Source organism: Papaver somniferum, chromosome 9 (assembly GCF_003573695.1).
Source record: "Papaver somniferum cultivar HN1 chromosome 9, ASM357369v1, whole genome shotgun sequence".
Classification (NCBI taxonomy): domain Eukaryota; kingdom Viridiplantae; phylum Streptophyta; class Magnoliopsida; order Ranunculales; family Papaveraceae; genus Papaver; species Papaver somniferum.
In genome coordinates this window covers 121,735,054-121,807,142 of record NC_039366.1, presented here as the reverse complement: position 1 = coordinate 121,807,142, position 72,089 = coordinate 121,735,054, and the positions used below count along the sequence as shown (strand labels likewise).

The following is a 72,089-nucleotide window of genomic DNA, read 5'->3' as shown; positions in this document are numbered from 1 at the left end:
TCAAATCATACGCAAAGGCTTTTCCGTTTAATCTAATAAACTCCTTTGCCTGGTTAGATCAATCTATCCAATAATTACCAAAGTAGTCAAGTTTATATTCGCAATCAATCAATATAGAACACAACGAGAAGCTATAAAGTGATGCCGATCTCGCGCAACTAATCAATCGAATATATCTTATTCTAGTTGGATCCCATCCGATCAAGGTTTGTGCACACTCAAAGATATGAGAACTAAATAAGAAATCGTTTTCGTCTTCAAATCTTTTTTTCATCTTCAATAAACACCTACACAATACCACTTGAATATCTTATGATCAATCACACACAGAACAGAGTCTGTTAAAAATGTATTATCACAAGATGTCTTTAGATATACAAATATTTCTAAAGATCCCATCGATACTTCGATCTAGTTTGAGTGAATCTTATATTAGAAGAGAAGATTCTCAAGAATAAACAAACTAGGTGCAATAAAAGTTTCAACAACTGTTAGTCAATCAAAACAATCAAAAACTAATAACACTACAATTATCTAGTTTCCAACCAACGGTACTCGTAAAGCTTCTTGATCCCACATAAGTCTTTAAACGAGCGGTCGTAAGATATTTCACCTAATTAGGATACATTCCTCTCCGAATAGACGGCTCCACCAGAAACAACAAGAATGAAGTTTTCCTGGCTCTTAAGATAGTTTGCTAAAAATGTAAACTTAGGTATTTATAGACCAAGGATGTCTGGACACCAAGGAATTTCCAAAACCGAAAATATTCTCAAGATATGCAATGAATATCAAACTTTGGTTTTCCTAATTCCAATAAATGCTTGTCCAAAATTTCCGAAATCTCTCTGTAGAAAATCTCCAATTAGTAAATGCACATTACTAATTTTTATTCTCTAGAGATATGCATTTAATTGCTGGTAATTAAAGCATATAAAACCAAAAACCTTAATTAAAAGATTCTCAATTTATTTCGGCACAAGATCTCTTTGAGTGCTAAGGAATAATTTTGAACAATAAATGATAAGAGTTATTGTACGTGTTCAAAGTATGTTGACATCTTTTCACTGTAAATCTTTATTCATATTTACATGGATTTACCTTCTTGGAATCGGTTATATCACACTTCCAAACAAGGTTAGAATTGGTTCACCTGTATTCCAAGATTGTTATGTGATTGATCAAATATCAAATCACATGCATGGGTTCAATCGTAACTACCAATCACTAGGATCCGTTATACCTCAATATGGAAATACTTGTGATCGGTCACACAAGATACCAGGACCGGTTACATCAATTACCAGGACCAGTTACCATATACTCATGGTATTGCTTGTGATCGGTCACACCAGTTACCAGTATCAGTTACACTAAGTACCAGGACCGCTTACCAATTACAAGGATCGATTACACAACACTCTATGATCGTCACACCAATTACCAAGATCGGTCACACCAATTATAAATATCGATCATACCATCTCATGGTGATTACTTACGATCGATTATACCAATTAATAAAAATTAGTCATAACAAATCATAAGTCAGGCATTGTGATTAGTTATACCAAGATATATAACAAGGTTACAATCGGTTCTACCACCTCACACATATTGGTAATCCAAGATTTGCAATGAATAGCCGTACCAATAAGCCTAACGATTTCCCTTTCGATTCATAAAACAAGTTCATGAATGTACTTCCTTTAAACAAATGTAAAACATTGTTTCCTAGGACGAAATATTCAACATAACCCACTCATATAATCAATAACAGTATATACAAGATTATGTCGATGTCATATCTACGGAGTTCAAAAGATAAGCGTTATACTTCGTTGCCTAATTCCCTAGTATTATGATCATATCACATCACTAGAGTATTATACAATATGTACAATATATACAGCTTCGCAGTTATGTTTTCAATACAGCACGACTTGAAATATACGTTAGGAATGAAACAGTTCAAGTCAATATTACTAACCTCAAGAGGAAGGATGATGTTGTCGTTGTAGTTCGCTTCTTCTTCACGTTCTTTGGGTCTTCGGAGTAATACTTGTATGTCTCAACATTCTTAGACTTTCTAGTCTAACCTAAACGAAGTTGACTTTATTATATAATCTAGCGACTTTAGATGAGCTTTGACACACTAAAATATGACAACCAAACTTGACATACCAACTCTTGGTGAGTTCAACCGAGCTATGCTCTAACAATTATCTTTGTATATTATGTTAATTTCATTCTCGCTATAACTGGCCGTGGTAGTTTTTGACCCCCTTGCCCTCTCTTTGTTTTCATCCTTCTTACTTAACATGTCAACAATTAAAGAGTCTGAAAGAGTGGTTAACTAATGAAGGAGAAATACCTAAGGTATAATAGTATTTGGACTAGCAAAATGAAGACCAGTTGCTCCTAAACTTGCACGGGTTTATTGAATTATGAATTATATGGATAATAATGTATCTTTATTTTGCAAGAATTCAGAGGATTACATATATAAAATTTACAAAAATCTGTGGATTATAATAGACTAGTTTGTGTTAGAGCACTACTCGGTCGAACTCGAAAGTTTTGCTATCTCAAGCTTGTTGTCAATGTTAGTTGAACAAAACTATATCTTGATTTCTAGTCCATTAAAGTCAAGTCTCGTACTAGGTATAGAAGTTGGTAGTTGAGTATCGGACATCACTGAATAACCCTCGATGAATGAAGACTGGAGATCAAACGAAGACATTTAGAGGACTTCATCAACGAAAGTATGTGGTGACTGATTTCATTTGGAACTCTTGTTCAATACTACCTTTTTAATCTATTGAAACATGTGCTCACTCTATGGAACAATTCCGATGACGGTAAATATACATTTATGTATGAACTCGGGGATATTTGACTCCAAGACTTTAATGAGAATGACATTTGTCCCTAGAAAAGTCCTCAAGTTGTACTTAATGAGCATACAAATTCAATGAGCCAAGAATCAGTCAATTCCGAGTTATAATGAAGAAGTTTATGAGTAATTTATTAAAGCAACACTTATATGTGTTGCAGTACGTGAATAGGAAACAGTCCACGAACTGTTTGTAACGGTTCACGGACTAAACCGCAAAAACATGTCTAGATGCCTTTTTTAGTCAATTTGTTGATGTTTCCTCTTCTAGGCAAGACGGTTATTCTTCCACGCACAATTGATTTCCATATTAAAGTGTGTGTGATGTTTTAAGCTCCTTCCTATGTTAAATTCTAATTTATTTACAAAAATATAATTTATGTTAAGTAATTATTATTATTATTTTATTTTTTTGACAGAATGTCAAGTAATTATTTATTTGATTATTTATGCAAGAGTTGTAACTTAGGTAAAACTCTCAAAATAAGGAGAGTCTTGAAAAAGGAAAATAGCTCACGAACTCGCTTAGGATGCAAGCAACCATTCATTATAACTAAAGGATTCATGTAAGCTACACAATTTATCCCTTGGAAAATTTGTGTGTGCTTCATAAGGTTATTTTCCACTACTTTTGTTCTTTGTGAACAAGAGTGAGACAATAAGACTTTGTTTAGGGATCACAAAGAACGAGTTGATAATAATCTAGATAATGTTCCCTTGAATTAACCTAGATTACAAGTTGCATATCTATCAAAGAAGATTATTATCAACTCGTTCTTTGTGATCCCTAAACAAAGTCTTATTGTCTCACTCTTGTTCACAAAAAACAAAAGTAGTGGAAAATAACCTTATGAAGCACACACAAATTTTTCAAGGGATAAATTGTGTAGCTTACGTGAATCCTTTAGTAATAATGAAGGGAACATTATCTATGTACCCCTACTATGGAGGCCCTTGCAAAAATACCCTTATGAACTTTACAAATACCCTAAGCTTAATACATTACTAAAATACCCTCTTTTTTTTTTTGAATAGTGGTTAGTAATTTTGTATGTACCACCATTGTCCACCGCCAACCACCACCACCACTATCCACCGCCGCCCACCACCACCAACCACCACCGAAAACCACCACCACCAACCACCACCACTGTCCACCACCAACGACCACCACTAACCACCACCACCACCACTGTCCACCACCGCTAATCGCCACCACTGTCCACCACCGCCGCCGCCCACCACCACCAACGACGACCACCACCACAACCACCGTCGCCAACGCCACCACCAACCACCATCGCCGCCGCTAACCAGCACCACCATTTCCCTCCACCACCACCACATCGCCGCCGTCGCCAGCTACCACCACCACCATCGACAACCAGCGTCACTGTCCACCACCACCACTACCCACCAGCGCCACCAACCACCACCACTTTCATCGACAACCACCAATCACCATCAGCAACCACCAATTCCACCACCACCATCTAGAGGAAACTTGCTGAAGTTGTCTTCAAAAGTGGAGGCAACTAGTTCAAGTTGTCTCCACATATAGAAACAACTAGGACAAGTTGTCTACAAAGGAAAAGTATACAAAAAAAAATGAACCTGGCGTGAGTCGAACACGCATCATCTGACATGGAGTTAGTCGTGCTACCGTTCCACCACAGGTTTGTTAATGCAAAAATGACATATCAAAATCACATCCAAATAGATATACTACAACTACTGATGTATAAAACTACACATATGTTCATGGTCTGTAACATACGCATACCTAGTAGTTTGGGCATCTAACACAAGTTCATATTTTTTCTTGCAATTACCCCCACCACAACTGCAACATCCATTACCATCACCACTACTGCTAACACAAGAAATCACATCCACTGCGACATCCACTACCTCCAGCATTGCTGCGAACAAAAAAATTTGGAAGCTCAACAACCCTGTACATTCACCTAATATCCACCCGTTCAACTAGCTATAACAGTAACTCAACACAACATAATCTTCACCAGTTCAACTGGCTATAACATCAACTCACACACAACCCTGTGTTACCATTGCACCACTGATTCTTTGGAAAATACTCAAAGATATATGTATAAGATAATTTCAGATGCATGAATGGACCCAAAAACATAACCAAGTTGCCACCAAACCGGAATCAACTATTTCAAGTTGCCTTCAAATATAGAATCAACTAGCTCAAGTTTCCTCCAATCTGGAATCAACTAGCTCAAGTTTCCTCCAAAAGTGAAAGCAACTTTCTCAAGTTGTTTCGAAAGTTGGAGGAAACTTGATGAGGTCATTTCCAAAAATCTGAAGCTTAGTAGTAAAAGTGAAAGCTAAAAATACAGCATGAAACAATACCTGTCACTGCAATTCCATCTCATTCACTCATTCCATGGCTTCAAACACCATCTGCATCTTACAATCCAAATATAAATTGGTTGGCCTCCAATATGCATCTTAAAGAGAAGCACTAACCTTGCCAAGGTTATGTTGATAGTACATGAAATCAGTTTTGTGAAACCAAATTACTTGGATTAACCTAAAAAACAAAATGAAGTTCAGCACTTCATTCAGTGCACTTATATCAAAGTCCTGCATAAGAAATTATCCTAGTAAAGATAACAAGAATAAGCCAAGGTTCATCATTCAACGTTGATATTATATATTTTCATAGTAAAAATCTCAGCTCAAGGTTCACTGTCGGCATCATTCAACATCGATATTTCTATTGCAAATAAGAAAACAAATAAGAAAAGAACAACAAACAGTTATATGAGAACTCACAAACTTTTCGGCGTTATATCATTCTCGTCTTCCTGCCCAGCTGTATGATGAAATATTAAAACCTTCATCTTAAGGCTTTGCACCAGCTGTATGATGAAATATTGCAAGAAAACCCCCATGCACTGCAATGAATAAAAATATCCAACAAGAATGTTATGAAAGCCATCCCAACCATCTTATAAACATAATCCCAACCACTTCTCACTGCCTTTTACATCCTTAAGCATCACTCATAGTTGTTCATCACCCTTAAGCATCACTCTCATCAATTCCTAATCTGCACAATATCATCCACCAAAACCTTGAATATCAATAGCTTTCATCTATTCAAATCAACAACTACAATACCTCTTTGAGCCAACCCAAACTGCAATTCCAACACCATTTCATGTATCTAAGAACTGCATCTGCATCTTCTTTGCAATTTATATAAAAATTTATCACCACCACAAATCAATCTTCTCGTTTTCACCATCACAGATCCTTTAATTCTTCAACAGCAACAAATTAAGGCAAACTCCATCTTCTTTATCCTGATTTCTCATAATCTTAGCTTCTAATTCCTCTTGTCGATTCAAATCAACAACACCTGGGTTACCTGAGATAAAAACCCTAACTCATAATCCATTCATAAAACCAATACTCTCCTGTAATTCCTCCATAAACCTAATAAAATCAAACCCCTCTCTCAATTTTCAACATAAAGCCATAAACCCAACTTCTAACTCTAAATCACTCCTACACTACTGAACTTCTCCGAAATTTTGATCAATTTTTATTTTTTGATTTCATGGTTTCGTACACGCTAGGTGAGGCAACAAAAACCTAAATCAAATACGTTGATAAATAAAATCGAAAACCTAAATCAAAAATGCAAAAAATCAAATCGTTGAAAATCAGAAAAAATAAAATCCAAAATCTAAATCTTTATCTCGATCGACTGGATCTTCAATTGACATTGAAATACCTCTTAAAATGAGAAGAATACGAACTGTAGACGATGACTTTGAAGTTCGATTCGAAGATTTGATTTATTCCATATGAATAAATCTATTATCTCTCTCAAAATTTTAAATCGTCTCTGAAAAATCTCTGTATCACTCAAACGAACCTAAAATAAGTATGAACGACGGCGGAGATGTGGCGACGTTGATAGTGGTTACGGCGGTGAAGAAACGGTGCTGATGGTGGTAGTGGTGCTGGGTGATAGTGGAGGAGAGAAAAGTAGAGAGATGGAGAAATCTATGATCTAAAATGAAAAATGAAACCATTCGATGATTTTTCTTTAAAACTTAATGGGTATTTACGGAATTATAAGAAATTTTTGTTTCTTTCTAATAGGTGAGGGGTATATACATAATGTATAAGGGTATTTTTGCAGGACCCATGGATAGCAGGGGCATAAATAACATTCCCACTTAATTCAATAATCCTTGTCTATTCTAAGGTTCTTATCTTCTAATAAAAGGCCATTCGAGGATTGTTGATCATAAACCCTAGTTTTGACAGTTTTCAGTCTAAGATCGTATATCGACACTACTTGGTCGAAATCTGGATTAGAAAGAAAACTTCATATAAGGTGTCTCATAAATTTCTTAAGAAGTTTTACATGATATCTCTAGATTGATTCTAGTTGTTCTTGTTACAAAATAGATTAGTTATCTCTAGAAGTTTTGAAGAGTATAAATCCTAATTCTGAAAGTTTGTTTTGATATCTAGTTTTTACCTAGTAGTTGTTTGAAACAAACACAATATTTTCAAAACCTTGATTAATCATCTAAAGGGAAATCAAACCGGTGTTTTGTGAAAGCAAAATATCAAAAAGTCTCCACTTAGGCTGAATCAACTCTTAGGCTGTAAAGGACGTCATCTAAGGGAATCAAGTACGTAGAATCTTGCAAGGTTCGAGAGACATAAGGAGCACGAATGCAACTGATTCCTTGGAGGGTGAATTCGGTTTCAACTACATTCCAGTCCGAAGTATGATAAGAGTACGCTAGTTTTTGTAGCAAATTAATACAGTGTGGTGTTCAAATCTAAACGAGATCCCAGGGTTTTTTCTGTAGGTGCAGTTTTCCTCTTTAACAAAATTCTTTGTGTCTTGCTTTACTTTTTATTTCTGCATTATATTTGTGTTTGATATAATTAAAGTACAAACAAGTGATTCGATAATCAACCTAGGAATTTTTTTTAACTAAAATTGTATAGAACCTACAAGACTTGTTCTTGAGATTTCATATCTACAAATATAAATTACATGACTTGTTCTTATTGGAATTTGTTTCATGTAGTGTTCCAGTACATTGTAGGTTTTTCTTGGAGCACACTTAGAAAAACAGATGATGTAGACAAGTTCAAATCTTGTTAATGATGTAGAAACTATTGATAAGTGGAGCACACTTAGAAAAACAGTTGGATGAAATTTTCGATGAAGGTGACTCGGATATTGATAGAGATGTAGATGAGAATATATCAGACATCGTTAAGCTGTTAGACTCTTTGAAAAAGAAAAAGATGACTTTTTGTTTCACTACTTTTCTGACTCCTATTTTTCGAGAAAACAGAAAATTGAGAAAGGTCTTCGGAGGTTTTGATTCTTGCTATTACCTTATCAAATCCTTTCTTAAAGATTGTGAAGAAAATTTAAATTCAAAGAAATTTAAATGTGATAATCTTGTCGAGATTTCTTTTTGTTGAAAGAGAAACTTGTTGAATCTGAAGCAACGATTAACTCTCAAGTTCTCAACAAAGTAGTTTTCAAGAGAAAAAAATTGCATACATCTCTCTAAAAAACGCCTTAAGGCATGTAGATGGTGAAATTTGGATAAGGGGTAAAAGTATCATTTCAAAACTATAGACAAAATTCAACTCTCACGGGAGAGATTAAGCCCTTGGTCCTCAAGGCACTCATAGCCATGATTTCTAGTATACGTCCCCGCATGACACTGCTGGTCGTGATGTCGTGACTCCTAGCGCACATCCTCGACGAGATAGTGCTGGTCGCGTAGGTTCTGTAGAGCGTAAAACATCCCCGACAGACTTACGAACAAGAACAACCACAATTCCAGCATGTCTTCGCGAGACGCAGCTGATTATGATGCCATGATTCCTAGTATACATCCTCGACGAGATACTGCTGGTCATGTAGGCTCCGTAAATGCGTAAAAACGTCCCCGACGGACTTATGACCCAGAGCAGAGACATACATGTCTCTTGTAAGCACGACTCACCCTATTTGAGATCAAGGACTGATTCCTAGTACATCATCGCGAGATACACTGGTCATGTCTACTCTAGGCTCCGACTCGACTTACCAAGGCTTCTGAATAATTCCTAGTACATCCCCACGAGATACATTGGTTATTCTGCCTCGGGGCCCTTTCGACAGACTCCTTGAATATCCTTTCGAGATACACTGGTCTTGTCGGCCCCATCATATAGACACAGTTGATTCCTAGCACATGTCTGCAAGATACGCTGGTCAAAGACAAGTGAGCCAAAGTCTCGCAGAGCCATTAACCGGGGGCACAAAGCTCTTTTTCTCTATTAAAGAAGAATCCTAGATGACCACAGAGAGATTCAGATCCGTTAATAAAATATCCATAAAGGTTTGGATCCGTCTGCAAAATCTCGGAGAGATTCACATCTCTCCGCAAAATCCCGGAGAGATTCACCTCTCTCTGCAAAATCTCGGAGATATTCACATTTCTCCTCAAAATCCCGGAGAGATTCACATGATCAAAATCTTAAAGAGATTCACACTTCTTTTCTAAATCCCGGAGAGATGCCAGTGAGATTCAAATCTTAGGGAAATCTCAGACAGGGCCAAATATTCCCCATAATAGGCACACGCCTTACCTACGGCTCAAGCCTATTTCTTAGCCTCTCAAACACACTCAGGGCTAGTAAATTGAGCCTGAACTATACATGTCTATCCAAAAACGTGGATAAGCTCTCTTGATCTCCACATGGTCAACAAAGGACACACAAACAATAATACAGTCTCCACATGACATATGTGACCGGCCATGGAGAGAGGGAGCTCAACCTCAGCTTCTCTCACACTCTCCACACTAATTCTGACGCATCCCATGCCTTTTCACGTGATTCATCCTTGTCATTCTTACAAATCAGAGAATATCTCTTTTTCTTGGCCAACTCGGCTAAAGGGAATATTTCTCTCTCTTAACATATCATCACAAAGGCTGACTCAGCTTCACACAAATGGGGGGATATCAATTAGGGTTTTGGTCTGGCGATCTACGACACGTGTGAGAAATACCCGGCCTATTTCTCACCGCAAAAGAGAGTAAAGGCGGTGGAATAATGAGATAAACCCAACCTAGTTTATCTCCATCTATTCCTGAAGATAAGGGAGAAGTGCTCCGCACTGCAAGCAATCTCTATCTTCACCAACCTGGGATTAGAGAATTTAGCTATAAATAGGTCCTTTATTTCTCCAAGCTATCACATCTTTCTTATAACCTTTCAGAGAAATTCTTCTTCAAAACCCTAGAATTCTCTGATATCTCTCTTCATCTGCTTCCCGTCCTAAGTCCAGACCTAACCTCTCCTGTGATTGGAGCAGCCTTTGAATATCCAGTGTGTCTGGTTTAGGCGAAGACCGTTCGTGCTTAACCTCTCGTAACTCACTTTCATAAACCCTATAATCCCACTTTAGCCTCTCACCGATTTTAGGTAACTACATTTTGGCAACCACAGTGGGAGGTTGTCCACTTAGTTACAGATTTTAATCATGGTCATTATTAGGAAGGAAGACGATTCCACTAATCCATACATAAAAACGTTATATTGATTTAATCTTTGTGAATCCATTACAGTTGTAGTAGAGAGAGTTATCTCTTCCAGCACATTCTCTTTCAGACGAGTGTTTGACCCTAATGAATAGGTTAGTGCGTCCCAGATCAACTGAATTTATTTCTCCATAAATAAATTCTCTAATAACCTATTTTCATGAAAATTTACTACTAACCCTTGAAAACGTTGGGTAAGGACCAAGTCGAGGTCCCGAGGACTCAAAAGAATCTTTCAAAATCTTTGATCGATATCCAGACTTATCTGAAAACACCTTTAGAGTTACCAGTAGGGATAGATCCAACAAATATTGATCGAGTACACGTTCCCTAGAGAAGGAATACTAAAACTGTTGGGAATATCACGAACGAGATCCATTCTGTCCGCAATCGGCCTCACTGGAAAAGATGGAGCTCATTAAGCACGCGACAGGTTAAAGGAGCAACCATCCAGTTGACCTCATCGCTCTCAAGGACCAAATGATGATCTAAACTTGAATATTCCGGCGAATATTTGGTCCAAAATTCGTTTAGGTCAAGGGACCTCAACCTAATCATAGGGGACTCGGGAAGTTTACTTAACTTCACTATTTTACTTATAACTTTTGTATTTTTTATCCGATTGACCTCTTTCATTTTCCATTGGATTCGTATTTTAATCGTCTACATGATAAAGTTAGCAAACACTTGGAAAGGCTATAAAAAATCATGACCTAGTCAAAAACGTTGCAGAGCCACCTACGGTAAACCGCTATATCCATCCAAGATACAACCTGTCGCTCTCCCTGCTTCAGAGGATCATGACCATAAGGCGACAATATATAAGACGAGACTAGCTTACAAGACGACGCTCGGCCAAAGCTCATACTTATCCAAATATGAAAAGACGCTGGTCGATACGCTATCTCAACACCATTCCCGTCAAAAAGAAGAGGAGACCTAGAAATTGTATGACCAAGTCTCGATGAGCCTCCATCTCAGATACACCAACGATTATCCAGTATCATATTCGGATGGGACCTCAGTTCACCAAGGACAGGGAATAAGAATATCTTTGCAGCCGAATCTATCAAGGGAAAAGAAATATGTAGTGGTACTCGTGAGGTCAACTATTCAGGCTACTCATCCAGATGGTTGCTGACAGTTCCCGCAGTCAAAGCCTCTTCTCTTCGAAAGACCAGCTCGATAAAATAGTATATGTGTCAGATTCAGTTGTGACGACCGAAGACCACTTATGGCTCCACGAATAAAAAATACCACTTCCTCAAGTTGGGATGAACTGTTGGGACTTTCTAAGTGTGAATAATATTTTTCCCATAATCTACGTAATGTAAAAAGCTCAGAGAATCCGATACTAAGTAGTAAAGATGTCTCAGTTGAACTGACATGGTTAAGTAATAAAAGGTACTCAAGATAAAGTCAATAATAACGAACAATATCGAGGTAATGTAAATTCCCCTAAGTTATCAAGAGATACAAGAGATTACGTGGTTCGACTTTCGTCTACGTCCACGGGGTAATGAGTGATCGTTTGTATTAAGTAGTTGTGGTTACAAAGATCTTAAATGCTATCCAAAGTAATAGAGAGAACTCAAGCTATACTAAATACCTAAGTTCTAAACATTAAAGAGGTATAATCTTAAGGCTAGATCTTCTCTTCTTCGAGTATTGAATGCCCTTATTTTTTGGTGGAGTTTGGTATTTATAGCCCCTTCTGCTCCAGGATCATCTTCGCTATCTTTGGGTCCATCGTATCTTGATGTATATTTCGTACAAATGGTACCTTGTTGGCCGCATGCTTTCTCCAGTCGAGCTCTGCCACCTCAGCTACTCCACGTTCCCTCGTGAACTCCCCAAACTTAGTACAGGTTATACCTTCATTCACCGCATGCCTTCGCCAGTCAGATAATGCCACCTCACCTTCCTCCACGTGCTTTGATCAAACGTGTAGATAAGGTTTGCGACATTAAATGCTGATTAGATATGCCAGCTACCTTTCTCTCTTCGCCAGCTACCACCTCCCTAGACTAGGGTTTACTTTACCATCTAAGCCGTCGAGGTATGCTTCCTCGAGATGAGATTCCTATGTATCGCTGGGGATATGCAGTTATCTTGCACGCGACCACCAGATACGTGACACGCTCCCGTGAGAATATTGGTATTCACACGAAGAAAACCATCATCAACAACCTTAATGAAAACCAGATGTTTATTATCCTAAAATCACGTCCTTGGCATCACTAGACCTATAATGCTCACTGTTATACTAGTTCTAAGAGCGTCTTCTTCTCTTAATTTTGGTTTACCATCTCCCAGAAGAATGATAGATCTTGATAGATGACTTAGATGCAGAAGTTCACATGAATCCCTGTCAAGACACTTAATAGAGGCAGAACAACAACTTCATCTTGTGCAGGAAGACACATGCGGCCAGTACCTCGATATGATTCTCCACGGACGTCTCCAACCCATAGAGTATCGCTTTCCCACCTTGAAGACTCAATATCATACGCTACAAGGGTCTTATTTTATTTTCCAAGCGTACCGAGTCAATGAGAATCCCTAGTCCTATATCAAACTGGGGACTAATGAAGAATCGTGCGTCACACACCTACATGACCAACAAGAGGTGACCCAGACATCCAGTTTCCATTAGAAATAATCAGTGCAAGAGTTTCAAAAGATCGGGACACATCAAAACCATTCAATTTCTCAAATCCACATTACAACATGTTATTACTTGGGATTAGGTGACTATAGATTGACCTTCAAAATCGTGAAGGGGATTTATCTGTGACTTGAGAAATCTCGCATCTCTATTTGGTCTTGTCGAATTCTCCTCCATAAGCATCTTCTTTGTACTCAGCAATTGCAACTATGTCCCGGATCCTGACTGAAGATAAGATGTTTTAGGGTTTTATACTCGTGCAACATGACTATATCAAGTACAAGAAGCATTCAAATTATCCCTCAACAATAAACGCATGCAGGAGACAAACTAGGGTTCACAATCGGTTTGAAGAAGAGTCTATAGTTTCCACTATACTCAGACGCGACTTATAATTTAGTCACATAACTTGGCGAACTGAGATAAATGGGTAGATAATTCGACAACGCTCCCTTGATGAAAAATATCCTTCTATGTCTCTCATACCACATGTTAAAAGGGAACGATGTTTCGAAATATGGTCCAAGAGATATCACCAAAACACTTGAAAGAATTGCTGTTGAAAATATATGAATTCCCGAGTTTAACTTCACGTGGATTTGTCACCGGAAAAACAAGCTCCAAATCCTAATTTTACTATAATAGATGAAAGGCAGGTCTTTTCTGTTCGATAGTTGGGGCCAACCACTGAAATCGGACGTCAAACGAAGTTTCTACAACCTCTGGAGTGAAGGAAGCGCAAGGGAGGAACTTCTATTACGAATTTAACTTAGGGTTTTCACCTACACGCATACCCATCGGAGCAATCTAGGGTTTGCATCAAGTTCGAACTCATGAGGGTCCCATTCCTTTACCAGATGCATACGAGAAAGGTTTAGAGAGAGAAATTACCAACATTTGAGAAAATCATCTGGCAGCAGTGGCCTCTACCTCTCGGGAAGAAAACTCTCTCTTCTTACCTAAGGCCTCCAATCCTTTCCTATACATCTCCTAAGCTACTAGTCTCTCTTCCATATGGGCCTTTTCTGAGAAACGAAGACCGGAGTTTATCTTGTTCCAGTCAGCTCCAAAAGAATCCAGCGACTCTCTCGATTACACTAAAAATAAAAAATCATCACTGGTGGTCATTAAATTTCCCAGAATTACAAGATCATCAGAAGCAAGACCGCTGAGAGTTATTCTCCTCATGCCAACGAATCTGCCACGAGTATCTCATCCGAAGTCAGAAGTGAAATATGGCTAACGAAGTTAACACCAACAATATAATAACCGACAATGCGCTCTGCCTCACCTCTTTCGGATTCTCCAACACCAGAGTTACTGATAATTGGGTACTGTTGCACACTTGTTCCGCTAAAAAAGATAAGTTCATCAACTCTATTATCAACATGTTTTTCTTGAATCGTATTCATAACGTGAGCCTACAAACAAGGAAGGAGTTGGACAAAAATACAATAGTTGAAGACGTATATAAAGCACGGCTAGGGTTTTGCTCAACAAGAATGCGTCAAGTCTCACAAAAGCGAAGCCCTCCCTCACGACTAGGTCCCTACCTTTATTTCAATAAACCTAATACACGTCATCAAGGATATTAGCGAGTTTACATGGTTATATATTTCCATGAAGAATTAAGAGAAAACATGCTTGCTTTCTTCCAAACTAAGGGTAAAAATGTATAAGCACGCCACAGACGCGTTTTGGCTTAAAGGGATCAAATTTGTGACCTATGACAATGTAAGGAAGGCTAATTAGGTCGTTACACTCCAAGGGATCGTTTCCTAAGAGTCTCAATACATCAAGAGTTCAAACGCAAGAAGGACTCCCTTCGAAAACCGACATCCGTACATTCCAGCGCGAAGACTTGAAAACTGATCACAAAACATAAGGAATTTCAGGATACTTCCTTAGGAAAATATGTTCCCCTATGTCTTCTCAACAACATGCCAAAAGGGCGCCTCAAACGGACAAACGATCTAGGAGATGTGGCCCCAACACCAAAGTAAGTGCAATCTGAAAACTCCTGAAATTTTTATACGGGATTTCTGAAATCAAAAGTATACACGGATATGATTGACTAAACAAACTCGGAATCAAGTGATTGTTTTTGCATTAGATAGCTTATACTTTTTTCTTTCAAATTTGGGGTCGGGGACTCAAATCTGTATGAAGAGTTTACAGCCATTCTACGCAAGTCTTTCAAAACTTAAGTTTTCTGACGAACACGCAAACGAAGAGTCCTAATACAAACAGAACGTGTGGAAGAAGGGTGGACCGACCTCCGAAGCCATTAAGTAAAATGAAAAGGAATTTGAGCCAAAAGCGGAAATTAGAGGAGTTTGGATCAAATAAGGAAACTGAGGTTTCTCTTCCTTCTAAAAATTCCTCTAGTCATGACCAAGCTCTTTCCATGTGTGAGAATTCCCTCCTAGGCCAGTGAGACGTCACTTATTCTCTCGAAATATTTTTAGAGGGACCAAAGTCGAAGAGAATTAGGGTTTTGACAAAAATAACCTTAATCTCAAGAATTTGACGAAAAGAGATTTATTCTAAAAGAGAGGGGCCGAGCCTCTCACCATTCTTTTGGATGGTCCTCTACACATATATAAGCAATTTTTATCTCATCGCTCTTCAACAAAAACGAGCTCATAAGGGATTTTGACCAAAACACCCTTATTTCACAATTTTGAGTATTTTCAAAGAAGAAGGCCCTAATACAGCCAGAGACCGACCAAATCCTCCTCCACTCATTCCAACTGCCTCATACATGTAATACTATGATCTATAGATGTTCAAAGAAGAATGAGGTTGAAATAGAACTCAGAAAACCAGAATTTCAGAAAACATAAAGGAAATTTAGCTCAAACAGGAAAGTTTGAGTTCATAATTTCCAAAAGCAGGACCAGACACGTGCCTCTCTCCCTATCTCAAGTCGTGAACACGCCAGGGAAATCTCATGGTATCTCTCATGCCAAGTAAAATCAAGCTCATAATTATTTTTGACGAAAATACCCTTAAGTTTCAAATGTAGGTATTTTCTCCGAAAAAGGGTGTCTGATTGGTACAAAGAATCGAGCAAGCTCTCATCACACAAGATGTCATTCGTATAAGGGTAGGACACGCCTCCAAATCATATTCAGCATACCTTCTTAATCTGAATGCAGTATAAAAGAAAACTAGGGTTTAGGCAAAATACAAGTCTGAATTCAGAACTTCTCTGAGACAAAGATTCTAAAGTCTCAAAAATGGAGTCCAGATTTTATCTTCATGTCTCACCAACCTCACGGCTATCCAAGGATTCGTTCAGGTCCCTCTTCCTAAAAAAGTCATGTAGAGAGTCGAAGCTCAATATTTAGCCAAAAAAGAACGATTAGAGTTTTGATCAAGTAAACCCTAATTTGGGAATCTTTCTCAAATTCAAGGTCCTAGATCCTCCCCTACATGATTAAAGGAAAGGAGGCAATTATTTCATCATCACGGTCAAGATCTCTCCTGCACAACAACATCCCATGTGTATCTGGAATACCATTCATACCACACAAGCGCACCTCAAGTCTCCGATGACGAAATTAGGGTCGTGACAGAGAATTCTATCAAAAATATTTTTTTATTGCTTCACTGGAGGTCCCAGTTACTTCTCGCACACACCGTTAACATCATACAAAGGAGGATCTTCACTCACACTTGCTCTTCTCTCATATGCGGCTCACAGACAGATATAATTAGAGTTGTACCAAAGGAAAACTCCAGAGTCAAGAGTTTGAATCGAGTAAGGAAGTATTTGATTTTAAAGGGAATTTCTATACGGTAAAGACTTATCCTCACAAAGAGAGGTTAGTTCCAGCAAAAGCACACCTGATTCAATGGTTGTATACTGTCGGGTTTTGTAATCAAACTAGGAGAGCTATGTTTTAACGATGCAACCTGTTATTTTGGTACAAGTAAAGTCTAGGAACTAAATTAGGGTTTCTACACCCTTTGGACTAAATTCTCACTGTTAATAAATCCCCGAGAAGTCTTAGAGATCAGAGAAAGCTAAGTACCACCTGTATCACTACACCACGACTTCTTTAAAGTACAAGCTCAAGTCAAAGAGAACATGCAAGGATATATTCAACAATCCAACAACTAGTTCACCGCTAGTAAATCGTTCTTCAATTCCCTTCAAAAATATGAACTTTATGCAGCAGGAAAGACTGTTTCAGCAAATCCTAATTCAAATTGTTGGCGTATTTCAAAGCATAATTTCAAGCCATTATTAACTTATGACCAAGTTTCAACTCTATCAAGGTATTTTCTTCAATCTCAAAGAACCGGGGACTGAGCCCCATCTCTCTTTCCTATGGGGGACTGCCGAATAAGAAGGTACCATATGCACACACAACTTCATACACAAGATTCACGTAAAAAAACTCCCGCACATCCAGCATTTGGCGCAAGGTGGATCTTCCAATTAGACAACGAGATACGCCATGACTTTCAGTTTTCATCAGCTCAAGATATTGTCTCCGTTCTACAATCCTAGACCAAGTTTCTTTCACATAGAACCTAACATAACCAGATGATCAGAACTCTTCCAGATTCTCACTAATGGTTATAATAGCCACAGTCAGCTTCACGGCTCATATCATCACAACATTTGTCGACACAATCAAGCGCAAAGCTGAAAATTAGGGTTTTAATCAGATAATCCCTAATTGTAAATTTACACGCCCAAGGCATGGATTTCACGATGACAAGATTACAACACTCGGATAAACACTGCACAACATAAATATTCACGATAAATTCCAAGTCTATAGTTGATTTCATGTTCAAAGCGAAGACTAAGCATCAATTCGGGGACTCTGCAAGTCTAAAAGAACGGGAGGATCGTAATATCGTATCAATGATTTGTTACCATCTATCAACTCATTATATAACAATCAAGGTTCTACTCTAAGTAGAGGACTTAATGTAGATGGTGAAATTTGGATAAGGGGAAAAAGTGTCATTTCAAAACTATAGACAAAATTCAACTCTCACGGGAGAGATTAAGTCCTTGGTCCCTAAGGCACTCATAACCACGATTTCTATTATACGTCCCCGCGAGACACTGTTGGTCGTGATTCCGTGACTCCTAGCGCACATCCTCAATGAGATACTGCTGGTCACGTAGGTTCTGTAGAGCGAAAAACGTCACGATAGACTTATGAACCAGAACAGCCATAATTCCAGCATGTCTTCGCGAGACGCAGCTGATTGTGATGTCATGATTCCTAGTATACATCCTCGACAAGATACTGCTGGTCATATAGGCTCGGTAGATGCGTAAAAACGTCACCGGCGGATTATGACTCAGAGCGGAGACATACATGTCTCTTGTAAGCACGACTCACCCTATTTGAGATCAAGGACTGATTCCTAGTACATCATCGCGAGATACACTGGTCATGTCTACTCTAGGCTCTGACTCGACTTACTGAGGCTTATGAATAATTCCTAGTACATCCCCGCGAGATACACTAGTTATTCTGCCACCGGGCACTTTCGAAATACTTCTCGAACATCCTTTCGAGATACGCTGGTCTTGTCGGCCCCATCATATAGACACATTTGATTCCTAGCACATCCCTGCAAGATACGTTGGCCAAAGACAAGTGAGCCAAAGTCTCGCACATACATTAATCGGGTGCACAAAGCCCTTTCTATCTCTTCAGGAAGAATCCTAGATGACCACAGAGAGATTCAGATTCGTCAATAAAATCTTCATAGAGGTTTGGATCCATCTGCAAAATCTTAGAGAGATTGACATCTCTCCGCGAAATCCCGGAGAGATTAATATCTCTCCCAAAATCCCGGAGAGATTCACACCTCTCCACAAAATCTTAGAGAGATTCACATCTCTTCTCAAAATCCCGGAGAGATTCACATCTCTCTGCAAAATCCCGGAGAGATTCACATCTCTACACAAAATCTCAAAGAGATTCATATCTCTTTTCGAAATCCCGGAGAGATTCACATTTCTTCGCAAAATCCCATTGAGATTTAAATCTCTCGGGAAATCTTAGACAGAGCCAAATATTCCCCATAATAGGCACACGCCTTACCTACGACTCAAGCATATTTCTTAGCCTCTCAAACACACTCACGACTAGTAAATTGAGCCTGAACTATACATGTCTATCCAAAAACGTGGATAAGCTCTCTTGAGCTCTGCATGCTTAACAAAGGTACCTACAAGCAGTAATACGGTCTCCACATGACATATGTGACCGGAAATGGAGAGAGCGAGCTCAACCTCATCTCCTCTCACACTCTCCACACAAATTATGAGGCATCCCATGCCTTTTCACGTGACTCATCCTAGTCATTCTTACAAATCAGAGAATATCTCTATCTTGGCCAACTCGGCTAAAGAGAACATTTTTCTCTCTCAACACATCATCACAAAGGCTGACTTAGCTTCACACAAATAGGGGGGATATCAATTAGGGTTTTGGTCTGGCGGTCTACGACACGTGTGAGAAATACCCGGCCTATTTCTCACCGCAAAAGAGATTAAAGGCGGTGGAATAATGAAATAAAACCAATCTGGTTTATCTCTATATATTCCCGAAGAGACGTGAGAAGTGCTCCGCACGACAACCAATCCCTATCTTCACCGACCTGAGATTAGAGATTTCAGCTATAAATAGGTCCTCTATTTCTCCAAGCCATCACATCTTTCTCATAACCTCTTAGAGCAATTCTTCTTCAAACCCTATAATTCTCTGATCTCTTTCTTCATCTGCTTTCTTCCCTAATACCAACCCTAACCTCTCATGTGACTAAAGAAGCCTTTGAACGACCACTATGCGTGGTTTAGGCGAAGATTGTTCGTGCTCAACCTCCCGTAACTCATTTTCATAAACCCTAGAATCCCATTTTAGCCTCTCAACGATTTTAGGCAACTTCAAGGCTGATCTAGTGGCCTTGATAAAATCAAGATGTTGGAAGAGGACTTGAAAAACTTCAATACTAGCTCGAACAAATTAACCTAAATGCTATGAGCAAGTAAAAATCATTGTGATACACGAGAATTGAAATGAATAGATGCTCCAAGTACTAGAAAAGAGATAGAATTGGTCAAGGCTAGTGATTCTTCTCAACCAATGGCTTCTACTGAAGTCAAAAGCGAAAAACCTTCACCAACAGTTAATGTTCGAAAAGAAAAGTCTATCAACCTCCAAAGCAGGCACACACACATACAGGTAAGAACATTCCTTATGTTTGTTATTTTTGTGGAAATAAAGGTCATCTGCAAAGGGGATGTCTGTTTCGCATAAGGACAAAGAAACTTCACAATGTTCTTGTTTGGGCATCACAAGAAGTGATCGAACCTAGATTATATGTTAAGGCTAATCCCCTTGATATTATAGGTTTTAAACATCCAACCTTTAGGCAAAAGAATTAAGGTTGTGAGAAACCTAACTTTGCCTATAAACGTCATACAAAGCCTTTTCACAATCTTCATGATTATCAAAAAGATAACTTTGTAAAGACGAAGATAAGATCCGATGCTCCAAATTGGAGAAATATTAACTTGCAAAAGAAAATTCAATCCAATTCTCTTCCGAGAAATCTTGAAGAGAATAATGGAAAGAAGATTTTGGTTGTATATTCTTCCTTGATACTTAGAGTTTCATACACATAACTTCGCATGTTATGTTTTCAATCTAAAAGACTTGAAAGTAACACATATAGAAATGAAAACAAGTCAAGTATTGTAATACTAACCTCGAATAGAAGAATGATGTGTTCGTTGATGTCGATACATCTTCAGTTTCTTCAGTATAACACGAGTTTGTCTCACCATTTCTAGACTTCTTAATCTAACCTAACAATGACATACCAACGTTTGGCGGGTTCAACCGAGCAATGATCTAACACCATTAGTTCTCTCTATTTATTGTGAAATATGTTTATTTTCGTTTGTGAAACATTGCTTCTCTTTTCTTCCCCAATGCTTGTTGAGATCGTCTCTACTACGATGCGTAATAACAAGAAAAATGTCGGTTATCAAATCCTTCTGAAACCATGGAAACTTCATCAATTTCTCTTTATAGTTTCAGCAATACTTTTCTCCAGAGGTATGCATGATTTTCTTCTTCTACTGGTGTTGGATAACTCTTTCGGCCATCAATTCAATCCATCACCCCGTAATTAGTACTATCAGTTGAGGTTTCTTGTCGAGATGTTTGCTTGATTTTTGGCAGCTAAATTCAATTCTATGAAATTTCGATTTATAAAAATATAAGACAATCTTATAGATAATTATCTTGCTATTTTGCTACTTTTGCTCAACTTATGGTCTCACTGGTGGTTAGAAACCCTTCCTTCATGTATTTTTCACCACTTTGGTGCCAACAACTTGTATTTCTATGTTTTTTTTCTCCTCATAACAAAAAAGGAAAAAAAATCAGCAAACAACCAAAAACGTACATGTGATGAAAAATAACTACGATGATAAAACTTTACGTCAGTTATTTTTCCAGTGAAAAATTAGTAGAAACACTGTAGACAGGGCTTCTTAGTTTAACTTTAGGTTTGACTGCAGTCAAGGACGAACTCATAAATTTACTTTGAGAAGGGTTATATTCTCAAGTTTGTGTTAGGCGGTCGAAGACTGCCGATTTTATTTTTGGAGCTTGTCTGTAAGAAGAATTCAGCCATATAAACACTAGTGTAATGCATAACTATCTCGAAGTCCATAAATTTTTCTAGTTGAGCATCAATTATAATATTTTCCACAATTTCTAAAAGAAAACGTATTAATCAAAATCAAAACAATTGTTTGAGTTTGCACTTGAATCAACTTGGAAAATATACCACTAAAAACTTTACAAGGTTCTAATATTGTCGACCAATGGCAGCAGCAAATGAAGAAAACTAAAACTCTCATTTATTTCAAGTGTTTATTAGCTGGTGGGTTTGGTTACAAGTGGCCTAATATATATTATTAAGCTGCCGGGCGAAGTTCAAAAATTCACGTAAGTATACTAAAAAGTTTTTAGCCTCAGTTAGCCGCTTGCTAGGTCCGTCTCTGAACACAGTAAAACAAACACTAGATTCCTGAAAAGAGTATATAGCTAAGCTAAATCTTGAGAAAGATCAACAAGGTAGGCAAGAATTCTCCTTTGAACAAGTTAGATTTCAAGTAGGCAACTACTCTTTTTTGAAAGTGAGCTAATAAGACATAAAAATATAGATAAATTGCCAGGATGCAAAAGGTGAATCCGGGTCTAAACCAATCGTCAATCAAATGTGCTACCTGACACTTGTTCCAAACTTCCAATCCCGCAAGTTCCCAGTTATACATCATTGTGACAAACAATTGTAGGAGCACACAAGTAGTTTCAAAATGTATGCAATCTTTAAAAAACTTGCAACAATTTTATCGCATTAGAGAAAAAAATGTTGGAGATTTCGCAAAATTAGTCAGCCGATGATAGAATCAAAGAAAACTACTTCTGTCTCTCTCAAAATTCCTAAAAAAAACCATTAATAAAAAATATTTTGCTGATTTTTACTGTTTCTGTGTAGTGTAGAGCAAGAATCTCCAGGACTACAACTCCCCCACACACCACCATTAAGGCAGCTTTGACAAATACACACGTCTTCTCTTATTAAAACTCACATATTTATTTCTATAAGTTAATATATAAAAACAGAAAAAAAGATTCGTATGAGATTTGACGCAAAAGACTTGCCCACATTATAGGTCTTTAGAAAAAGTAAATAACAACCGGGTAGGTAACTTTCAGAAATTAAAATTCACAGAGAAATTGGGTGAAACAAGAGAGCAGAGAAAGAAAATTGAATGCAAACATATTTTTGGAATTGAAGTTGGTGTAGTTAGTGAAAGCACAGTTGATGCAGAATTACAGAACCAACAGGATTCAGGGTTCGCATTAAATTCAGTTTTTAGTACTCAGAGAGATAGAGAGTGAAAAGAGGGAGAGAGATAAAAGGTTAGTTGCAACTGTATTTCACTGCTTAGTTGGTTTTACCTTGTTCAGAATTATATACTACTACTATATCCATCTTCTTCATAAAGTTATTGTTTCCCACTTCTTTCAACACTCTTCCAGAAATCTTCCATGGGGATTTTGGATCTGGGTTTTCTTAATTTTTGATTTCTGTTTCTGGGTTTCCTTTGTTTTTTGTTTTTCAATTGGTGGGGTTAAACTTACACCTTTTCAACTGAATTTAGGGTTTCAGTTGGTCAAAATTGAGATTTTTATGGATGGTTGTTGAATTTTAGTTGCAGGTTTAGTGGGTTGTTGTTGCAAGGTATCTAGAATTCAAGGGTTTCTTTTTCTCTCTTTCTTCTGATTAAAAAGTGTAAAGAGGAGAAGAAGAATCTCTTGGTAGTTTAATTGGTTTGAATATCTTTTTGTTGGTTTAAAGTAAAGTCTTCCTCTGAATATCTCAAGTTTTCCCACTCCAAATTTTGATTTTTGATTAAAGCACATTCCTTTTGCTTTGCATTGTTTTGGGACCATTGAGGGGTTTGAATGATTTTCAAACAAGTGAGTGGTTTTTCATTTGCATTTTCATTATTATCTTTGAAGTTTTGAGGAGGAAGAAGAAGATGCATCCATGCATTTTTCAATATGGAAGAAAATATCTCACTGTGCTGCAAGAATACTAGACAAGAAGCAGAAAACAAAGAAGAATAAGAAATCTCAAATTAATAGAGATGGAGAGAACAAGCTTAGGGAAGCATTGGAAGAAGCTTCAGAAGATGGGTCTCTTGTTAAGTCAAAAGTCATTGTGGATCAAGAATCAGCCTCTAACCAAGCTGGGAATAACAACATAGTAAGATCAAGATCATTAGCTAGACTTGAAACTCAAAATGAATTTCTTAGAGCTACATCTCTTGCGGCTGAACAAACATTCGAGACCGGGGACTCATTACCTAATCTTCATGAATGTTTCTCAAAGTTTCTTACAATGTACCCAAAGTTTCAATCTTCTGAGAAAATTGATCAGTTGAGGTCTGATGAGTATGGGCATCTTTCAGAATCTGGTTATAAGGTATGTCTTGATTACTGTGGATTTGGGTTGTTTTCGTATCTTCAAAGTCTTCAATATTGGGATTCGAGTTCATTTAGTCTATCTGAGATAACTGCAAATTTGGGTAATCATGCTTTATATGGTGGTGCTGAAAGTGGCACTTGTGAGTATGATATAAAATCTAGGATCATGGATTACTTGAACATACCTGAAAGTGAATATGGCCTTGTTTTTACTGTTAGTAGAGGTTCTGCTTTTAAATTGTTAGCCGAATCATATCCATTTCAAACGAACAAGAAACTGTTAACCATGTTTGATTATGAGAGCCAGTCTGTCAATTGGATGGCTCAGAGTGCTAAAGAGAAGGGTGCAAAGGTTTACAGTGCTTGGTTTAATTGGCCAAACATGAAACCGTGTGCCCAAGAGCTACGGAAGCGAATGTCCAACAAGAAGAGGAGGAAAAAGGATTCCGCAACTGGTCTTTTTGTGTTCCCTGTTCAGTCCAGAGTTACCGGGGCTAAGTATTCTTATCAGTGGATGGCATTGGCACAGCAGAACAATTGGCATGTTTTACTGGATGCCGGGTCTTTAGGTCCCAAGGATATGGACTCGCTTGGGTTGTCATTGTTTCGGCCAGATTTTATCATCACTTCATTTTACCGAGTATTTGGATCTGATCCAACTGGATTTGGTTGTCTTCTTATAAAGAAATCTGTGATGGCAAGTTTGCGGAACCAAAGTGGAAGTGCTGGTTCTGGAATGGTAAGAATTGTCCCAGTCTTCCCGCAGTATTTGAGCGACTCCATCGATGGCTTGGATGGTTTGAGAGGAAGGGAGGATGATGGAATCACTGCTGATGAAGAAATGATGCCAGAAACCCACAAAGGGTCGCAGTTGCCTGCTTTTTCTGGTGTGTTTACTTCTGGTCAGGTAAGTGATGTCTTTGAAGCTGAGATGGAACACGACGACAGTTCTGACAGAGATGGGGCAAGCACAATATTTGAAGAAACTGAGAGTATTTCAATAGGTGATATGATGAGGAGTCCAGCTTTCAGCGAAGATGGGTCTTCAGACAACTCTTTGTGGATTGATTTGGGTCATAGTCCTTTTGGATCTGATCATTCTGAGACTTTGGGAAAATCAAAACTGGATTCTCCATTACCTCCTCCATGGTTTAGCAGCAGGAAACACCATAACCGAATCTCCCCCAAACCTATCTATGACGACAAGCGGCTAAACCTTGGAGCACATGAAGACGGAGTCCTCTCTTTTGATGCAGCTGTTTTATCTGTCTCACAGGAACTGGACCATCTCAAGGAAATTCCTGAGGAGGAACAATATGCAGAAACAGATTCAGTTTTTAAAAAGAGCATAAAGGATGCAAATGAGCATTTCAGTGAGATTCAGGAAGAACCCACAATCAGAGAGTCAACATCTGGGTCTAAGTCCAATACTGCTCTAAATCAATTAGCCAATAATGGAAAGGGGTCAATCTCTGAGATACGCCAAGAAAAAGAAAGTGCAATAAAAAGAGAAACAGAAGGTGAATTTAGGCTTTTGGGAAGGAGAGATAACAAATTTGCTGGTGGGGGTAGATTTTTCGGCGTGGAGGATAATGAACGTGCTATAAGCTTCGGCCAAAGGGTATCTTTTAGAGTGGATGAAAACCAGAAAGAACGTCTGAGCAATACGTTGGAGTCAGGAGAAGTTTCTGGGATCTTTGATGATGATTCAGTAATTGACGAAGAAGAATATGAGGATGAGCAAGAGTGGGCTAGAAGAGAGCCTGAGATAATATGTCGGCATCTTGATCATGTTGATATGCTGGGCCTTAATAAAACATCTCTCAGATTGCGTTATTTGATCAATTGGCTTGTTACTTCGTTGCTGCAGTTGAGGTTTCCTGGTTCAGATGAGAACTTGGGCACTCCTCTTGTCCAGATATATGGCCCTAAGATCAAATACGAAAGGGGTGCAGCTGTAGCATTCAATGTGACAGATGGTAGTGGTGCACTGGTTCACCCTGAAAGTGTTCAAAGACTGGGCGAGCAAAATAACATCTCTCTAGGTATTGGTTTTCTTAGTCATATTCAGGTCGACGATCCAAAACAACGTGCAAATGGGGGACATGGGAAGGAAAAGGCATTTGCTCGGGTTGAAGTGGTGACAGCATCTCTCAGCTTTCTCACAAATTTTGAAGATGTGTATAAGATGTGGGCTTTCATTGCAAAGTTTCTTAATCCAACTTTCATTGAATGTGAAGAACTATCCAGTGTTCCAGAAGGTTCAGAAACATAATATTTTTGAGGTCGGTAGTATGTGCATTTTGTTTCTACGGTTAGGAAGTTTGTTATTATTTTTCTTCTTGTGCAGTTTGTTCCATTTCTGCTTACTCCACGAGAGAATTATAACGTCAGTTGACTAATTTGTTCATTTTTATTTAATTTTTTCCTCGTTCCTTTCAAATGCATTTTTCCTCATTTCCTTCTATTCTTTGTCCTGTTTGACTAGAAAATTGCTTCCCCTCTGATATGTTCAAGTGACGTTACTGATTTGTATATTTCATGTGATTGAGAAATTTAGTTGCTGTGTCACCTGTGCAATTTGTAGAACTTCTGTTTGAACTATGATTGGTCCTGCTGCAGCTGACCAGGTATATGCTCTGGCTAGTTAGCAAAATTATGACCATTATCTTAATGTATATTCTGACCTTAGGAATGTATTAGTATAATGTGATTGGTAACAGAATGGAATTCTTATGAGAAAGGAAATGAACTTTATTACTTACAGAAAACAGATTATTCTTCTCAGCAAGAACTTCTGTTGCAATGTTGTTGGGGATAAGGGCTATGGACCTATGGTCCATGGATGTCAATGAAAACTACCTGGGCATTAAAATTCTTCAACCAGCTCATATGTGCAGTACCTATATCGAGAAGATGGAGACTAAACTAGCTGGGTGGAAGTGACATTCTCTGTCTCGCGTGGGAAGAATGCAGTTGATAAGATCGGTTCTTGCTCTCATCCCTGTCTACTTCATGGCAACATCAATGATTCCTGTGCAGGTCGAGACTTGATCAAACAATCTGAAATTTTTGGTGTTGGCACAACTCTTGGCATCTTTACTGCATAAATTGGGATTGGTTTCTAAAGAGCAAAGACAAGGGCGGATTTGATATACAGTCACTAGAACAACTTAACAAGGTATGGTTGCAAAATTAGGTTGGCGACTCATCAATGGCAGATATACTCCATGGGTTCAGCTGTTAATGCGAAGTGTCTTCGTAATGGCTCCTTACAGGAAGCTAATGAGGCAGCTGCTTAATCAAGCCTATGGAAGGCCACACTGTCCGTTAGGAATGAGTCAAGGGAAGGATGTTTTTGGAAGACGGAAAAGAAGGTAACATTTGGCAAGACCCGTGGATACCTGCTATCAGTTCCCGTAGGCCTGAATCAGACAATCTGCACCAATCTCAAGTGTCATCAGTTAACGAGCTAATGGTCTGTAGTGGCAGTGGTGCTCTGAGTTGGAACTTAGCTCTCAAAACTCTATTTTGAGTTGGCAGTAATACTGCAGTTGATGCTATTCAGGCAGGGGGCGAGGGACAAACTAGTATGGAAGTACACGCACACCTACTGGAGAAATCAGCTCGGAATCCTTTCAGAAATAACTGGAGGATGATCGTGGTCAGTCTTCTTCTAGCTCCAGTAATCCTTTCCTGTGGAAAAAGCTTTGGCAGGTTGAAAGCTAGCTGAGTTTGAAGAACAAGTACGGGACCTTTTGCTATGGTGCAAACACTTTATGGGGAATCTGGAAAAGTAGAAACTTGAATATTTCGAGGATAAAAAATTAAAAATCCATTGGTGCAGGAAGTTATTTGTGAGTCAATCTCATTGTTCAAGGAGTAGTTTAAACATGAAGAAGGTGAGCAAGTTATTCCTTCAACAACTACCGAACCCTCTGGAAGTTGACATTGTAAAGATAAATTGATGGAGTTCAGGATTATAAGGCCTCTGCTGCTGTGATAGCCAATTTTCAGGCTGCAACATCCAGTCAATCTGACCCACTTATAGCTGAGACACAAGGTGTGATCTTAGCGTTCAAGTTTACCCAGAGAATGTAGCTCGACAAGATCATTATTGAAGATAACTGCCGTCAACTAGTTCTCTTTTGTTTTTCTGTTAGTTTGCTAAATCTTGTATTGCTTGGTATCATAAAAAGAATTACATGAGGATTTAATTGCAAAGCCGTCAAATATCTCTGGAAACATTGTAAGAAGAGATCTCACAACAGAATTTGATTATTTAGATTGTTACTAATTGTCTCTCTCATTTGTTCTTTGCATCTTGTCCTCCGAACCGTCTCTGTCTTTGCTGGAATGAATGCAGTGCCTTCGCTAGTTCTTTCTCACCAAAATCAGGCCACAGTGATTCATCAAAGTAAAATTCAGTGTAAGCTAACTGCCATATCAAGAAACTACTTATCCTAAGTTCACCACTAGTCCGGATAAGTAAATCAGGGTACGGAAAATCAGTACATTTTGTTTGTAATTCTTGACATATTACGGTTTCGTCTACGTCTTCTGGTTTGATTAAACCATCTTTTACCTTGTGAGAAATGCTCTGACATGCTTGCACAATGTCGTTCCTTCCACCATAGTTAATTGCCAATATCAGATGAAGTCTTGGGTTGTTTTTGGTTGTTTCCGTTACCTTTGTTACCCATTTTTGTACTGACTGGGGGAGTTTTCTTGATTCCCCGATAACGGAAACTCGAACGCCATGCCTGTTACAAAGGAATTTCTAACATTAGCATACAGATCCTTAAAAGTGCATTTCTTTTCCGGAACATAAACTACCTCATGAAATTCTCTTGCTCTTCCCTAAGCGTTCTTTCCATCAACTTCATTAAGAAAGTCGACCTCCATCTGAAAATAACAATCAAGTCAATTAGGAAGCGAGAAATCGAGTGTGCATAAGAGAAATCAGCTAGAAAGGGAAAGAGATGACTGACTTGAGGCCGAACCCAATTTTCAGTAGAGAAAGCATACACCGTCAAGACCTTAATACCCCATTTACTACATAATGGAACAAGTTTCATAAGACTCCGAGCTCCAGCGCTGTGGCCTGCCATGGATGGCAATCCTTTATTTTTCGCCCATCTCCGGTTTCCATCCATGATGATTGCAACATGTTTTGGAAGAAGTTCACGGCTCAGACCACTCGGCAATCCGCTGTCGTCCAAGGATTTTCCAATGAGAAATTTTCTGTTTAGTCCTAGAGCCCGACCCGGGATTACTGTGTGGTCCAGCGGGATAAACAAATTATCCACTGGTCCAAAAATGTTTAAAAACAGTGGCAATTACCTTTATACCCATAACACGGGATTATTTCAGTTCCTTTTTCTTTTTTCTTCTTCTCAGTTTTCAGTTTCTTCTCTCTCAGTTCTCTCCCTTCTTTCAAATTCAGTTACCGAAATTTGAAATCAATTACAGGAAAACGAAATCGATAAAGGTCATCAACAACAATTAACGAAATTTGAAATCGAAAATCTATCAACAACAGTTACAGAAAACCTAATTTTCAGACATAATTTTCATTTCATTCAATTGAAGAGAGAAATGGTATTGAATAGAAAAATTAAGAGGACAATTACAGAAGAAATTACAGAAGAAATTACAGAAGAAAACACTTCTCCAGCAAAAAGAAGAAGAAAAAACGATGATGACTCACCAACAACAAACCCCGAAGAAACACCCCATGATGTTACTCCTTCACCAATAACAAGAAGTAGGAGTAAAGTTGTTACTCCTTCACCAACAAAGAGGAAGAAACATATCGATCAGAAAATAGGTAAGTTGTTGTCGTTTTTCTTTTTCATTTCTATGCTCAATGGAATCACTAGATATTTGTATGTAGTGTCTGATATACATATTTTCATATGTTGTATATGTATTTTGAGACAACATATTGACATGCAGTGTGTGATTCATATGTTTTTTGTTCAATAGAAACACAACATCTCTGTGAGTCATATGTTTTACATGTTTTTCATCTGTTGTGTATGTAATTTGACACAACATATTGACATGCAATGTGTGATTCATATGTTTTTTGTTCAATAGAAACACAACATCTCCGTGAGTCATATGTTTTACATGTTTTTCATCTGTTGTGTATGTAATTTGACACAACATATTGACACGCAGTGTGTGATTCATATGTTTTATATCTGTACTACATATCAATATGTTGTCTGCAATTTGTAGTTATTGATATGTAATGATTCAAATTGATATGTGTGCTACATATTATTATCTGCCTGTAATATGTAATGTGTACAAAAATTTTGGTTTACAAAAACAACAAAAACCAAAGGAAAGAAAGCAGCTGCTGCTCCTGAAGCAAAAAGCAAAAGAAAAACAGCAGCGGCAACTATTAAAGCAAAAGGAAAAACAACGACAAAGGATGCTACTCCTTCACCACCAGCAAAGGGGAACAAAGCACTTGTCCTGAGAGCTGCTACTCCTTCTCCAAAAGGAAAGGGAAAAGAAAAAAGAGGGAAAGCAAAAGCGCTCCTGAAAGAAGGTTTGTAATGTTAAAACTGAAGATAATTCAATCTTAAAATTACCAGTATGTAGTTATAAAATTGTGGTTCATATGTAGTTATCAGTATGTAGTTATAAAATTACCAGTATGTTGTGGTATTTGATATGTAGTTGTTTCATGTTCATGGTAGATACATTAACTACATATTTGATATGGTGTAGGGGAAGAGAAGGGGAAGAAAGCAGTTGCCTTCAGAGCTGCTACTCCTTCACCAAAAGCAAAAGGGGGGAAAGCAAATGTAGAAGGTATGTAGTACAACTACATATAAGAACAAAAGCGTATGAATAATATGTATCCTTAATAACATATGTTTATGAGTATGTAATGATGCATTGTTGTGCTTGTTTTTGGTATTAAGTGTTTTTACATTTTTATTGTATCAAAGCAGATACATATGCCATACGTACTATTACAAATCGATATATAGTTAAAATAATACGTAGTGGTATCTACTATTATATATCAATATGTAGAGGTAAATACTTGTACTCTCATAATATATTACTTATTAATATGTAGAGGTAAATACTTATACTCTCATAACATATTACATATAAATATGTAGAGGTAGATACTTATATTCTCGTATGTACTGCTAATAATATGTAGTTTCAATACTTGGTAGATATTACAACTACATATTGATGATGTAACTACATATTTGATATACCATATTGATATGTACTGTATTAGTTTTTGGTTCTTGTTATTGTGTAGGTGCTAATAAGCGTAAGAAAGGAGCTGGAAAACCACGAAGTTTATACCGTGGCGGTTTCAGGGGCTTGTGGGGGCTTGCGAAGACTATTAGGACCACTAAGAAGGCTATTGCGAAGTCCACTGAAAACCTTGAGTTGAGTGAGTTGCAGCTGAAGATGATTTCTGAAGCATCATTCGGTAACTTGTTCCTAATGTTCTGGTACACAAGATTTGAGTTGGAACATTGGTTGAAGATTGAAGATGCAATGACGAAAATGTTACGCTGTTACGTTAGGGGTCAAGATCCAAACAAGCTTAGATTTGTCTTTAAAAGGCATGGCCAACCGAATGAGCTAGTATCCACACCAGAAGAAATGGCACTTATTTATGGGATGCCGAGAATTCCAAATAGGGAATATCTTGATTATAGGCTTACCCAAGTCAATAAAAAGAGTGGATGGCGTGAAACAGAATTTTTCAAAAGGACTTTTCCTACTGATATGAAAGCTGGTGATAAAGTGACTAGGCCAATGATTGTGAAGGCCATCTTGAATATCCTTAAACGAACACCAATTAATCTGAAAATGAAGAAGTCTGATGAAGAGTCTCTGCAAAGCGTGGGTGATCAATCAAATGAAGATTCTGAAGAAGACGAGGAAGACGAGGAAGATGTCGAAGATCTTGTTAGGCTTATCTGCTTGTATATGTGCACTTCATTATTTTTCGCTACAAGTGATGCAAACGCTTTAACTGAAAAATCTATTGGTTTCGTTCTTGATCTTGAGAAGGCTAAGAATATTTCATGGCCTGACCTCATCCATTCTCATTTAGAGAAAGAGCTGAATGAAAACGTTGAATCCGTAGAACGCACAAATGGTTGTGCTATTTATTTGTTGGTAAGAATCTATTTATTTGTTTATTCTACTTCAAAATGTTTTTGTTTTATGTGTTTTCTACATTTTGATAGTATATCTAATACTGCATATCAATATTTTGCAGCCATGGTTTGCGGAGCATACCCATTTGGTGGCGCCCGAGGATATAGTGACAGAACCTGCAAGAATGTATGTGCCAAGAGTGTCTAGGTGGAATCATACAAAGATATGTGCTGAGTTCCTAAAGGATATTGATCTTTCTGAGTATCAGGTAAACTTGCCTTACATATTTTGTCATAATAAAAATATATATTGATAAGTACACGTAGTTCGACATATTGATATGTAATAATTAGCATATCAATATGTAGTAGTTATTAGCATATCAATGCTGCTTAGGTACAGTGTAGAAACTTCAATTTCCCATTTCTTTTCTTCATTTCAATTTCATGAATCATGATCAACTAGGGCTTCTACTTTCTTCTCACAAACCCTAGTTCCTTTTCTTCTCTTCTCCATATGTGTTTCCTCATACGACTGATCTTAATCTAGCCATCCAGGTAATCTTCTAAATACAAACAATTAAATTTGCTCTGTTTTGATCATATTATCTGTTTTCATTTTACATTTACTATTCATCTTCATCATACTACATAGAAATGGCTCCTAGAAAAAAGAAAACCAAAACTACATCAAGTTCGCTCTACCTAAATCATGCTTATAAGAAAACCCATGATTTTTTTTACTCAGATAAGAATGTAATCTCTGAGAGATACATAGATTATTAGTTATTAGCATATCAATTTGTGGTGATACATATTGATATGTAGTTATTAGCATATCAATATGTAGTTCTCCCTGGTAATATCTAATATGTAGTTGCTTCTTTACATTTATTTGATTTGTACCAGTTCCATGTTGATTTCAAAGATGAGATAACACACGAAGAAAGACAAATCCTTAATCGTATTTCAAGAAGGATTCAACAGGAAGCAAATGATGATGCTTTTTGTTTAGATGAGAATTCCGAATCGGAAGAAGAAGAAGAGAGAGGAAGAAGAGAAGGAAGAAGATAAAGAAGAGAGGACTCAGTATTGGGGGGAGAAGATTGGAAGATTAAATACGATGATTTGAGGAATACAATATCTTCCAAATGGAGTGAATTCAACACAATGCAGCAAGAGGGCGAACCGGTTGACGCTTCAAAGCTTGAGTTCATGTTGCATGATATTTACCGGAAAGCTTTCCCTTTGCAGAGAGAAGCCAGCCAGGAAGATTATGTTAGCTTGGGATGTACACCTACTCCAAGAAACCCCAATGAAGAGTTGAATGTGGACCAAATAGTTGAGAACGAAATGCAAGGTTCTCCGGAAGATCAAACAGATGCTAATGTCAACATTCCTGAAGTTGGTTTGTCAACACCGAAAGATCAAACTCATGTTAATGCCACCTCTGAGGTTGAATTGTCAACAACTTCAGTATTGAAGTTCCATGATGTTGAAGTTCCGCGTTCTGAGGTTAAAAATTGGGCTAAATCTAATTTGGAGAAAAAAGTCAAAGAGATACAAGAGAAAAAGGGAAAAGAAAACACACAGGTAAGTAGCATATTAATATCTATCTGTGACATATCAATATGTAGTGGTATCTACCATTACATATTGATATCTAACAGTACATTCTTGTATACCACTATCTATCTGTTACATATCAATATCTATCTGTTACTTATCAATATGTAGTGGTATCTACCATTACATATTGATATGTAACAGTACATTCTTGTAGTGGAACATATTTATATGTAACAGTACATTCTTGTGGTGGTATACATAGAAAAAACTCAAGCTAAGTAGGTTTTTGTTGACAGTTTCAATTGATTTTTGCAGGTTGATCAACTTGAAGTTAGGCAGGAAGCAGCAAAGAGTTGCTTACAACTATGCTAGAAACGAAGTCTTCAGTTGTAGTTAATTCGCAGAAATTTCCAGAGTATAACGCCGGATTGGCGGCGGAAGAGTTTCATTTGCTGGATGTACCTTTGTTTACTATGATGTCGAGTTTGGAACACATTGAAAAGCTGTCTATGCCAGACTTTATAGAAATGGCAAACTCTGGCATTGGTGTTTATGTCGAAGAGTTTGCAGACCTCCTTCCAGATAACAACGAAGGTCTTTTTGGTATTAACTTACGAGAACAATTTGATAATCTGTTTGGAAGAGATTTGCGGCCTTTACAAATTCCACAAGAAACAACTGAGCAACAAGAACCCATTGAACCGAAAGATGCAGGTGAAGTTACAGGTAAGCAACAAGAATACATACCTACAACCAGTTCAAAAAGTCATTTGGAGGTTGCATCACAAGATCCTTTGGATGTTTCATCACAAGATGTTCTGGATGTTTCATCACAAGATGTTCTGGATGTCCCCTCGCAAGATATTTTGGAGGTTCCATCACAGGTGAATGATATGTACTAAAAATCTCATTTTGTGTAGTTAATATTACACTACAAATCACTACATACTGATATGTATATCAGTATGTAGCACTAGAAATCACTATACCACTACATGCTTTCAAAAATGATTAGGTGATGTAACTATGTTTTATGCAATATAGATATTTACATATTTTTTTATGTTGATTAAAAATGCAGGAACAGTTTAGCACAAGAAGCCAGAACAAAAAATGGTAAAAGTGAACAAAAAGCGTGCTACAAAGCCCGAAAAGCAGCAGGTAACAACACCCACCAGACCTGTTACTCGTTCCCATCCTGCAAAGAAGGTAGATGATATATATGAGAGTGGAAGTAAGTTCTCACCATCATATAAAGGACCGAAAGCTGCAGCTGCAGAAGCACTACCACTAAACAAAAAGAGAAAGCTTAAATTGCGCAAGTATTTCCGGAAACTGACTAAATCACCATTCTATAATGACATGAACGATGAACAAAAGAGTACTCTTTCCACATACATCAATAATGCAAAAAATCTTAGGTGAGTTCTCAGTTGACACTTTTATATTGATATGTACTATTAGTTTGTGTATGTACTTTTGATATACATACATATTTGTATAAAAAATACTGAGAAAGACATATCAGTATGTACTGTTACACAAAGAATACTAACCTTTACGTCGTTTATTTTCTAGCTCAATTGCTTGGAGAGTGGGAGAAGGTGGTCTTTGTGTAAGTGGAACTACAGTTGATGACTTGGTGCAGAACGATTTATTAGAACAAGATCTTCTCAACTACGCACAATACAAGCTTAACACCAAATTTCAGAATGAGCAACCGATGCACGAAGTATACAGGAAATACTTGCCTGTGTTGCATCTGGATCCATCCGCTTGGGTAAGTTGTTATCTTACACGCATATTTACTACAACACATATTCAAAAATTAAAAAAGTATGTAGGGGTAGGTATACTACATATCAATATTGCATAAAACAAAATTAGATATAAACTATTTCAAGTACATCCATTTTCAGTACAATGTCGAGTTCCCGGATAACCTCAAAGGAGCAGCACATGATTCTGTTTACAAACCAATATTGGCGATGGATGAAAGTATCAAGAAGATTCTTGTACCAATGTGCCACCACAATCTTCATTGGACGCTACTTGAGTATGACTGCGAAAAAATGGTGTTCAACCACTACAATTCTTCTAAGGCTGAATGGGGAGGTATTTGTTATCCACACGCCTGCAAAATGGCAGATTACATGTACGTACCTATCAACGTGTACTTGATGGAGAAGGACAAAGTAACAATGAAGAATGTAATAGTGAATGAATGTGAAGCACCTCAACAAGGGGGTTCGCCAGACTGTCTACTGTTTGTGATGCATTTTATGAAGATGATGTCAAAAAGAAAATATGTGGGAGTGCCTTTGGGAGATGAGAAGAAGTGCAAGCGAAGATTCGTAACAAAAGGGTCCCGTTAGCATGCAAATTGCTGAAAGCATCTCCACCGGAAATCAGTTGGCAGATGACATAAAAATAGTCTTACTTGCTAAAAGTAATCTGACAGTACATATCACTATTTAACTATTTTCTTTTCTTTTTATTCTTGGTTTCATTTCATTTCATGAGTTCAAGAATGTTCAAAAACATATATCTAATATGTAGTGATTTTTAATTTGAATTTGGGTTTAACTTTAATGTAGTGATATTTCAATTGTGTTACTTAAACATGATTTTGTGTTGTTGATACGAGGGGGCGCTGCCCCCTCGACCCCCGTGAAGATGGTGAATCAGCTGGAAAACCAAAAGATGTTCTAAATAATCTTAGTGGAAGATGGTTAAACCACAAACCAGTACATATTTAATTGTTTTCTTGTTACAAACATCTAGTATGGTTACACTACAACCACTACATATCAGTATGTAGTGGTAGATACTAACACTACAATACTGACATGTAATTTCAGTATGTAAATACTTCACTACTGCTGATAGATAATGACATTTTGATAGACTTAAAAACATATTTCATTATTCGAAAATAACTACAATAACTACATTTTGATAGACTTATAATGTTTCAAAAACCAAAAGATGTTCTAAGAAACAACAAAAACAGTATTTTCAGTACACTTGTAATGTATGTACTGTAAATGAAACACTTATTAACCAAATTCAGTTGGTACTGACAAAATCAAAAAGAAAAACGGTAGAATAGAATAAACAAGGGCTAGAGGAAAGAATTGTGGAAAAGGAATCTGGCAACATCATCGATATAACATTCTGCTGCACGTTCAAGCCTGTGATAAAAGAAAAAGAGAAATCAGAACACTACTTGCTTAAAAGTACATTGTATTGTATCAAACTTACTTAATTAAGACATTAATATGTATCTGACTGAAATACATACCTGACACAAAATCATTCTTCAGAAAGTTCATATTGTCGGATAAGATTGCATGTTGCCTTGTTGTGATGAGTCTTCAAATTACAGTTTGAACACTTGACAGATTTTCTACTAGTCTCAAATGCAGACTTAAAACGTTTCCCCTTTTTCCTGCCTGGTGGAGACCTAATTACTTCTGCTGGGAGAACGATATCATCTACGTGATACTCATCGGGCCTGTGAGAAAAAAACAGTATCATATAAATGGAATGAACCACAACTACATATGAATATGTACACGGTATATTGTTCCTGAAAAACAAATATAAAAAAATGTAGTGGTATCTAACATTACATATCAGTATGTAACATCCATATGTAAGTAGGTTTTGTTGATAGTTTCAATTGCTATTACATGTGTAAGTGGTATCTACCATTACATATTGTTATGCAAAATGTACTGATTAAAGACACATACCTGTCGTGGTTAGGAACGGGTCTAATAGCTATTGAATATAGCTTACGAAAAGTGGTAACTTTGAAATAATCTTCAACGTAATCAAGAATTCTTCCTCCAGATCTAGTAATAGTAATAGTGCAGTAGCGTGCGAGCATGGAAAACCATAAACGCGCCATCGTTGGCAAGTACAAGTTTTTCTCTCTAGATCTACCATATGAGATCTGCACAGTACATATTCATGTGTTATTTTTCAGTACACCTAATATACACAGTACATATTTATATGTTCTCACAGAAACATGGTACTTAAAAAAAGAAAGAGAAAGTAAATAACATTCAGATGATAGAGATTAGGGGTAAACGCTAACCTTGGAGAATGCACTTCATAACGATTAGCATCTGACTGGCTAACTTTCCAGGGACGGCCAATTTGGATGTGTAGTTCAAGCAAGGCTTGATACGTAGGGGTTAGCAGTTCTGGGTCCATCAAGAGACTCTCTTCACGACGTTCTGACATCATTTCCATCATACGTATCCTACACGACAAGGGGATAGCAAAGTCTGTTATACTAAAAATATACGTAGATTAACAGAACATATATGCTAATACTGTTACAAAAAGAAAACTAATATAAGCTTGTACTGTGACTAAGGAAACTGATACAAACCTGATCGAGTCAACGAACGCACACGCAGGTAATTTCTTCTCTTTGTTAATCCAGCTATTGAACGATTCAGCAACGCTAGATGAAGTGTAACCATAACTACAACCCTTGAAGAAAGCATTGGACCACTTTTCTTTTGGAATGTTGCGGCAGTAGTCAGCAACCCAAGGCCTTCCCAAATTAACCATTTCTTGAAGACCTTCCTCGTATGTTGCAGGAGAAAGAGCATATGTCGCCTTTCGGAAAGCATCAGTCACTTCCTTATACTTTTCGTCAGACTTTGCGATAGGTAAGTTTTTGTCCAAATGGAAGTAACAATATCTTTGATAAGAATCAGGGAACTCTTTGGGAATATATTTAACCAACCCTTCACCTCGGTCAGTCATAAAAGTGATTGGGCGATCATCATTCAAAGCCTCCTTCAGTTTCTTGAAAAACCATTCCCAGCTGATATTGTCTTCACCAGGTACTAAAGCAAACGCAAGCGGATAAAATCCTGCAAAAAGGAATTACTAGTTATGTTAAGCAACTAATATTGACACTACATATTGACATGCAGTTGGTTTACCTCTTTGTTGATATGTGAAAACCTGACACTACATAATAACATGTTAAGCAACTGATTGACACTACATTTTCACATGCAGTATGGTTTATCTCATACTCAGTAAGGTGAATATGTAGTATGTAGTATGGTCAATACTCATTGTCAGATAGTGAAGTAAGATCAATATGAGTGATCTAACTACCAGACACTACATATCAAAAAAAAAAGAACCAGTTACCTTGATTACCATTAAGACATGTTGCTGCCATGAGACCTCCTTTAAAAGTTCCAGTGAGAAATGTACAGTCACAGAAAATCATGGGACGACATAGTTTATATCCCTCTATACAAGCTCTAAAGCAAACAAAAAGTCTATTGAATCTTTTTGTAGCATCATTGAAATCGAAATCAATAAATGACCCAGGGTTTGTTTCCCTAACAGCATTCACCCACCAAGCAAGATCAGTGTACGACTTAACATCATTACCAAAAATCTGTTTATGCGACAACTCAATTGCATGATATGCGTGGTGATACTGGATTTCAATTCCACCACTAACTTTAAGATAATCTATGATCTCTGCTGGTGTTATGCGAGGGTTGTGCCTGACCATCTCATGAATTAGACTGTTCATGAGTTTTTTTGTAACTCTTGGATTCTTCAACATATAACCACCACCACAGGTGTGCCTTCCCACATATTCCTTTATCTTAAAAACATCAATAGAACTACCAATGGCAGTTGCGTGAAGCTTCCATGAACAACCGTTCACACTACATACGGCGGTGAATCTCTCAAGGTCATTCTTCTTCTTAATTACCTCATATCCAGTTCTCATGCAGTATTTTTGGCATGCTATACGTACGGCATCAACACCACCATAGAATAATTGATCTGTATCATCAAAAATCTTATCCCAACCATCTGAAAAAAACATCTTGGGGCTTCTTTACCTTCTTTCAAATAACTATTCTTTGCACTGACAACTAAGTCTGCATTACTGTCAACTTCCATACGCCTAGACGCGCCATTTGAAATTACATCCACGTGCAAATCAAAGAAAGCTGATTGCTTTGAAGAATGTAATGCAGAGATGCCCTGGAGTGTTACATCAGCAAGAATAGGAACTATCGCTTGATTCTGGAAATAGTTAACCAGAATAGTCGATGGAGTCAACCAGCTCCACATATTACAGATGCAAAATTTCAAATCCTCTAAAGTTGAAAACGATGTAACCTCATATGCAAAATGATATTGCTTATGGTATACATGAGAAATATGGAGAAGTCTGGTTTTGGACCAACGTCAGACATGTTAACCCTGTAAATGATCCAAAAATTAACTAAGTCTCTGAATGGATATAAGTTATACATATTGATATGTATTGGCATCTACTGTATTGCACGATACATACTAAAAGCGCAGGCTATATGTAGTACGTATTGGTATGTAACATGTAGAATAACTAATATCAATATGTTTTGAGTAACATGTAGAATATATTTTACAACATATCAATATGTTTTGAGTTTCATCTTCTATAAATAGAAGAACTGCAGCTATATCAAAAAGAGAATACAAAATTACTACACGATCTATCTAACAAAACAAACCTATATCAAAAAATACAGTAAAACAAACCTATATCAGATTACAAAGAAACTAAAACAGAACAGCAGCAGAGAAAAGGTGATTATGTAACATACATTGTTCGAATCTGAGATTAACCTAATTCGATTTTAAGATACCTAATTGAAACACACAAAAATCACAATGTAAATCGAACGGAAACTGAATTGAACAATATAAATCATCACAAAACTGAAATCATAAAAGAAAGATAACAATGTACATCGTAGACAACTATTCTGATAGAAATCGGATCAGAATAAACCTAATTATTCATCAACATTCCAAGAACAACAGCAGAGGAAGATGATTTACGAGATAAATACCTTGTTCGAATTTGATTTCGAAGCACAGATGATTTACGAGATAATAGCTGTGATTAACGAGATAAAATACTGTGATGAACCAAAACGCAGAGAAAACCAAAAGAGAAAACAATCTGAGATGAAAAAAAAGAGAGAAAGAAACTGATTTTGATTTATTCGTGGAGTTGCAGAAAGGGTATTTTTGGTACTTTTCAAAAACTTGTCTTGTGTGACTCGCACGTTTTGGACTACGGAATAAATATTCTGGTCCAAAAACATGTTTTTGGACCAGCGGATAATTTTATTCTAGGGGTGGATTAGAGAGTAACCAGTACTGGGTTTCCTGGACTACCTAGTAATTCCTAGTTTTCCAATTCCCTTTTGGACCTGTTTTGTTGCAGAATGAGTTGATGATTTGCAAAGAAAAGAAATTAAAGATTTGCGGAACACCTCTGCAATGAGTACTACTAGTACCACTACCAGTGCGCCCAGGAGAAGAATATTGATCATTGAGAAACTTTAATGTAAGAATTACTGCTTATATTCTCAATCTTTTGCCTGTTTTGGTGGTACATTTATAGGTTTTTCTAGCCCATTTTTGAGCAGACAAGTCTTTGTAGCTTTACTTTGCAAAATGTTTTTTTAGTTTACACGTATTTGGTACCAAATGGCACCACCAAGAGCTGCTATTGAAGGCTCATTTAACTACAAGGGCCAGTGTTTTCATTTTGTGAAGAGCAGACCTCCACGCAACGGTGATGGGATGGACAGTTCAATACAGGCCACTTGTGTTTCTCTATCTTTAAAAACGAGTTTCAATTTCAGGCTTCAGCTGCTTAATACAACAAAAACTATGTCGGCACTAATATACTGTTTGCAACGAGGGCCATATTATTAGACGTTTCGTTAGCACACATTTTTCTATAACAATGTTGCTTTCTTTTTAGTTTAGAAATTCCTGTCTCCTTCTAATGTTGCCCACCGTATCGTCTGTGTCTTCCTTGAAATGAGAGCAATGCCTTGACAAATTCTTTCTCGCCAAAATCAGGCCACAGACATTCATCAAAATAAACTTCAGTATAAGCTAATTGCCACATTAAGAAATTACTGATCCGCTGCTCGCCGCTAGTCCTGATGAGTAGGTCGGGGTAAGGGAATTCAGTGCAGTTTGTTTTAAGTTCTTGACTAAATATGGCTTCATCGATGTCTTCTACTTTGATAGAGTTACCCATTACTTTGCGAGAAATACTTTGACATGCTTGTACAATGTCGTCTCTTCCACTGTAGTTAATTGCCAGGATAAAGTGGAGTCTTGAGTTGTTCTTAGTAGCTTCTGCTGTCTTTGTTATCCAGTTCTGTAGCGAAGTCGGTAGCTTCGTAGGATCCCCTATTACAGATACTTGAATCCCTTTTCTGTTCCAAATCAATGTAATAATTGCAAGATAAGGATTAGTCAACAATCTGTATGCACTTTGAACATACAATTGCATAGCATGATCGTTGTGCCTAAAGACCATGCAAATTTGGATTTTGGTCCTAGAGCAGTTACCTCATGAACAACTCCAGCCCTTCCTCGAAAATTCCTTTTTGAATAACTTCCATTAGAAAGTCTACTTCATACTGGAAACAAAGAAAAAATAAATCAGAGCAAAATTGCTAAAACAGTTGTATGCATGGAAGAAATGAATCTAGTTAGAGAGATGACTGACACGAGGTCGAACCCAATTCTCAGTAGAGAATAGAAATACTGTCAAGACCTCAATACCCCAGTTGCAACATAAGTCAGCAAATTGCAAAAGACTTCGCACACCCGCACCATGGCCTAATATAGATGGCATTCCTTTCTTTTTTGCCCACCTCCTGTTACCATCCGGAATAACTGCCACATGTTTTGGCAAATGCTCATGCCTTAGGCCGGCCGGCAATTTCCCCTCTGACAAAGCTTTTGCATCGCTAGCAGCAGGTTGTCCAGTATCCGCTTCAAACTGCTTGTCCGGCACCACCTTCTCTTTCTCTTTTGCAGCAAGAGGTGTCGGTTTGTGAAACCTTTTTCCCACTATCATTACCACTACCAACACCACCATTCCTACCATTAGTAGGTAAATCATTACAAGAATCTTTGGTAGTGGTGGAGTATCGGAAAAAATACTAGTTCGATTAACTGAAGTATGAATTGCCGGTGCAGCACCACTACTAGATCCGTTTTAAGATGTCGAGTACGGATTTTAAATAGCCCCGCCATACCTGTAAGTGTTGTACAAGTCTAAAACTCTTGTCACATTATTTTAGCTTTCATTTTTGTACATAATCAACTAACAACTTCCCACCATATCCTCCTGGAAAAAAGAGCATTTTTCCTGCATGGGTTTACGACATTGAGCCGGGCTAGTTCATGTCCCTTGCACGTATTGTTACTCTTGAGGTATATTTAGAATGCATTAATGTCGCAGAAATATTTGGCTAGTACTTCTTACTTCTTAGTGGGGGCACGGAGTTGGAGTAATATACCACTAATAAGGCTACTCCAAAATAAAAACTAGGCCGTGCCTAAGGCTTTGGTCATCGGCTTTGAAAAACAGTATAGTAAATTCAATGTGACACTCCTTTTTCTACAAGCAGAGTATAATTATGTAACTAGTAAAAAATTCTGAATTTGTAAAGGAATCTGACAGATCAAATACTGTTACAAAGAGTTGTTACTCAAACGGAACAGCTACTGAGGATAGTTGCACAAGATAAGTCTATCACTGCCAGCAATACCATTACTGAAAATTCTTGACCCGCAGTCGGAGCCGAAGACTTTCCATGACAGAACAAAGTTATGAGAGGGTGCACAACTGCAGAGCACAGTACAAAATAGAACAGAAAGAACCTAAAACTTAGTACATGTAATTGCTGAAATGAGTAGTTATCACTTGCTCCCTTTATTCTGGGTATCGTCTCCCAAATCCCCTCTGGTATCTCCTCCAAATCGTCTCTGTCTTTTCTGAAATGAATGCAATGCCATTGCAAATTCTTTCTCACCAAAATCAGGCCAAAGAGATTCATCAAAGTAAAGTTCGGTATAAGCTAATTGCCACATTAAAAAATTACTCATCCTAAGTTCACCACTAGTCCGAATAAGTAAATCAGGGTACGGGAACTCCGTACAATTGGTTTGCAGTTCTTGATTGATCAAGGGTTCGTCGATGTTTTCTGGTTTGATTAAACCATCTTTTACTTTGTGAGAAATGCTTTGACATGCTTGCACAATGTCATTCCTCCCACTATAGTCAACTGCCATTATCAGATGAAATCTTGAGTTGTTCTTGGTGGTTTCCGTTGTCTTCATTATCAACCTTCGTAACGAGTTTGGGAGTTTTCTCGAATCTCCTATTACAGATAGTCGAACCGAATTCCTGTTACAAATAAGCATTTAGTATTTACTGTTTAAAAAAGAACTGAATTAAACTAAATAACGAGATTAATATCAGCTAAGGTGCCAGTTTATAACTTAGACGAACCCCCACATGACCGAGCAGACATTCTCACCTGACACAGACCTGAGCCCAGAGTTTTGTCTCTGCCAATGTTTATAGTTTATATAAAATTGCAGTATACCGGTGTTTATTAAGGATCACAAAAAATATCGGCGACCGTATGGGACATCATACAAGTACAGATGCTCTAAATAGCCGAAGACACTAATTCAGAACAAATAAGAGTTACCTCATGAAATTGTCCAGCTCTTCCTGTAAAATTCTTTCAAACATATTCATCAAGAAGTCAACCTCCATCTGAAAACTCAAATAAAACTAATCACAAAACAAGAACTCCAAATAGAAAGACCGAGATATCTAGTGAAGTAGAAGTAACATACTTGAGGTCGAATCCAATTCTCTGAAGAGAATGCAAATACTGTCAAGACCTTAATACCCCAATTACCACATATTGGAACAAGATCTATAAGAGCCTGGATTCCAGCACGGTGACCATACATAGGTGGAATTCCTTTTTTTTAGCCCACCTTCGGTTGCCATCCATGATTAATGCCACGTGTTTCGGAATCAGTTGGCGACTTAGACCAGGCGGAAGTTCATCCTTCGATAAATTTTTTGCATCAGAACTAGAAGGAACTTTTCCAATGTTTTCCTGGTATAGTCTTCCAACCATAACCCTCTCTTCACTTTTTGCAAATTGAGATGATGAGTTAAAAAAAAGCAAAGCAGAAGATTTGCGAAACTCTTCTGCTACTATAATTGCTACCATTACCACTACCACTGCTACTACAAGGTAAATATTAATCATTGAGAAATTCAATGGAAGAACTGGTGATAACTTGGAATTGTAAATGCATGGAGCATTCCTGGTTTTGAGCACTCAATTTATATAAAAGCTTTTGACACAGTGCAGTGGGACTAGTAAATTAACTGCCAATGTAACACTGTGTGTCACCAACGTCAGTATAGTTAGTTGTTGAATCATGCCTACTTTTAATCTTACCCTGTTAGTGAAACAAATAAATTATATAACTATTCCCATGATACTCTTGTTCTAAATGTCACTTTTTGAATGTTTTTCTGTCTTAATCTCATCTCCTGTTGAAAGGAAATGTTTTTCTTTCATATTAAAACAGAAGCAAGTAATGTACAATCCTGGTGTAATCATATCTATGCAACCGGACATACATTAGTTGCTTGCTGGTTCAACTGTACAATCTAGTACCTTTTTAGTTGGACCAAGTAAATCATTCGAATCATACCACTAGTTCATCAAATAAATCTTCCCCAATAGAACTAAAAATAAGGGAAATCACCCAAATGCTCTTTGTTTTTGCTTGCAAGAACTACCACTGTTATAAAAAGACGGTGTTAACTGTTGGCTATAGATGTGAGTGCTTATAAAAGAATGAATCAATTACAAATAGCAGACTTTAATTGCGGAATTATAGTGAATTTGAAGTAGCATCATGTTAAAAAAAATATTTACCAAGTAGTGTTGAACAAACACTAATATACAAGTTCAACTAGATTGTCCTAACAAACATCTCTACTTAGTAGTTTTTACTATGTGTACTGAGTGTATGTAGCATGCGAACTTTTATGAATTTCTACCCCCATATCGTCTCTGCCTCCGCTGAAACGAGTGGAGAGCCTCTAAAAACTCGCTTTCACCAAAATCAGGCCAGAGTGATTCTACAAAAAGCAATTCAGTGTATGCTAATTGCCATAACATGAAGTTACTAATCCTAAGTTCGCCGCTAGTACGAATAAGTAAATCAGGGTAAGGGTACTTTGTACAGCTTGTTTCCAGTTCCTGATTGATTAGGGTTTCGTCAATGTCTTCTAGTTCGATCTTACCATCCTTTACTTTCTGAGAAATACTTTGACATGCTTGAACTAAGTCATACCTCCCACTGTAGCTAACTGCAACAATCAGTTGAAGTCTTGTGTTGTTCTTGGTGGTTTCTGTCGCCTTAGTTATCAATTTCTGCAGAGAAATTGGAAGTTTTGACGAGTCACCTATTACAGATACTTGGATGTTTTTCCTGTCACAAACCAAATAAACTTCTGTTCAGTTTAACTGGCACATGATTACTTGAGATAGAGACAAACTAAAACAAGGGTTCTCCTGCCGAAATGACAAACTACGTATTAGATTTAACGGCATTTGCTGGTAAGCAAACAAACCAAGACATGTCCAATGTTACAAATGTCGCATTTTTCATGCAAACAAAAGGAAGCAAAACTTATAAAACTACTAGTCCAGAAAACAAAGTTCAACCATGTAGAGATTTAACTTTCCACCAAACCCCAGGATTAAATCTTGGAACCAAATCCCCTAACTAAATCATGATTATAGACAGCAATTATTACCTCATAAAATTCTCCAATTCATCTTCTAACCCTCTTTCAAATAATCTCATTAGAAATCCAACCTCCATCTGAAACAAAAATCCAATTCATTAAGATAAAAACAGAAAAAAATAATATCTCAGAGTAATTTTCCAGAACAGGTTATGTGTAGATTTTAAAATACTAACCTGAGGCCGAACCCAATTGTCAGTAGAGAAAGCAAATACAGTCAAAACCCTAATTCCCAATTTACAACAAGAGTCAACAATCTCTCTGAGACTACGAAGTCCAGCTTCATGACCAGAAGTTGGAGGTAAACCTCTTTGTCTTGCCCATCTTGCATTTCCATCCATGATTACTGCTACATGTTTTGGAATAGATTCTAATTTAAGACCAGTCCTTAAACGCCATTCCTCTGTCTGAACTTTTGCATCTGTTATCATTTCATTACCTTCATTTACTTCTTCAATCACAGCTTTAGTTGCAGAAGAAGTGATGATAAGAGATGATTTGGGAATAGACAAAGAAGAAGGTAAAATTTGTGATGAATGTTTTCTGCTACTACTAAAAGATTGACTATTGAGAATCGATGGAACTTGTTTGAATGATATGGAAGGGGATAATCTGGTTTTCATGGAAGGAAGAGGAAGCTGCAGGAAAAACATAGCAGACATTCAGGGTTCTACTGATTTGGGGTTTGAGGGGTTTTGGGTTTTTGAGTCACCTCTCCAATATTAACCGTCGGAGAGAGTTAAATCCCCCACCAACTTAAGTACGGAGCGGTAAGGACTATGGAAATGGGTGGTACTTCATGAGGATCTAGATATCTACCCCATCTGTTCGGGATGATGGCGCGTGTAAATCTAGAAGATAATCAATGGTGGAGTTTAAATAGGCGACAGTACATTAAATGTCAGTGGCACAGCACGCGCGAGGAACGAAAATGCTATTGGATTAGGATTTACAAGGATATTTCACAATCCTTAAAATTCTTAGGTATTCAATTAGGATACGTAAAAAATCATTAAATATCTATGATATTTTTTATTTTTATTTTTAAATAAGAAAACAGGGTAACCCCCCGATATTACAACTTGAAATGTCGTTTTCAACGATTTCTGGTAGTTTACAAAAGCATCACCACTCCAAGATCTAGATAAGTCTTCCATGAGACTAACTGCCAGGGCCGGCCCTGAGATTTTGCTACCCCAAACCTCAGTTAAAATTGTTGCCCCATCTAGAAGCACATTAGAACTTAAAAGTGTCATTCCTAAAAGGTATAGGATTAATTGATGCATATCCTACCTTCCCTATTTTGCTAAATAGATGAAGCATATTGATTCAAGAGCAATAATAACAAGAGAATATCCATTAGCTATGCAGAGTTGATTCTTCTCACATTTTTAGATGCAAAATCACTGTTTACAGTTTGAGATTAATTTGCATAATTATAAATCCTCCGATTGCGAACAGACTAGATGTGTAGTAGTGGTGTGTGTGTTGGGAAATGCGTCACTGCATATTGTTGCGCATCAACTGTGGCAATACCCAACATATGAAAACAAATCCTAGAAGGCTAGAATGTATGCAATCAATTCATAGTTCAAAATCTACAAAAGATTCTTTGTTTAAGGTAAGCCCAGGGCTCAATCTCCCATTGTGTTCTGCCACTTTTTGTTTGTGTAAATATCTTTATATTTTTACCCAATAAACTGAAATAATAAGATTTAGAGTTGTACTGCTATTTCTATAAACCTCATCTATTTGCAGCTTTGGCGTTTAGATCAATCATGGGGACTTCTATTTGAATGTTTGACATGAACCAAACTTGAATCTCCTCTTTACTTAAAATCTGAATGGAGTTATCACACAGACCAATGTTTTTAAATTCTGGTCACGAATATGCTTCACCAAAAAAATCATTGAAAATTTCAACCACTTCCTTTTTTTACTTTGTAATCACCTAAAACCTGTATAAGTAAAACCTGACCCCTGTTGCTTCATCAGCAATTCATTCTTCAGTGATAGTGAAAGAATATCTTGTAGTGCTTTAGCTCCTTCCTTCTTCACCATATGCTATGCATTGAGAAATTCATTCTTAAATTAATCTGAATGAGCATCTTGCAGTGTTGTTGCCTCTTCTTTTTTAATTCAATCTAGGAATCTTCTTGGTCTTCATCTAATCTTCTATTTCTCGTCACGGTTTAAGACAAACAAAAAATAAAGTTTTTAAGATAAACTACTATAGGGAAAATCATAATTTGCTGCCCCAAAGTTTGACTTCGTCAACTTTGCTTCAGGGCCGGCACTGCTAACTGCCGCCAGGCTTCTAGTAATATAGTTTTCAGAAGATGGAATTAAGTAAAGGGTTTTGATTCCTTTCATACATAAATAGAAATTTAAATTGTTTCCATCCTCCCACCTTGTCGAGCTCTTCGTAATCCTGTTAACTGTTTCCCTGGTTGCTTCAAGAACTTTCAAGTTGTCGCTCTCGATTTGAACCATTTGAATCTTCAAATCGTTTGTCCACCTGATCGTTAATGAAGCCGCCTTTTCCTCTAGCTCTTTTTTGCTTGTTCCAGCAATATGGATGCATTTGGCTCCTGAATAAGCACCTGTATGATCCGAACAAGTTAGTGCAATGCCTGAAACATTTTTACTCGCATCAAAAACAATAACAAAATTTAATTTGAAAGCTAGAATGATGGGATTTGTCATATGATCAGCATTTAGAATGCCTATCTCTACCTCATTCTCTAGGTGCCACCTACTTCTATTGTTATCCTTAACTAAGTAAGTGATGGTATACTTAGTATTATGTATATTAGGCCTGATTTTCCTAAACACTAGATCACATCTAGTTTTCCAAACAAACCAAATGATGGATGTCATTGTTTCTGGCCAATTGATGATTCCCTTGTCTTTAATGTCTGTTATAGTAAACCAACTGTCCACCCATCCAAGAAATTGTACCTGGTTATTGAAAACAAAGTTAGAATTAAATCCAATACTACTCAAAACGCTTAAAGTGAAAGCACATTCCATAAAAATGTGGTTAAGAGTTTCATCATGCGATCCACATATTGGACACAACTTGTTTATGTCTGGTAGGATTCTTGCAATCCTTTCATTTAGCGGCAAGATGGCATGAACACATTTCCAAAGAAAAGTTCTGATTCTTGGTATTGTTCTTAGGTTCCACAAGTTTCTCCAAACCTGTCTATCATTCGGAAGTGCCTGGTGACCTGTTGTTATGATTTGGTTGTACAAGGACTTAGTGGAAAACTTTCCATTTGCTTCTCGGTTCCAGACCAAAGTATATTTCTCCCCTTCAAAAATTGGTACTTCACTGACTATTTGGGCTACTTCCCCTTGAAAACAGCACCACAACAAAGTTGTATTCCATTTCCACTTCTCACCCGTGCAGTCGGTGAGCTCAGCAACAAAAGTGAAGTTCTTGTTGTTTTCATTCGGTGGATGCAGATTACCCGATAACTCTGAAACCCACCTATCCTCCCAGATTCTTATTTGCTTTCCATTTCCCACCTTCCAACTACAGTTGTTGCTGATTTTAGGCATTTCTCTATGAATATTTTTCCATCCCCATGAAGCAGTTGTATGACTTACCATTTCACTGTTGAGAAGGCTATGGTCCGGATAGTATTTATGTCTTATTACCTGGGCAAACAAAGCATCCGGTTTACTAGCCAGCCTCCACGTAACCTTAGCTAGCATTGCCTTGTTGAAAATCCGAAGGTTCAGAAAACCCATACCTCCCATGTCATTTGGTATGCAAACTTATTTTGTCCAAGCTTTAAGATAAACTCCTCTTATAACTGTGATATCTTTCCCCCAGAAAAAATCTCGTTGTATCTTATTAATCTTGTCACACACAGCCACTGGAATTCGAAAACAATTGATCTAGTACATTGGTACAGCCGTCGTTGAAGTGTGAAGCAATGTAGACTTAGCAGCACAAGACATATTTTCAGGGTCCCAATTTTGAAGCTTATCTTCGACTCTATCAATAACACTTTGGAATGAAATAATCTTATAAGTGTGTGTGAACAGAGGTGTCCCTAAGTACTTATCATTCAAAGCAATTCTAGTGACTCCTAAAATGTTACTAACACTATCTATTGTGGTCTGATGAGAGTTAGGGCTAAAGAAAATTCCCGACTTCTCAAAATTTATCAACTGGCCTGACGCATTGCTAAAATCAGCGAAGATTTTTAGAATGTTCTCTCCCTCTGAACAAGACGCCGATGAAAAGACCAGCAGGTCATCAACAAAGAGCAGATGGGATATTTATGGGCCATCAGTTCCCACATTTATTCCATGTATAAGGTCAGACTCTTCTGCCTTAGAAATAGCACGTGATAACACTTCCATACATATTATGAAAAGGTAAGGAGATAACGGATCTCCTTGCCTTAGGCCTCTAGAGGGGAAAAACTGATTCCCAGGAACACCATTAACTAGTACCGTAGAGGAAACACTTCCGACACATTGGTTAACAAATTGACACCATTGTTCACTAAATCCAAGCTTTCTCATGACGTTTTGCAAAAAATTCCACTCGACCCTGTCGAATGCCTTCGACATGTCGATTTTAATACCCATTAGGAACTCATTTCCCCTTTGAGCCCTGATAGTATGAATTATTTCATGTGCAATTAGCATATTATCGGAAATTTGCCTACCCGACACAAAAGCAGACTGATATGGAGATATCAGTGTGGGTAAGAGACACTTTAACCTATTAGAAAGCGTTTTAGAAATAATTTTGTAAACAATCTTACTCAAACTAATGGGTCTGTAATCACCAGCGGACTGAGGGAATTCAGTCTTAGGAATGAGAGATATAAATGTGGCATTTATTCCTCTCAAAATGTACCCAGAAGTGAAAAACTATTTACCATAGAAAAGCATCATTCTTTACCACATCCCAGTTCTTTTGAAAGAATCTAGGGGTGAAACCATCCGGTCCAGGAGATGAATCAGGTTTCATGGAGAATACTGCCTGTTTAAGTTCCTCCAAAGTCGGAGGATACGTGAGCATTTCATTGTCTTCTTGTTTGACCACTTGATGCACCATGTTCAGGTAATCGTTACAGGGTCCTGGATTAGATGTAGAAGCAACACCACTGAAATGATTAGTTATTAAGGATGTTGTTCTTTCTTTGCCTGCTACCCATTGCCTTGATTGTCTTTTATTGCTTCAATTTTATTTCTTCTCCATCTCTTCTGAGTTTTCTTGTGGAAGTACTGTGTATTTCTATATCCCAACTGGATCTTTTGTTCCCCACTTTTGTCCTTCCAGAATGTCTCCTTTACCTTATACCAATGAGACAAAACTTCTTCATATTGTCTTATTAACTGGGACCTGTTATTGATGATTGGGTTTGCAATGGCTTTGTCGAGGTTGATTTTGGTTGTACTGATGTTGGTTCTGATATCACCAAATGAGTGTTTATTCCATAACCAAATATTTTTCTTCGTGGTACTTAGTTTCTGAACTATTCTATAGGCATTGCTCCCGGTCACCGGATTATCCCATGTGGTAGATATGATATCTAGACATGGCTGTTCATTTAGCCAAATCCCAAGGACCTTGAAAGGCTTGTGACCTTATTTAGTTAAAGAATTAGTATTGAGAATTATTGGAGAATGATCTGAGCCCACCGCTAACATGTGTTTTATGCTTGCATTCTTATTTGATCACAGAAACTCGCACTTGCCAGGCCCCTGTCCAGTCTCGCTTCAGTCAGACCATTGTCCTCTGTTCTGTTAGACCAAGTGAACTTGTATCCCACGAAACCTAGGTCTTCAAGATTTGCCAGACTTAAGAGATGTTTAATCTTTTCAGCCTCAGAACAGTTGAAACACCCCACTCCCTTTTTCTCCCAGGCGTATAAAGTCAGATTAAGATCGCCCATCACTATCCATTCCCCGGTAAAAGCATTATCCAAGCTAGCCATATACTTTCAGAAGGAGAACTTTTGCAGCCAGTTGGAGGGTGCATAAACACAGGACATAACACATTCCTTTCTTGTAGCATTGTCCATAACATGACAATTTATAAAGTTATCACAGAATAGACCGACACGAATGTTTATTCCTACTTTCCAAGCTACAACTAATCCCCCGACATACCGACTGGGTCCACAATGAAGTAAGACTTGTAAATATATATGATATTCAATTAGGATTATTTTAGATTTCACAAATATCCATGTTATTCAATTCATTTAAGATTTCTTAGGATAGTTAAGGGCCAAGTTAAATATGGATTTCTATGGATATTTGTAGGCAAAATATGTGTGTTATTATCTGATATCAATCTCAACCCAAACCACAAGAGTTTGATGGATTGTTATGGATAAATTTTCTTTTTCTATCACATCATGCTATATTTTTCCACTACCACCTACCCCATCACCACTACCAGACACCACCAACCAGTACCACCACCACCACCAAATCACCAGCATCGGCCACCAACAACCACCACCGCCACCACACACCGACAACTACCACCGCCACCGAAAAACACCGCCACCACACACCAACAACCACCACCACCAACACCGACCACCACCAACCAACAACAACCGCCACCCACCACCGCCATTTCCTCAATCTGTGGATGTATTTTTTTTTATGAAAGGGAAAAATGGTGACTTTGATTTTTTTCAATTATATTATAATAATCTGGTAAATCAGTTTAGTTTTTATAAATCTCCGATATAATCCAAACTATATATATCTATGAGAATCTATAAGATTCTTTTAAGAAACATTATAAATCCACTAGATTCAGACAAAATAATATCTATTTCTATCCATATAAATCCTAATCCAATACACCCCTGTAAATGTCCCCCAAAACCATCCCCAAAGTTGTACACCATTACGTGTCATTGAAGTAGTGGCTCATTCCATACAAATGGGACACCTTGCTAACTTCAAAGGGTGGGATCAAGGGGTTAGATTGTGCCACCTATTGGGGGATGATAATGGGGATAAATACAGGGATATGTAGCACTATCGTGCGAGGAGATCAGAGAGTCAGAACAGAATGAGTTTTTGGAAAATTTGGGATTCCAAATCTTTGTCCATCTACTATCGGAAACAACGATCTCAAAAGAAGAAGAAGATCTTCTCCATCCTCATTCGGTACTTGTGATCCTACTTTCTTTTACTTTTATTCAAATTTTTTAAATGGGTTGAAAAGGTAGACAACAAGGTAATATGTATACGTGAACAAATGTGTTTATTTGGTACAAAATTTGCCGAGATTAAGGATGATGTGGAGAAAATTCAAGCTTTTTAGAGTGAATCGGAGAGTGAAGATGTAGATGATGCTTATCTCCTTCATATCTTTTTACTAGTTGAATCCTTGTAGAAATTTATTCTTATTGTTTAAAGAGAAACACTAGCTTTTGGAGTAGTTCTTATGTGTTACAGTTTAAAGATATTACAAAGACATTTTCCCCCAACTGTGTTCATCCTCGGAGGAATCCCTGTTACACTAGCTTTTGGAGTAGTTCTTATGTGTTACAGTTCTTATCTCGGCCAATTTCTACAGTCGGGGGCGTCTTTGTAACCACAGTTGGGGGCGTCTTTGTATCTCTACAAACGCTTGGGGGTGAGTTACGTCATCGACGGTCGACGCATAAGGAAAAACTAAATTCTTAGAGGGGGCGATGTTTGTACCGTCTATAAATTAGACGAAGAGCCCGCTAATCAAATCCGTCTAGCCCGTGAAAGAAGATTCCAGAAGTCTTGTTTCCCAAGTTGCTAGTACTTAAAGTTTATATCAGAATTAGGGTTACATAAACTATATAAATACATTATCTTAAACCCTGAGAAGCTATGGTATTCTAGCTTAGCTAACCCGAATAAATACAATTATATTATGATCATCAATAAAATCTCTCCCTACGGGATTCCTCCGAGGATGTAGGCATCACTTGCCGAACCACGTTAAATTCTTGCCTCCTAGGTATAGAGTCGTCCTCTATAGACCTAGGTTTCCACTGAGAAACATAATTAGGTCTACAACTAAAAGACTTCGCTTTGGGGATTCGTGAAGCCAGGTCCAACTATCTTTACATTGATAGTTCGTGTATCCTGATCTTGCTTTGTTGTTATCGAGGTTTCTGTAATCTTTTCAGGCAAGATAGATGGTAATCGAAAATTTCTCTTTGTCTCGTACTTTGTGATTCCTCAAGATAGATATCTAAAAAATTGATCTTTTGAAGATTGTTCGCGAGAAGTGGTTGAGAATCTGGGATGCTCTTCGGGAGTCGTAAGTTCCGGATTTGTAGGTTTGCTAGCTTTATTTATTGCAAATATATTTTGTCACTTTGATATTTGATCTAAACGAAAATCAAATAGGATGATCTTTTATAGGTAGATTAGTATCGGAAGTCTTCACTTCGGCTGAAGAAACTCTTAGGTTGTAAATGACATCAGCTAAGGGAATCAATTGTGTAGAGCCTTGCGAGGTTCAAGAGACGTAAGGATAACGACTATAACTGAATCGCTTGGAGGGTGGATTCAGTCTCAACTACATTCCAGTATGAAGTCTAATAGTAGGCTAGTGTCTGTAGCGGATTAATACAGTTTGATATTCAAATTAAATGAATCGCTTGGAGGGTGGATTCAGTCTGAACTACATTCCAGTATGAAGTCTAATAGTAGGCTAGTGTCTGTAGCGGCTTAATACAGTTTGGTTTTCAAATCTGGACGAGGTCCCGGGGTTTTTCTATAGTTGCAGTCTCCTTGTTAACAGAACTTATGGTGTCTTGTGTTTTTAAATTTCCGCATTATATTGTTTATCTTTATAATTGGATTTATGCAAGTAGTACATATTAAATCTTAGTAGATACATCTATCTAATTATGATCGATTACGAGACTTGTTTCTTGGAGAATACGTATCTTGAAAGATAGATAACAAGTCTAATTACTTGGAAGAATTCCTATTGGATTACTTGGATACAACTAGATTGATCTTGGATATTGATTTTTGAGATCATCCAAGTACTTTTCTTAACAACCAGGTTCACAGACTCTTGTCTATATACATACATTTTTAGAAGAGGTTAGAGATATAAACTCTATATACATATTGTCATGATCATTCAGTTGGTCTACTTGCAATTACATTAGAATTTGTTCATACAGGTTGTCGAACAAAAAATTTGGTGGTGTACTTGGTACCCTTGCGTTTTCAGATGATATAGGTGAATTTGAATGTGGAAGAGAAGGTCTGTTCTCAGAAGAAGAACTTGAAGAATCAGGCAGCACATTGGGCTAGAGAGAAGAACATCAACAAATTCAGCATTGAAGGTGATTGTAAGAATCCGTTTGATTACCTGAATGGAATTTCTTCTACCATTTCATAGAAAAGTCGAGAAATTTTTAAAAAGGCAAACAAGAAATATCAATCATGTCCAAATTTTCTCGGTTTTCTTTTGTCCTTATGACGGCTAATACCGTGGAATATACTTTAGATAAACAAGCAATTTTTTTTGATTGCATTCATTAGGATATTATTCCCCCTATCTGTATTTCTTTAAAAAATTTCAGTATATAATTCTAATGCTAGGAAAGGTATCATTATTCTCACATTAGATGTCTCTACTACAATTATACCACGGGTTTCTGAAAATGCGGGGGTCTAAAAACCACACCCAACAATTCGTTTGGTAATCTGAGAGGACTTACTCCAATATACTTTCTAGAGAATCAACTAGACAGTCAGACTCAATCTAGAATAAAGTATATCAAAGAGTTTAATATCTCTAACTCTTAATTCAATCCGCAATTAGCAAATAGAAATCTGCGAGCCTGATTGAATATAAGAGGAATTACTTGAACGGTACCAAAGACCAATGTTCAAGTGTCAATCAATGTAAATCAACAACCAAAGGTTGGATATTATAATTGATTGATCTTAACGCACAACCTGTGATATTTCAATTATATAACAAAATATAATGTGGAAAAGAAATAACACAGACACCATAATTTTGTTAGCGAGGAAACCACAAATGCAGAAAAACCCTGGGACCTAGTCCAGATTGAACACCATATTGTATTGAGCCGCTACAGATACTAGCCTACTACCAATTAACTTCGGACTGGACTGTAGTTGAACCCTAATCAATCTCACAATGATTCAAGGTACACTTGCGCTCCTTATGTCTCTGATCCCAGCAGGATACTACGCACTTGATTCCCTTAGCTGATCTCACCACAACTAAGAGTTGCTACGACCCAAAGTCGAAGACTTGATAGACAAATCTGTCTCACACAGAAAAGTCTATAGGATTGAATAAATCTGTCTACCACGGTAATACCCAAGAGTTTTTGTTCCGTCTTTTGATAAATCAAGGTGAACAGGAACCAATTGATAAACCGGTCTTATATTCCCGAAGAACAGCCTAGTATTATATCGACTAGCAAAACAAGTTATTGTGGAATCACAAACGATAAGACGAAGTTTGTTTGTGATTACTTTTCTATCTTTCCTATCGGAGATATAAAATCTCGAGCCAATTATTTCAATTGCACTCAACACGATAGAATCAGCAAGATCAGATCACGCAACTACAAAGATAATAGTCTGGCTTCACAATCCCAATGAAGTCTTCAAGTCGTTAACCTACAGGGTCTCGATAAGAAACCTAAGGTTAAAGGAGAATCGACTCTAGTTATGCAACTAGTAACACACAAGAGGTGTGGGAATTAGTTTTCCCAGTTGCTAGAGTTCTCCTTTATATAGTTTTCAAATCAGGGTTTGCAATCCAAGTTACCTTGGTAACAAAGCATTTAATAATCACCGTTAGATGAAAAACCTGATTCAACCAAGCTAATATCTTTCAAACGTTAGATCGAACTTAGCTTGTTACACACAAATGAAATGTACCCTCATTTAGGTTTATGTAACCGTACCTAAACGTGTACACCAGGTTGGTTCACAAATAGTTAACCGAGGTTAGCCATATGATTACTCTCATATCAACCTTATTCATCTTACCCATAACTAGTTCAAATGACTGAAATGAAATTAGTTAAAGAGTTGTTCAATTGTTTAGAAAACACAATTGAAACTAAATCGGTTTGATTCACTTGAATCAATCATGGACATTATAGCCACAGTTTGCAAAGATTGCATTCCTTATGATTTAAATATTTAAGTCCATGAACTGACCGATTTAACAAAGTAACCAGCTTAAGTATGCGTACAGGTATGCGTACTTAAGAAACCGGTTTTGAGTTTGTAAAGTTTCCAAACTCAGCAGAAATTTTCGATTCGAAAACTTCCGCCAGTATGCGCACGGGTACGCATATTTAAGGTGATTAGTTAAGAGTTTGTCAAAAACCAAACTCAGTAGAAATTCTCGGTTCGAGAACTTCCGCCAGTATGCGTACGAGTATGCATACTTAACCTGTCTCCTTCACCAATTTCGTATACACACATATGCATACTCTTGGCTTCCGGTTTATGGATTTATATACTAATGTGCGAACACACTATATATGCTTATATCCAAAGATGGTTACATCATCAACTCTTTATTTCAATCATTGAAACATTCTTCTATAATGACAATAGCCGTTTTCACATACTATTAGCATCAAAGCAATTTTCAAGATATTGAAATAATCATTATCGAAACATTCCAAGCCTACATCAAATGATTGTATCACACAAACCATGTAAGATGTTACTCGGCAATTTTCTCATGATATAAGATGAACTTGGTCGAAGCGAAAGCTTATCAACACATATTTCGAGAAATATGTAAGCGAGATATACTCAGCTCGAAATATCAAATGTGTATAGAGAAAACTATATCGTAACACGACTTATGTCTCAATATAGGAGATAGTAGAAATAAACTTTCCAAGTGATAGATGAGTTCAAGTCTCCACATACCTTTTGTCGAAGAAGTTCCACAAGCTCCCCTTAGTAGTTCTTCGTCTTCAAGAGATGAACATCGAGAGATCTAAGCTCAACTATATTATCTATGTCATAGTCCAAGACATCTATAAATAGGCTAGAAATAAAAACTTGTAGTTTTGATCACTAACATTGACAAACATGCTTGAGATAACAACGCATGCGAGTTCGACCGAGCCATGCTCTAACAATCTCCCCCTTTGTAAATTTTATTGACAAAACTATCTATACATATGGATTACAAGAAGATAAAAAATGTAGCTTCTCATCCACATGCTTGATCTCCTTGGCATCTTCAACGCGACTCGAAATCTTCGTCACTTCCAAGTACTCCATGATCCTAAAGGTTGTAAGTTCGGCATCATAGTTGTTGAAGATACGTAGTTATAACAACGAGAAAATAAAATGCTCTCAATCATTGTTATACAGTGTCATAGTATTATTACACAACATCAAAGTTCAATTGTATCACAACTTTGACAACAATACTATGGTGACATATATTGTTAGAGCATTGCTCGGTCGAACTCGCATGCGTTGCTATCTCAAGCATATTTGTCAAGTTCAGTTGTCAAAACTATAAGTCTTGATTTCTAGACTACTTATAGCTAAGTGTCGAACTAGGACAGTTAAGTGTAGTTGAGCTCCAGACTCCACGACGATCATCTTACGAAGACGAAGAACTACTCAAGGAACCAGTGGAACTTCATCCGACTAAAAGTTATGTGGAGACTTGAACTTATATATCACTCAAAAGTCTACCTCTCCATCTCCTATTCTTAAGACAAAGTCGTATACGTATGATAGTTTTCATACATACACATCTTCTATTTCGAGCCGAGTTTACTCGCCTATCTTTTTCTCGAAATATGTATTGGTAAGCTTTCGCTTTAACCACTTTTCATCTTAACCCGTGACGAAAGTCATTATGACGTTTCAATCTTGAAAATAACTTTGATGACGATAGTTGTGAATAACGACTGTTATAACATTATAGAAGAATGTTTCAATGATTGAAATGTTGAGTTGAGATTACGTAACCAACTATGGATATAAGCATATATAGTGTGTTCGCATATTAGTGTATAAATCCATGTGCCGGAAACCAAGTGTGTGCATACGGTATTGGTGAAGGAGACAGGTTGGGTACGCGTACCAGCGGAAGTTTCGAACCGAAAATTTCTACTGAGTTTGTAAGTTTGCAAACAGTTAAACCATTCACCTTAGGTACGCGTACCCACGGAAGTTTTCGACCGAAAATTTCTGCTGAGTTTCTAAACTCAAATCCGGTAGCTATGGTACACGTACCCGTACGCGTACCCAAGCTGGTTATGTTTCTCAAATCGGAAGTTCATGAACTTAAACAATAAATCAATAAGGAATGCAATCTTTGCAAAACCGTGGCTATATTGTTCATGAATTGATTCAAGTGAATCAAACTGATTTTGTTTCAATTGTGTCTATTGATAAAGACCTAAGCAATTGAACAACTCTTCAACTAGTTCTTTTGAAGTCATTTGAACTAGTTGTGAAGAAGATGAATACGGTTAATATGAAAGTGCTCATATGGCTAACCATTGGTTAACTATTTGTGAACCAACTAAGTGTACACGTTTAGGTACGGTTACTCAAACCTAAATGAAATACATTTCATTTGTGTGTGACAAGCTAAGTTTTGATCTAATGGTTGAAAGATATTAGCTTGGTTAAATCAGATTTTTCATCTAACGGTGAATATTGAATGCTTTGTTACCAAGGTAACTTAGATTGCAAACCCTGATCTGAAAACTATATAAAGGAGACATCTAGCAACTGGAAAAACTAATCCCCACAGCTCTTGTGTGATACTAGTTGGTTTTGCTAGAGTCGGTTCTCCTTTAACCTTAGGTTTCTTCTCGAGACCCTGTAGGTTAACCACTGAAAGACTTCATTGGGATTGTGAAGCCAGACGAAACTACTTCTCTTGTAGTTGAGCGATCTAATCTTGTCATTTTCTATCGAACGAGTTCAATTGAATAATTGACTTGAGATTATATCTCCGATAGGGTAAGATAAAAAGAAATCACAAACATCTTCGTCTCATCGTTTGTGATTCCGCAATATCTAGTCTCGCTACCATACGATTTATATTATTGTGAGGTGATTGATAATTCTAGGTTGTTCTTCAGGAATATAAGTCTGGGTTATCGATTGGTTCATGTTCACCTTGATTTTATCAAAAGACGAAACAAAACTCTTAGGTTTATCTGTGGGAGACAGGTTTATCTATTATCATAGACTTTTCTGTGTGATACAGATTTGTTTATTAAAGTCTTCGACTTTGGGTCGTAGCAACTCTTGGTTGTGGGTGAGATCAGCTAAGGGAATCAAGTGCGTAGCATCCTGCTGGGATCAGAGACGCAAGGAGCGCAACTGTACCTTGAATCAGTGTGAGATTGATTAGGGTTCAACTACAGTCCAGACCGAAGTTAGTTTGTAGTAGGCTAGTGTCTGTAGTGGCTTAATACAGTATGGTGTTCAATCTGGACTAGGTTCCGGGGGTTTTCTTCATTTGCGGTTTCCTCGTTAACAAAATTTCTGGTGCCTGTGTTATTTCTATTCCGCATTATATATTGTTATATAATTGAAATATCACAAGTTGTGCGTTGTATCGATCAATCGTGAAATCCAACCTTTGGTTGTTGATTGGAAATTGATTGATCCTTGGATATTGGTCTTTGGTACCATCCAAGTTTATATCTCTTGTATTTGATAAAGACTCACAGATTTCTATTTGTTTGAGTATTGATCAAATCGAGAGATAGAGATATTAACTCTTTGATATACTTTTTATTAAGATTGAGTCTGACTGCCTAGTTGATTCTCTTAAAAGTATATTATAGTTAGTCCATACAGATTGCTAATCGAAATATTGGGTGAGGTTGTTAGACCCCCGCATTTTCAATTGGTATCAGAGCAGGAAAACACGTTTAAGACCTCATAAGTATGTGTTTGAAGCAATATGATTTTTATGGACGAGTCTATCTCTAATAACGTACCAGTTCATAAATTACCAGATGATTTTCAAAGCTTGGATTCACTTGAGAGAACTGTCACATCTAGGTCAGTATCTAAACATCTTATTAAAGTAGAACATGTTGAAGTCTGGGAAATACGCCTAGAATAACAGTTGGATGAACTTTCTAATGAAGGTGATTCAGATATTGATAGAGATGTTGATGAGGAGATATCAGAGTATGTTAAGGTTTTGAATTCATTGGAAAAGAAGAAGATGACAACTTCTCATGTCACACCTCTTCTGACTCCTCTCTGTCGAGAAAACAAGAAATTGAGAACATGTTACGCAGGTGTTTATGTTTGGAATCGTTCTAACGAATCGATCCTCAAGGATTCTGAGGAAAACCTACGTATAAAGTCACTTGAATTTGACAATCTTTATCAAAAGTATTTTTTGTTGGAAGAGAAACTTGCAGAATCTGAAGCAAGGATTAACTCCCAACAAAGAAGTTTTGATACCAGAGAAAGCGTTTGTCTCGCTCGAGAAAAACGCCTTGAGGCTGATTTAGCTGCTGCTCTTGATAAAATCAAGATGTTGGAAGATGACTTGAAAACGTTCAATACTAGCTCAAGTAAATTAACCACTATGCTAGGAGAAAGTAAAAATCACCGTGATACACGAGGATTGGGCTATAAGGGAATATATGCTCCAAGTATTAGCAAAGAGGTAAAATTTATCAAGGCTAGTGATTCTTCTCAACAAAAGGTTTCCACTGATGGTAAAAGTGGAATACCTTCACCGGAAGTTAAAGTTCGAAAGAGCAATGTATATCAACCTCCAAAGTCAGCACATACAGATCGAGGTAAGAACATTCCTTATGTTTGCCACTATTGCGGAAATAATGGTCACCTGGAAAGGAGATGTCGTTTTCGTATAAGGAATGAGAAACTTCATGATGTTCTTGTTTGGGCATCACAAGAAGTTGTGAAACCAAGATCATATGCTAAGGCTAATCCTCGTAACATTATAGGTTGTAACTGTCCAACGTTTAGGCAAAGGAATCAGTGCTGTGATAAACCTAGATTTGCATATAACGTCATAAGAAGCCTTTTCACAATCGTAATGATTATCAAAAGGATAAATTTGTAAATACGAAGACAAGATACGATGATCCCAATTGGATAAAGACTAACTTCCAAAAGAATAGTCAGTCCAATTCTCTTTCGAGAATTCCAGAAGAGAGTAGCGGGAAGAAGGGTCAGGTTGTTTCTAAACACACTCAGAAGTGGATACCAAAGAAAGTTTATGATGACTTGAGTGATAAAAGGAATGATCTCCCAGAAAATTCCATGACTGTGGAGAAGGCAGTATCCATAATGTTGGAACTTAAAAAGTTCTTTGGAAAGATGGATTTGGATGTAAAAGGTTCTAAAAGCGATCTCTTTCATGATAATCCAAAAGTCACTTGTGGTGAGAAAGATATTCTTCACCTCAACACAACTTGAGTTTGTTGTAATTCCATCCTCACCAAGGAATGCCCTGCTATGAATATGGTGAGGGAAGCACGAGAATTGGGGCACACAGATTATGTTCGGTAAGGCTGTAGAATTCGACTGGATTCTTCTGAAAAGGTTCTTAAATGTTTAGGTTTGAAAATAATAGTTCGGGATGTTTGGAATACATGGTACACATACCAGGTATGTATAACATCATTTAAAATCAAAATCCAGGGGTTTAAGTACGCATACCCGTTTGCATACTGCTCCAGGATACAAAATTTCGTTTGCAAACCCGTATGCATACTTGATGCCGATATTCGGTAAATTTGTTTTGGTCGTAACTTCTTCGTCCGAACTCGGAATGACCTCACTCTTTTTGCATTCTCTTTCTATTTGAATTCTATTCAAAATGGTGATGAGAAATTATAAATTTGAATGAGTTGAGGTTGATCTTTGTCCCGTATCTTGTTTTCGAGTAATTTGCTCCGTTTCGTCGCACTTATTCTACTTCTGTTGGACTTGGGCACTTGGATTCTTGGAGTAATTCTCTTCTAAGATCATTTGTAGCTTTTAAAAGAATTATGTTGGTGAATCACAAAGAAGGAAGTTCAAGAATATGCAGTAGTACGCATTGCTAATGTTCACAATCGTCTTATGTGAATTATGATGCATGGTCTTTAATGACTTTGTATGTTCTTCTTTGTTAAGAAAATATTTTTATACGCCTTTGGTAACCACTCTTGGTGTAAATCCGTGCGAAAAAGATTAATTATACATTCAAAGGGCAAAGATTGTTTTTGCAGTACTAATCTTTATTGGTTTTATATATTGCAAATTGTTATGGGATATGTTGTTTACGTCCGTGAACCATTGACTGTTCCATACTTTGTCAAAAGTTAATTCTTTCACATGTCGATATGCAAGTATTAATAAAAGAGTGAATGAACTTTTTACAAACAAAAGTTAAGCCTATTATGTCATTTATTGATGGAAGATAGGTTAAAATCTTTTGTTTACAAGGATTATGTCTATTGTATGTCATTGTGCAAATAGTGATGGAAAATAGAATGAATCCTTGTCTATTCCGCAGTATTAATCTTCCCTTATCCATATTATTTACTGTGCGGCTCCGTAAGTTCTCTTATGTTGAGAATTTCCGATTAGATTATCATGAGTTTTCTTGTGGTTAATTTAATTGAGTATTTTGGATTCAAGTTCATATTCGTATGTAATTTGTTATGTCCAAAGAAATCCTTCTTTTCTTATGAAAATAAGGTCGCTCTTGTTGTTCTTTCGGGAATGACATTTTACGGGGGAGAGTTCTTTTGAACTTGCACTTAATTTCCATATCTTTGTGGGGAGTGCCGTTGTGGAATATTTTAGGAGTTATCTTGTATCTTTATAAACTCCTTGATGAATGCATTTAGCTTCGGCTATTTGATTGCATCTAAATAAAGTTGATATGTACTTTTCTTTGGTCTTGAAGCATCTCCGTGGAAATTTCATTAGGATCCCGTTTTCGTACGTTTGCCAATTTTATTGACAAAAAATGGGAGAATTAATATGTAGTTCACACTACAAATACATATGGTTTACGTGTTTTACAGATCATTATGTGTGGGTGGGGGGGGGGGGGGTTTCATGTTGAGATGAAAGTATTGACTAAGGGCGAGTGATACATATCACCATAGTATTGTTGTCGAAGTTGTGATATAAGAACTTTGATACTGTGTAATAATACTATGACATTGTATAACAATGATCGAGAGATTTTGTTTTCTCATTTTTATGTCTACGTGAAAAGCGGGGGTCTAACAACACCACCCAATATTTCGCTTAGCAATATGTATGGACTAAATCCGAAATACTTTGTTAGAGAATCAACTAGACAGTCAGACTCAATCTAGATAAAAGTATCTCAAGGACTTAATATCTCTCTCTTGATTTGATTTTTACTCAAGCTAAAATCAATAGCGAGTCTTTATCAAATACAAGGAATAACTTGGACGGTACCAAAGACCAATATCCAAGGATCAATCAATATCAATCAACAACCAAAGGTTGGATTTCCAATTGATGATCACGAACGCACAACTTGTATTATTTCAATTATATAAAATATAATGCGGAAAAGAAATAACACAGACACCAGAAGTTTTGTTAACGAGGAAACCGCAAATGTAGAAAAACCCCGGGACCTAGTCCAGATTGAATACACACTGTATTAAGCCGCTACAAACACTGGGCTACTCCAAGCTAACTTCGGACTGGACTATATTTGAACCCCAATTAGTCTCCCACCGATCCAAGGTACAGTTGTACTCCTACGCCTATGATCCCAGCAGGATACCACGCACTTGATTCCCTTAGCTGATCTCACCCACAACCAAGAGTTGCTGCAATCCAAAATCGCAGACTTAATAATGAACAAAGCTGTCTCACACAAGAAAGTCTATCAAAGGATAAATCTGTCTCCCACAGATAAACCCTAGGTTTTGTTTCGTCTTAAGATATGAAATCAAGGTGAACAGGAACCAATTGATAATCCGGTCTTATATTCCCGAAGAACAGCCTAGATTAATCAATCACCTCTCTACAATCCTTCCCGACTACACATGCGATTTTTCGAGGAATCACAACCAGTGAGACGAAGATGTTTGTGACTTCTTTATCTTGCCTATCGGAGAACTCTCACGATATCAAGCCAATCAAAGATTGTACTTGTACGATAGAAGATGCAAGATCAGATCACACAACTACGATAAAAGTAGTATCGGTCTGGGTTCACAATCCCAATGAAGTCTTTAAGTCGTTAACCTGGTTTTAGAGAAGAAAACCAAAGGTTAAAGGAGAATCGACTCTAGCGAGCGCACTAGTATCACACAGACGTGTGGGGATTAGTTTTGCACAATGCTAGATGTCTCGTTTATATAGTCTTCAAATCAGGGTTTTGCCTTAGTTACAAAGAAATCCATATTCACCGTTAGATGAAAACCTGATTTAGATTCAAGCTAATATTTATCAACCGTTAGATCGAAAACTTATCTTGTCACACACACTTGGGTAGACGTTTACTGGGTTTGTGAAAACCATGCCCAAACGTGTACATGTATGTTGGTTCAACATAGTAACCCAAAAGGTTAACCATATGAGCATTTCATATTAACCTTGTTCTTCTTCACCATAACTAGTTCAATTGACTCAAATGAACTAGTTAAAGAGTTGGTCAATTGCTACGAGATCTTATGTAACTACACAAGACACAATTGAAACAAAGATGATTCGATTCGATTGAATCAGCTCATGAAATTTATAGCCACGGTTTGCATAAAGCATTCCTTAGTAATTTAAGTTTCATGTTCAGAGCACATCTTTAGATCATAACCTCTTAAGATCACAAACAAGTTCGCGGACTTAAGACAACCGGTGGAGTTTCCCAAACTCAGCAGAAAATCTCGGCAAAGAGACTTTCGCCAGTTCGCGGACTTACATGCAAACGAGTTTTTGGAAAATCCCAGCAGAAATTCTCGGTACAAGAACTTCCGTCAGTCCGCGAACTGGGTTCGCGGACTTGGCAAATCCAATTCCTCTGGTTTCTCTCAATCAACAAAGTTCGAAAACTTCGTATGTATCTAAACTCTCATTCCAATCATTGAGACATTCTCAGAGGACGTTATATATCCGTTATTCACAGACCGTTTCGCGTTAGAGCAATTCTCAAAGTAATTGAAACTTTTCATGACTTTCGTCACTAGGCGAAGATAAACTTGATCAAAGCTAAACGCTTTACCAACACATGATTTCGAGATATAGATAGGCGAGATATACTCGGCTCGAAATATCTAATGTGTATGATCCAGTCTATATAGCATATGACTTTTGTCTCATAAGAAGTAGGAGATAGAAGAGATATACTTTTGAGTGATAGATAAGTTCAAGTCTCCACATACCTTTATGTTGATGAAGTTCCACGGTTCCTTGAGTAGATCTTCGTCGTTGTATGATGAATCGCCATGAAGTCCTTGAACTCAGCTACACTTTTCTATCCTAGTCCGAGACTTAGCTATGTAGGCTAGAAATCAAGATTCATAGTTTTGATCACTAACATTGACAAACATGCTTGAGATAACAACGCATGCGAGGTCGCCGAGCTATGCTCTAACAATCTCCCCCTTTGTCAATTTTAGAGACAAAACTATTAATACATATGGAATACAAAAAAGATAAACTTTAGTGTCTCCTATTCCATAGTCTAATCTTCAACGTTCCCTGAAATCTTCGTCCTTCCAAGTACTCCAATGATCCCAAAGGTTGTAAGTTTAGCATCACCGTTGTTGAAGATCCGTTGCTATAACAATGAGAGAAATCGAGATTCTCGATCATTATTATACAGTGTCATAGTATTATTATGTAACATCAAAGTCCAATTGTATCACGACTTTAACAATAACACTATGGTGATATGTATCACTCCCCGTTAGTCAATACTCCATATCGATCATGGAAACCACTCCCCCTTACACAATGATCCAAAAACCATATGTATTTGTAGTGTGAACTACAATATTTCTCCCCCCTTTTGTCAATAAAATTGGCAAAGGTACAAGAACGGGATCATAATGAAATTTCCACAAGAGACATTTCATAGACTAAAAAAAAAATACATACCGACTTAATTTAGATGCAATCATAAAGCCGAAGCTAAATGCATTCATCAAGGAGTTTTAAGATACAAGATAACCCCTATAAAATTCCATATCCGCACACCCCGCAAGATATTACCATTAAGCAAAAGTTCAAAAGAACTCTCCCCCATTTCATGTCATTTCCGAAAGAACAACAAGAACGACCTTAATTTCGAAATAAAAGAAGGATTTTTAAATTGGACACCAAAAACCATAGAAATGATTTTCTATATCCAAATCTCAACCAAATTAATCACAAGAAAACCCATGATTAATTTAGTTGGAATACGCAACTAAATCAAACCACAAAAGTGATCAATTTAATTGAAGGTGCTCAACATAAATAAAATTACGGAGCTACGACTAAGGTAATCATACGGAGACGACTAACTTAATCGTTCACATACTCAACATAAGGAAAAACCTTACGGAATATACGACTATATTAACCAATAGAACATGATTTGTCTAGCCGTTCATATACTCAACACAAGAACTTGTGGAATATATGAAAACTCAACTAGACTAACTACAAGAGAACTTGTAATTAATCTAATTGGAAAACAAACAACCAAACTAATCACAAAAGTAATCAATTTAATTGTCAAAAGATTTTGCTCGACAAAAGAAGACTTTCGGAGCAAATAACTAAATAATCAACCAAGATGATTAATTTAGTTCAAGAATGCTCAACATATAGCATCTCATGGAACAACCAACAAGGCCAATATTAATCGACATAGTTGTAAGGTGCTCAACATAAGACACACAATGGAGCCTTCACGGTAAAACATAACAAAATGGATCAATGAAGATCAATACCGTGGATAACATACAAGGATCTATTATATTTTCCATCATAACGACATAATAGACTTTATCCTTGTCAAACAAAAGATTTTATCCTATTTTCCATCAAATGCATGACTGCATAGGCATAACTTTGTAATTGTTAAAAGTCCATTCGTCCTTTCATTAATACGAATACCAACTCATGAACGACTTTACTTTTGACAACATATGGGACCTTCAAGTTCACGGACGCAAACAATACATATCCCATAATCAAATTGCAATATCACAAAATCATAACGATTAATACTGCAATAATATCATCCTCCAAATATTTTTAGAATTTAAAAACCAATAAACCTAAAAAATAACACAAGAAGATGAAAACAAAAATAGCTATGTGCAGTCACAATCATCGTTATTCAAAGCACTAGTTATTCTTCCAACAAATTCAAAAAGAAGACATACTAGGCAACCAACTAGACCCAATATCAGAAGAAAAACTAAATCTTGTCTGCAACCAGGGATTGAGCAAGAACGAGTTCCTCAGTTGCCTTCCTTAGTTCGTCTTTTAGGTAGTCTAGATTCCGTGTTGCGATACCAAGTTGTTCGCGTACGACCTTAAAGTCTCCAAGAAGATTTCCTACTAGTTGTGAAGAAATCTGAACTGGCAGTTTGTCTTTGTTTTCATGATCAAGAGCATGAAAGCATGAGATATCGGTAGGGCATAGCTCAACATCATCAACCTTGTTGCTTCCCTTCATTGTGCACCAAAAAGATTTTTAGAGAATCTTTTTGCATCTCTGGAATACATTATATATATAAGGAATTCCATCAAACCCTAGGAAACAAGACGTTCGTGAGGGTTGGTGCGTGTACTAGAGAAACGGGCCTATGAAAGACCAGGAAGCCCAAAGAAAAGTAAGAGAAATAGATGTTGAGGAGCAAACGGAATAAAGTAACATCGAATGCAGTACAATCCTGACAGCTTTCTCAAGACGAAAAATCCTGAGAATCAAGAGCATCCCTTTTTAACAGGACAAAAATTAAAAAGAAATGCAGCATGAACATGTCATGTCAGGGTGTAATAAGATGAACATCTTGCTCATCATTGTTTACTTCTTCTTTTTCCTTTTCATCGGTATTAAACAAACTACCTAGTTTAGTTGAAGAAGTATTATCAAGAGACAATTTAGACGTACCTGGGTTACCAGCATTCCATGTTTTCTTGATATTCCGTCTTAGTCTGTTTATGTGAATCTTCAGATCAGAGACTCGATTGTTGACATGTAAGAAATTTGAATTGGATTCACAGTCCTTTTTGAGAAAATTAGAGGAACTTAACTCGTTTTCTTTCTTCTGTTCCTTTTTCTCCTTCCAGACTGATTCACAGCACCTGTCACACTTTTGTTGTTTTTTCTTCCACCATTATAGGCATCTTCGGTTTGAAGACATAACTAGGAAAAGCCTTATCACAGTATATCCCTTGAGGTTGAACATGGTTGATTTCAATCTGTGATATAGGTTTAACAACTTCTTTAGACATCCAATTAAGAATGTTGTGAAGTTTTTCATTCCTTATCCGAAGACGACACCTTCGCTCAGAGTGTCCTTTGTTTCCGCAGTAATAGCAGTTGAAGGACTTACGTTCAGTAGTTATCTTTTGAGCAGATTTAGAAGAAGTAGAATCCTTGTTTTTGCAAGCTGACACAGGTTCTTCACATGGAGAAATATTAACAGGTTTGACAAACTTAGTCTTACCACTGTTAGGAGCGTCTGTTCCTTTATATCCAAGACCACGTTTGTCATGATATTCTTTATAGGCTCCCAGCATAGAAGACAGTTTTGTAGAGCTAGAACCGAACCTATTTAGATTCTCTTCCAGTGATTTTACCTTATTATGAGCAGCAGTGAGTTTGGTTTCCAAGGATTTCTCTTTGATAAGAAGACTGCGTTCTTTGTCATTGAAACTCTTCTGTTGAGATTCACATCTCGCTTCAGTTTCGGCAAGCCTCTCTTTTAATATACAGAGGTTACGAAGAAGATTATCACATTCAAATTTTTTTGAGTGAACCTCTTCTTCATTATCTTTAACAGTAGATTGTAACATTTTGTATCCACCATCACAACCTTTGAAGAGTTTCTCAACTTTATGTTTTCTGGACAGAGAGGACCCATATACTTTCTCAAGGAAGCAATTGTCCTTGTTTCCTTCAATTCACGATTAAACAACTTGATGTATTGAGAAACTTCCTCATCAAGACTCTGCCCTTCTTCAGAATCATTATCATCCGAGAGATCATCCAATTGTTCATCAAGAGGTTTCCTCCAGTTGAATTTAGATTCGGCTGAAGGAGACGAGAAAGAGTTTTCCTCAGTAGTTTCAGATCTTTGAAACTTATCTGAGTAGTCTTGTACTGATATTGCATTGTCAGAGATAGTACTCTTGTCCATAGAGTTAAATCGCTACAAACATGGACTTGTTAGGTCTTAAACGTGTTTGCCTGTTCTGATACCAATTGAAAAAGCGGGGGTCTAACAACACCACCAAATATTTCGCTTAGCAATATGTATGGACTAACTTCGAAATACTTTGTTAGAGAATCAACTAGACAGTCAGACTCAATCTAGATAAAAGTATCTCAAGGAGTTAATATCTCTCTCGTGATTTGATTTTTACTCAAGCTAAAATCAATAGCGAATCTCTATCAAATACAAGGAATAACTTGGACGGTACCAAAGACCAATATCCAAGGATCAATCAATATCAATCAACAACCAAAGGTTGGATTTCCAATTGATAATCACAAACGCACAACCTGTATTATTTCAATTACATAAAATATAATGCGGAAAATAAATAACACAGACACCAGAAGTTTTGTTAACGAGGAAACCGCAAATGCAGAAAAACCCCGGGACCTAGTCCAGATTTAATACACACACTGTATTAAGCCGCTACAGACACTAGCCTACTCCAAGCTAACTTCGGACTGGACTATAGTTGAACCCCAATCAGTCTCCCACCGATCCAAGGTACAGTTGTACTCCTACGCCTCTGGTCCCAGCAGTTTACTTCGCACTTGATTCCCTTAGCTGATCTCACCCACAACCAAGAGTTGGTGCAACCCAAAATCGCAGACTTGATAATAAACAAATCTGTCTCACACAGAAAAGTCTATCAAAGGATAAATCTGTCTCCCACAGATAAACCCTAGGTTTCGTTCCGTCTTAAGATATGAAATCAAGGTGAACAAGAACCAATTGATAATCCGGTCTTATATTCCCAAAGAACATCCTAGATTAATCAATCACCTCTCTACAATCCTTCCTGACTACACATGCAGTTTTTCGAGGAATCACAAATAGTGAGACGAAGATGTTTGTGACTTCTTTATCTTGCCTATCGGAGAACTCTCACGATCTCAAGCCAATCAAAGA

General features: G+C 37.3%; 3 protein-coding genes and 2 pseudogenes across 3 annotated transcripts; 1 reads left to right on the top strand and 4 right to left on the bottom strand.

Moving 5' to 3' along the window:
* The first annotated feature begins 22,952 nt into the window (after positions 1-22,952).
* On the top strand, positions 22,953-28,539 carry LOC113308465. Its single transcript, XM_026556932.1, has 2 exons — positions 22,953-27,427; positions 27,525-28,539. The coding sequence occupies exon 1, from the start codon at positions 23,807-23,809 to the stop codon at positions 26,519-26,521; it is 2,715 nt and encodes a 904-aa protein (XP_026412717.1). The 5' UTR covers positions 22,953-23,806; the 3' UTR covers positions 26,522-27,427; positions 27,525-28,539.
* Positions 28,540-28,552: 13 nt separating this feature from the next.
* On the bottom strand, positions 28,553-29,601 carry LOC113312514 (annotated as a pseudogene).
* Positions 29,602-41,404: 11,803 nt separating this feature from the next.
* On the bottom strand, positions 41,405-43,041 carry LOC113307796 (isoprenyl transferase-like). The gene is made up of 3 exons (XM_026556247.1): positions 42,571-43,041; positions 42,411-42,481; positions 41,405-42,274 (listed from the first exon to the last, which is right to left on the bottom strand). Exons 1-3 carry the CDS (start codon positions 42,967-42,969, stop codon positions 41,830-41,832), a joined length of 915 nt encoding a protein of 304 aa, XP_026412032.1. The 5' UTR covers positions 42,970-43,041; the 3' UTR covers positions 41,405-41,829.
* A 550-nt stretch (positions 43,042-43,591) lies between these two features.
* On the bottom strand, positions 43,592-45,626 carry LOC113308350 (annotated as a pseudogene).
* Positions 45,627-45,757: 131 nt separating this feature from the next.
* LOC113308349 (dehydrodolichyl diphosphate synthase 2-like) lies at positions 45,758-47,486 on the bottom strand. Its single transcript, XM_026556821.1, has 3 exons — positions 46,884-47,486; positions 46,717-46,784; positions 45,758-46,388 (listed from the first exon to the last, which is right to left on the bottom strand). Exons 1-3 carry the CDS (start codon positions 47,367-47,369, stop codon positions 45,941-45,943), a joined length of 1,002 nt encoding a protein of 333 aa, XP_026412606.1. The 5' UTR covers positions 47,370-47,486; the 3' UTR covers positions 45,758-45,940.
* Positions 47,487-72,089: the final 24,603 nt, after the last annotated feature.

Coding starts and splice junctions, on each gene's coding strand:
- LOC113308465 (XM_026556932.1), top strand. CDS start 23,807: ATGCATTTTTCAATATGGAAGAAAATATCTCACTGTGCTGCAAGAATA.
- LOC113307796 (XM_026556247.1), bottom strand. CDS start 42,969: ATGATTTACCTACTAATGGTAGGAATGGTGGTGTTGGTAGTGGTAATG. Junction 42,482..42,570: donor AGAATTGGGTTCGACCTCGT/GTCAGTCATCTC, acceptor CTTTGTTTCCAG/TATGAAGTAGACTTTCTAAT. Junction 42,275..42,410: donor GGGCTGGAGTTGTTCATGAG/GTAACTGCTCTA, acceptor GATTTGGAACAG/AAAAGGGATTCAAGTATCTG.
- LOC113308349 (XM_026556821.1), bottom strand. CDS start 47,369: ATGTCTGCTATGTTTTTCCTGCAGCTTCCTCTTCCTTCCATGAAAACC. Junction 46,785..46,883: donor ACAATTGGGTTCGGCCTCAG/GTTAGTATTTTA, acceptor TTTTTGTTTCAG/ATGGAGGTTGGATTTCTAAT. Junction 46,389..46,716: donor GAATTGGAGAATTTTATGAG/GTAATAATTGCT, acceptor GGTTTGTGACAG/GAAAAACATCCAAGTATCTG.